At 45.0% G+C, this 64,442-nt stretch overlaps 2 protein-coding genes across 2 annotated transcripts; both read right to left on the minus strand.

Annotated features, from left to right (window-relative positions):
• Window positions 1-10,459: 10,459 nt before the first annotated feature.
• On the minus strand, window positions 10,460-39,989 carry TTLL4 (tubulin tyrosine ligase like 4). The gene is made up of 19 exons (XM_075829124.1): window positions 39,866-39,989; window positions 31,919-33,324; window positions 29,503-29,594; window positions 29,319-29,370; window positions 26,631-26,755; window positions 26,146-26,256; window positions 24,618-24,694; window positions 24,327-24,521; window positions 22,907-22,989; window positions 22,072-22,200; window positions 20,958-21,080; window positions 20,338-20,436; window positions 18,985-19,119; window positions 16,203-16,331; window positions 14,986-15,079; window positions 14,558-14,768; window positions 12,165-12,223; window positions 11,920-11,996; window positions 10,460-11,083 (listed from the first exon to the last, which is right to left on the minus strand). Exons 2-19 carry the CDS (start codon window positions 33,241-33,243, stop codon window positions 10,936-10,938), a joined length of 3,264 nt encoding a protein of 1,087 aa, XP_075685239.1. The 5' UTR covers window positions 33,244-33,324; window positions 39,866-39,989; the 3' UTR covers window positions 10,460-10,935.
• Window positions 39,990-54,188: 14,199 nt separating this feature from the next.
• CNPPD1 (cyclin Pas1/PHO80 domain containing 1) lies at window positions 54,189-62,115 on the minus strand. The gene is made up of 8 exons (XM_075829125.1): window positions 61,787-62,115; window positions 59,643-59,745; window positions 58,874-58,955; window positions 57,742-57,862; window positions 56,595-56,723; window positions 55,849-55,910; window positions 55,199-55,316; window positions 54,189-54,925 (listed from the first exon to the last, which is right to left on the minus strand). The coding sequence occupies exons 1-8, from the start codon at window positions 61,886-61,888 to the stop codon at window positions 54,296-54,298; spliced, it is 1,347 nt and encodes a 448-aa protein (XP_075685240.1). The 5' UTR covers window positions 61,889-62,115; the 3' UTR covers window positions 54,189-54,295.
• Between the last annotated feature and the right edge of the window lie 2,327 nt (window positions 62,116-64,442).

Here is a 64,442-nt window from a genome sequence, read left to right on the forward strand (position 1 = left end):
ATCGTTCGTAAAAAACGTTGCTAATGGGTAATTAATCGGCTACTTGAAGCTGATCACTATATTTGGTGTATGGCTAGCTTCAGGTTGAAGAGAATAGAAGATCTGTGATTTTCCATAAGCCCACGTTCAGACGTGGCATAATTTTTCCACTGCAAATGTTGGTGCAGATTTGGGGCAATTACGCAACAAATCTGCAGCAACATTTGTATATTTGACAGGTAATTCAGGCATTGCAGATATCACAGCGGACTTGTCACAGATTTCAGTTTTTGCATTGCAAAGGCTGAAATCCGCAGTGAAATTAAGCTTCTTCTCCGCAATATAATGAGCTGCTGCAGAGGGAAAAATCTGCACCGCAGCCTAATTTCCGCAGTTATTTTCCGCAACGTCTGAACTAAGTTTCCTAAAAATGTATAGAAACGAATGTAAAAAAACAGCTGCTGCAGAATTCCACTGCGGACTGTCCGCAGTGGAATTCAACAGCAATTCCGCCACGTCTGAATGTGGAGGAACCTTCTTACTTTAACCCCTTCCCGACATTTGACGTATGGGTACGTCATGGAAAGCATTGACTTCCCGTATTTTGACGTACCCATACGCCGAATGTTTGGCACCGGCTCAGAAGCTCAGCCGGTGCCATCATCGTCGGATCTCAGCTGTATCTTACAGCTGACATCCGACTAACGGCGGGGACCGAAATTAGCTTCGATCCCCGCCATTAACCCCTTAAGTGCAGCGCTCAAACGCAATCGCTGCACTTAAGGTGTTTGCAGCTCATCGGAGCCCCAGCAATGAAATTGCCGGGGTTCCGGTGGCTGCAATGGCAACCGGAGGCCTAATACTGGCCTCCCGGTCTGCCTAGCACCGAAGCCGGTCAAGATCCGCCCGGCGGCGGAGCCTGATCGGCTTCCGTAGCTGCCGGCAAGATGGCTCAGGAGCTGATCCGGCGTCATCAGCGGTGGAAGTCAGCTATATGTTACAGCTGACATCCACCTGTAACGGCAGGAACCCGAGCTAGCTCCGATCCCTGCCATTAACCCCGTCGATGCAGCAATCGAAAGCGATTGCTGCATCGTAGCGGTTACTAGCAGATCGCCAGCCCTGATAGGCAATCGAGACTGGCGACTGCTGCTATGGCAACAGGAGACACAATGGTCTCCTGCTCTGCCATTACGGAAGCCGATTAGGCTCCGCCGGGAGGCGAAGCCTAATCGGCTTGCTGTCAGTGAATGACTGACAGATCTAATACATTGCACTACATAGGTAGTGCAATGTATTAGAAAAAAATAAATCTGACAGTTGGACCTTCAAGTCCTCTAGTGGGACTTGAGAAAAAGTGTAAAAAAAAAAAAAAAAAGTATAAAAAAAGTGTAAAAAAAAAAAGTGAAAAAAATAAAAGTTTGAAAACAATAAACGTTTCAAGTAATAAAATAAAACACAATCCCCCTTTTATATTATCAAGTCCTTTATTAATGAAAAAAATAATAAACCATACGTATTTGGTATCGCCGCGACCGTAACAACCTGAGGTATCAAAATATTATATTATTTATTGCACGCGGTGAACAGCGTAAAAAAAAACGTAAAAAACTTTACCAGAGTTTCTGTTTTTTGGTCACTTTGCCCTATAAATATAAGAATAAAAAGTGATCAAAAAGTCGCACGTATTCCAAAAATGGTAGCTATAAAAACTATAGCTTGTCTCGCAAAAAACAAGCCCTCATACACCTCCGTCGACAAAAAAAAAAAAAAAAGTTATGGTTCTCACAACTTGGCGACAGAAAAAAATACATTATTTTTACAAAAGTAATTTTATTGTGCAAAAAGTTGTAAAACATAAAAAAGTCCTATAAATTAGGTATCGCCGGAATCGTACTGACCCGCAGAATAAAGTTAACATGTAATTTATAACGCATGGTGAACGCTGTATAAAAAAAACTAAATAAAAATATGCCAGAATTGCGGTTTTAATGTTTACCTGGCATCCCAAAAAATAGGATAAAAGGTGATCAAAAAGTCGCATGTACCCCAAAATGGTACCAATAATAACTACAGCTCGTCCCGCAACAAACCAGCCCTCATACCACTACGTCTATGAAAAATAAAATTAGTTATGGCTCCAATAAGTCAGGAAATAAAAAAATATGCAGTTCGGCCCGAGGGGAACATTTCTTCTGTTTGAAGAGGCGATTTATCAAGGACCTAAAATTAGGGAACCAGGAAGGGGAGGGCCCAAAACATATCCGCTGGAAGCGACGGTGCCCGTATTATACCAGGACAACACTTCCTAGCAAAATTCCCCAAACTGCAAAGGCGCGGAGTGTGGATCAAAAGGGGGATAATAAAGGATGCCATATATCAGCGCGACACCGGCCTGTGCAGAAAGGATTGTGTCACAGCGTAACACACATCTATGGATCATTTTATTGTTTTTTTTTACCCCATTATTATACCACCTGACTATGCCCCTTATATACTCCGCCCGGCTTACATGTACCCCCACATTATAAACGTTAACACCAGTAATACTCAAAACAAATCTACTACCAAGCAAAATCCACACTCCAAAAGCCAAATGGCGTTTCCTCCCATCTGAACCCTACAGCGTGCCCAAACAGCAGTTTCCTTCCACATATATGGCACCGTCATACCCGGGAGAACCCTTTTAGCAATTTTTGGGGTGTGTGTCTCCAGTGGCATAAGCTGGGCACGACATATTTTCCACTGAAATGGCATATCTAGGGAAAAATATACATTTTTAATTTGCACCGTCCGCAGCGCATTCATTTATGGAAAAGACCTGTGGGGTGAAACGCTCACTACACCCCTTAACAAATGCCTTGAGGGGTGCAGTTTCCAAATGGGGTCACTTCTCAGGGGTTTCTTTTTATTATTTCACTTCTGAGCCTCTGCAGTTGTGAACCAATACTTTGTAAATCGCCAAATTAGGCCTCAATTTGACATGGTACGCTTTCACTCCTGAGCCTGCAATTTTGCTCTAAATTTTGGTGCTTTTCACAATTAAATACTAAACATATCGAGCAAATTTTGGCAGTAACTTAAAGTCCAATGTGTCACGAGAAAACAGTCTCAGAATCGCTTGGATAGGTGAAAGCATTCCGGAGTTATTACCACATAAAGTGACACGTCAGATTTGAAAAATGAGGCTCGGTCAGGAAGGTCAAAAGTGGCTAAAGAGGGAAGGGGTTAATGACTATATAACGTTGTAAAGTTGTGGTTGAAATTGCCCTTTAATATAGAATCGGCGGAAATTGTTATCTAACAGATAAACAGCGGCTGTTGCTGTATATTAACTTCTGGGTTAAGGATATCAGGATACTGATGAAAACAAGACATCCATCCGTTAAGAGTCGAGCATGGCACGGTCCAGGGTTAGTAGGGCGTTTGGAGTGCTATCTTTAGCTGCCCAGCCACCCCACACACTGCTGAAATCCCCAAATCACTGCCCAAGAAAACAAGTTACTGTACATCCGAACAAGCAGAGGAGTGAAACCTTCTCTGACAAGTGATCCCCTTGATTGACTGATGCCATGAGGGGGGTGGAGGTGGGGGTTTGCTATTCTTAAAATATGGTTAGTAGGGTCAGAGATAAGTTTTTTTAAATACAGAGCTCCAAAAGCCCTGCATAGACATAGTCCAATTATAACATTCTGGTTGCCTGCAGCCACTAGAGGGAGCTCACTGCATTCAACTTGTACATTGAAGTCATATATAAAACCGTATGCTGTAAGCTCCCCCTAGTGGTGCCAGCCAGAATTTAATCATATATTAAGAAGTGAATAAGCACGGAATTTTGGACCTATAAATGACATGTTAAAAGGCGGATGTTCCCTCTAAGGGCATGACCAGACGTGGCAGAATTGCTCTGGAATTCCGCTGCGTACAGTCCGCAGCGGAAATCCGCAGCGTACGCGTTTCTCCATTGCCTTCCACAGCTTTTTAGTAGGGATCGTTTACACGTTGCGGACAATTCCGCTGCGGAGCATAGGCTGCGGAGCATAGGCTGCGGTGCGGAATTTGGTGTCCGCAGCATACAATGGATGTTGCGGACGTGTGGCGGACTGGTTGCGGACTCATTGCGGAATTTCTCCATTGATTTCAATGGAGATTCAAAATTCTGCAATGAAGTCCGCAGATGTCATGTACATGTTATGTGTGCTGCGGAGCGTATTGGTTTTACTAACATGACATTTCTTCATTCTGGCTGGACCTATATATTTCTAGGTCTACAGCCAGACTAAGGAAGTCAATGGGGCTCCCGTAATTACAGGTTACTATGTGTGTGCACCCATAATTACGGGAGCGTTGCTAGGCGACGTCTGTAAATAGTCACTGTCCAGGGTGCTGAAAGAGTTAAGCGATCGGCAGTAACTGTTTCTGCACCCTGGACAGTGACTACCGATCCCAATATACAGCAACCTGTAAAAAAAAAAATAGAAGTTCCTACTTACCGAGAACTCCCTGCTTCTGTCTCCAGTCCGGCCTCCCGGGATGACGTTTCAGTCCAAGTGACGGCTGCAGCCAATCACAGGCTGCAGCGGTCACATGGGCTGCCGCGTCATCCAGGGAGGTCGGGCTGGATGCCGAAAGAGGGACGCGTCACCAAGACAACGACCGGTAAGTATGAATTTCTGTTACTTTCACTAGGGAAAGTGCTGTCCCTTCTCTCTATCCTGCACTGATAGGGAGAAGGGAAGCACTTTTACCGCAGTCCGCAGCAGCTAGTCCGCATCAATGTACTGCACATTTTAGGCAAAGCTGCAACAGACTCTGCAACGCAGATTCTGTGCGGCATTGATGCGGACAGTGTATGCAGAACTCCGCCACGTCTGGGCATGCCCTAAGGGTTAGTGCCACTACATGAAAAGACAAAGAAACCTCACACGCGGCTTCTTGTACTGTATCTTTAACCTTATAGGTACGTAGGCCACATATAGTGCAATCAGATAAAATATGGTTACCGATAATAAAATATCCTGTCTTAAAAAAAAAAAAATTAGTAGACAATTTCTTGTATTCAGACGAACGTTGTATACGTCAGTGTGCTGTCCATTAAAGAAACGGACAGCACACTGACCTATACAATTCATTGGAACCCCTCAACGTAAAAGGTAACGGCTGATGTGAACAGGCCCTAAAGAAATACAGAAAAATAAATAAATAAAAAGTGCACCAACGCTGACACCACACGGATCAAACACGGACGGCACACGGGGCTGCAACGCAGGAAAAAGTGCGTTTTTTGTGAACACAAAACGGACGCATTCGTGTGAATCTAGCCTAAGTATAATCCCCCAATTCAATGCACAGCCGCACACCTCTATCTGGGGGCACCTATAGCTTGAATATTCTCATCTTCCTGGCTCATGAATAGAATGTCAACATTACAGTAAAGACTGACACACAGGCACAGCAGGGGATGTGTCGCCCGACATAACCATATGAAGTGATATGCCATTTAGGGTGTGTGGAAATTTGGAGGACAACTCCTATGGGCACTGTGGGATCTTTTATTACTCTAGTTGCTGCTTCAGTCCTTTTTTCTGCTGTAACCAGTGTCCTGTCACTGAATAGATTTCTATAAGGATCACTGCTGGCGGCGTGGAGGAATGTGCGGTGATTGACAGGTAGAACATTATGTGCCCACCCTAGCTGGATGCAGCTACTGATACCGCACTGATGAGCACCAGGGATGTCCTAGCATTACGGAGCCTTGGCACCAGGGATGTCAGGACATTCTAGAGAGGATTACATTGGCACGAGCACCCAATGCCCATCAGAAGTTTCTGATTTTCTGAGATCTCTGAAATAAAAAGGCGTCAAGTACTGAAGGAATATATTTTTGCCGGGGTTTTATGTAAATAAAGCTCAATCGTTGTACAATGAAAAGTGCTGCAACTTTTTAAATATATTTGGTGTTTCAATTACTCACCTTTTTTCAAAATCTCTGCTTGCTGTCAGTGGAAGGGAACAATCTCGTTTACATCCCACGCTGCAGAAATTTTCCATATATCTGAATGCAGCTTGCAAAAATCCATGCACCTGCTGCAGAAACAACCTCACTCACGTATACACGGTAGTCACAAACATTTCTGCAACAAATCTATTGCGCATGAATTAACCCTTAAAACGGCCTTTCACCTCTCCGGACACATCTAATGCAGTAAACACTGAAATGCCCCATAATATACAATTCTGGAGCATCTTATTTTAGAACTCGGCACGGTAACGCTCTCGCATTGGTAGATCATTAGATATACGAGTATTCACTAAGCCACATGCTGGCAGGTCTTCTTTAATAAAATTAAAACCATAAGAAGATCTGTCAACAGCAGACGGCCTGCTTGCTGATGGTTTCCAGGTGTTATTTTTATTTCTTTTTTTACAGTGAACGGTTTAAAAATTAACAGAAAAAAATAGGTGAAAAAAAGAACAAAGATACAGAAGATACATGGCAAATTACACTTCTTGTTAAGGGGGATATGTGGGGGGGGCGAAAAATATTACCAGTGTAATCACTGCAGTATGTGATAGACTCGCTAATATACAGTCCGGTCCCCCGTCAAAATGATTGAGATTTTAATAATTTTTTTTTTAGCGCTGGCGGGGGACCGGAAGTCTAGTTGCACCGGCTTTCTTAAAAGCTCCGGCCCCGCTGTACTCCTGCTACTCCTTGTCCATAGAGGATAGCCGGTCACATGATGAAGAGCCGTGTCCTCATCAAGGAAGACTGTGTAACTAGACTTCCGGTCCCCCGGCAGCGCTATAAAAATCTATTAAAGCCTCATAATCAGAGTGACAGGGGACTGGACCGTATATTAGCGAGCGCATCACATACTGCAGGGACTACACGGATAATACTTCTCAGTCCCCACGTCACCTGTAATGAAAGCCAACTTGTTTCTTGGCTGCATGTTTGAGAATACTCCGATGCATCTTATAGTGGCTGCTGGAGACAACGCCGTCCCCTCCGTGTGCAGGCAACCGATGTGGCTGTCGACAAGCACGTCATGGACACCAGATGGTCAGGACAGGCTGCTGACCGCGAGAGCACACCGTGAAATCCATCACATACTCAAATGGATGAGAAGAGATGTTCAAGGAGTTGTAAAAATGATGGGAGTTGTCATCACCTTTTCCTTCCAGATCCATCTTAAAGTGATACCCCACTTGGAGACGGTCATCCTCCTGAGTATTCGCCAAAAATTCCCAGTAGACAAGTCTCTGAGTCGTCCTTTTCTGGCAAAAATTCTATTCAGCTGTAGCCCGAACAGAGCCCCAATCCATAGTCATCCAGCTTTCCACAAACCCTGAATGGATATAAATCTGCAGAGTTGTAGATCATTGAGAACGCTACAGGCCTGGTCATGGCTGCCACTAGTGGTTTTCGTCCCTTATCGGTGATCCTTATAGATAAATCAGAAACGGCTGGGTAGATGTCACACGAGAGGACGATTTTTTTTTTAATTTGGGGGTCTCCTCTTCCGGTCATTGTGGGAGTCTCCATTTTGCAGTAATGTGCACTATTTAATGGCATATTTAGAACACCGCTTATCTCTGTGGTACAGGCCGGGATCCTCTGTTCTAGCTCCGGGACAGCTGCCGGATTCCAGAGCTTATCTTGCAGCTTTCACTAGGACTTTGTGTCCTAAGGACTCACTACAGGACACCCCAGCTGTGCCGGAGTGAGGGGGGGGGGGGATGGGGGTGTCACTGCTCCAGCTTATTTTGGTACTTGCTAAATACTGTCAGTTACAGACCTGTTACTTAACCCCATTCACTACCTCAAGAGCAGCGTTGAAACAGCCGCTTGCCGCTGAGCAGGGCCGTGGGTGTAATTCAGAGGCCGTGACCGGATAATTCAGTGTAATTACGTGTGAACACATTAGTTCTACGCCCAGTAAAATAAGAATTAATGGCCAGAGGATCAAAAGTACAACACGGAGTTAAAAATTTTTTAAAAAACAAAAACTTTATACTTGTTATTTTGTTTCTCTGGGGAGCCGAAATCTGATTGGCTGCCATAGGTAATACTTAGACTTTATTCTTAGTACAGTTGTTACGTATGGGCAGCACAGACTTCAGTCACAGCCAAGGATCTAGACACCGATCAGCCATAACATAAGACCACTGACGGGTGAGGGGAATAACATTAATGATCTGGTTACAATGGCGGCTGACCGGGGTGGTGTATTAGGCAGCAAGTGACCAGTCAGTGCTTGAAGTTGATGTTGTAAGCAGGAAAAAAAAAAATGGAGAAAAGTGTGAAGATCTGAGCGACTGTGACAAGTGCCAAGTTGTGATGTGTAGACAACCGGGTCAGATAAGCTCCAGACCAACCTGACTTGTGAGTTGTCCCTGGTAGACAGTGGTTAGTACCTACTAAAAGGTCCAAGGAAGGACAACCGATGATAGTGAGTGTGAGTTTTGGCGGCTAGTCCATCTGGCCTGATACCACAGGAGAGATACTGTACCACAATCGCTGAGAAAGTTACTGCTGCTATGATAGGGCTAAATAGCCAGACGGGTCAGAGCGCCCATGCTGAGCCTTGTCCACTGCCAAAAGCACCTACAATGTGTACGTGACTGTCAGAACTGGAGCATGAGGCAATGGAAGACACCTGGTCTGATGAATCACGTTCTCTTTTACATCATGTGGACGGCCGGGTGCATCGCTGACCTGGTTAAGAGAAGGCACCGAGATGCACCACGATCTGGGCAATGTGCTGCAGCAATTACTTGGGTCCTGGCATTCATGTGGACCACCGACCTAAACATTGTCCCTGTTATGGCAACGGTATTCCCTACTGGCAGTGCCCTCTCAGAAGGATAACGCCCCCCTGCCACGCCGCAGGTTGATAACGCCCCCCTGCCACGCCGCAGGTTGATAACGCCCCCCTGCCACGCCGCAGGTTGATAACGCCCCCCTGCCACGCCGCAGGTTGATAACGCCCCCCTGCCACGCCGCAGGTTGACGCCCCCCGCCGCAGGATAACGCCCCCCGCCGCAGGATAACGCCCCCCGCCGCAGGATAACGCCCCCCGCCGCAGGATAACGCCCCCCGCCGCAGGATAACGCCCCCCGCCGCAGGTTAACGCGCCACGCCGCAGGATAACGCGCCACGCCGCAGGATAACGCCCCCCTGCCACGCCGCAGGTTGATAACGCCCCCCTGCCACGCCGCAGGTTGATAACGCCCCCCTGCCACGCCGCAGGTTGATAACGCCCCCCTGCCACGCCGCAGGTTGATAACGCCCCCCTGCCACGCCGCAGGTTGATAACGCCCCCCTGCCACGCCGCAGGTTGACGCCCCCCGCCGCAGGATAACGCCCCCCGCCGCAGGATAACGCCCCCCGCCGCAGGATAACGCCCCCCGCCGCAGGATAACGCCCCCCGCCGCAGGATAACGCCCCCCGCCGCAGGTTAACGCGCCACGCCGCAGGATAACGCGCCACGCCGCAGGATAACGCGCCACGCCGCAGGATAACGCGCCACGCCGCAGGATAACGCGCCACGCCGCAGGATAACGCGCCACGCCGCAGGATAACGCGCCACGCCGCAGGATAACGCGCCACGCCGCAGGATAACGCGCCACGCCGCAGGATAACGCGCCACGCCGCAGGATAACGCGCCACGCCGCAGGATAACGCGCCACGCCGCAGGATAACGCGCCACGCCGCAGGATAACGCGCCACGCCGCAGGATAACGCGCCACGCCGCAGGATAACGCGCCACGCCGCAGGATAACGCGCCACGCCGCAGGATAACGCGCCACGCCGCAGGATAACGCGCCACGCCGCAGGATAACGCGCCACGCCGCAGGATAACGCGCCACGCCGCAGGATAACGCGCCACGCCGCAGGATAACGCGCCACGCCGCAGGATAACGCGCCACGCCGCAGGATAACGCCCCCCGCCGCAGGATAACGCCCCCCGCCGCAGGATAACGCCCCCCGCCACGCCGCAGGATAACGCCCCCCGCCACGCCGCAGGATAACGCCCCCCGCCACGCCGCAGGATAACGCCCCCCGCCACGCCGCAGGATAACGCCCCCCGCCACGCCGCAGGATAACGCCCCCCGCCACGCCGCAGGATAACGCCCCCCGCCACACTGCAGACATTGTTCAGGAATGATGAGGAACATGACAAAGACTTCAAGGTGATGTCTTGTCTCCAAATTCCCCAGATCTCCATCTGATCGATCATCTGTGGGATCTGCTGGAAAAAACAAGTCCGATCGCTGGAGGCCGCACCTCACACCTTACAGGATCCGCTACCAACGTCTTGTACCGGAGACCACAGGACCTTCAGAGATCAGCGGAGTCCAGGCCTCGACGGGTCAAATTACACGATGTTAGGCAGGTTCTGTTATTATGGCTGATCGTGTCGAGCTGAATTGTGGTAACATTGTGCATGTCCGTATAAGAAATGTCAGCTCATGCGTTTGTGCACTTTTTATTATTAATATATTATTTTGGCAAAAAAACAAAAACTCAAGCACAACAGTAAAACAGACACCCAACATCTTCCTGAAATACTCGCTACTCTAAGGCCCGGACCCGGCTGTGCACAGGACTGAGCTCCGCGATGAACACGGAAGACGACACATCGAAGACCTATAACCCGAAACATCGGGTAAGTCACTTACTGCCCAACATTACTAGGAGGCGGCACATTTCTCATCCCAGGCACTGGAGTCCTAACACTTTATAAAAATATTAATATATGAAAACCTGTCGTGATTGCTCCTTGCGGTATTGCATTTTCTTCCGGAAGCACGGCGATAAACCTGCGGGGTCTCCCTGCCTGCACCCTGGTCACAGATGTATTGGTCGGCGTCCACATGTAGAACTCATTATCCATTGAGGTAGGTTTTGACCAGCGCAGGAGGCGGAGCAGACGGCAGCGACGCTCATCACATGACCAAGGCAGATTCTGGCACGTTAGACAGAATATGAGATAGGAGGGGGCTGGTGATGAGGTCTTGCTGCTGACGGATCACAGGACTCTGATGGAGAGGGGAGGTCTTGAATTGTTTCAGTTGTTCCTCTGAAGGGGGCAATCTGTAAAATAACAGGAAATCGGTCTTAAAGGGACAGTAAACCTAATGTCAACAAAAGTGCAGCAGCATTAGAAGAGTGGCGGCTAATATCATCCTTCTGGTGGGTCTTAGAACGGAGACATGGGGCATAAAGTAGTGGTCATGGGGCAGAAATTTACCCAAATTAATTGCTACAAAAAAAAATACAGTAATAGATAAACATTGGCTTTAAATCCGGTCAAGCCTCCTTGTGGCTGAACTTTAATAGGAGCAGAGCTGCAGCACAGCCGCTATACTGTGACCAGAGCTTTTTGCTTCCAGCACCGACTACTACATAGCTTCTAGTGACTGGAGGCCGCCAGACCAGTGGATCGGTGCAGGGTCCGGGTATCCAACCCCCACTGATCGTATACAGATGACCGGTCCGGTCACGAACCTGGAAAACCCCTTTAACAGAAACACCCCCAACAGCTCAAGTAAACCTCTAGAATGCTCTGCTGGAATAAGGGTTTACATCAGAGACTGGTGTAGAAAAAGCTGCATGTAGTGAAAATTGCAATAGGCTCTGTACAGATACTAAACCAGCAGAGCAAAACAGGAGGTCTGGCAGCCCGGAGCCAACAAGTGACCAGAGAAATTTTGAAAGCTGCTCTGGATGTGACCAGAGTAGAACATATGGCCTCACTGAAAACCAGCGCAGGATAAGTATTTACAAAGCTACCATTACATGAAGATGTGACCTATACAATACTCAAAATGATATCTATTACTGTAAGATGCTGCACCCACCCCCGTGGTATATGTGAGTGCCATTGTTACAGCATTACTGGCTGTTTGGTGACTCCAGTAAACACTGACCTGGATATTGTAGTATCCGATTTGTTGCAGCCATTGAGACATGTCATACTCTGACCGGGAGATCTCTGCGGTGACCTCTGGAATATAACAAAATTATGATAATAGATTTATATCTAAACAAGAAAAATCCTCCATTACCAAATCCAAACCATGAAGAAGCTTCACATGATGCCGGACATTTTATGGTTAATAATCCACGGAGCGGATTCTCAGAAGGTAAAAACAATTGACAAGATGCAACTTACCAGCGGAGCGGAACCCGTGTGATCGCTCATCAAGCACAAGCTTCTCAGGAGTTCTTGCCCTATCAACAGATAAACCAGTCAAATACCGGATACAGGGCAGGGGAGGGGCAAAAGAATTTAAATGCCTCAATTTTTTTTTTATTTTTTTTTCCCATAGCTCTCCGAATACCTTAAATTATGCTTCCAATTTATGGTGCAAGTTGTAATGGCTATGGGGATATAGAATACACCTATATTAGTCTATGGGGCCATGCAGACAGTCTGATTTTTACTCAGCGTGAGTCCACTGCGAAAAAGTCACGACATGTCCGTTCTTTGAGCTTATTTCGCGCATCATACACCCATTGAAGTCAATGGGTGCGTGAAAATCACGGAAGCACTTCCGTGGGGCAAGCGTGATTCGCGCAACAGCTGTGAAAAGGATGAATGAAAACAGAAAAGCACCACGTGCTTTTCTGTTTACAAACATCCAAACGGAGTGTCATAAGGATGGCGGCTGCGCGACAATCACGCAGCCGCGCATCATACGGGGCTGACACACGGAGCGGTTAATTGCCTTTTGCGCACGCAAAACGCACACGCTCGTGTTAATCCGGCCTAAAACTGGTCGTATTTTTCGGACCGCAGCACGTCAATCCCTGCTGCGGAAAGTCGCCATAATAGCTGTGGTTATTTAGAGAAGAGGTCTCCATCTAACATTGTGAAAAATGCAGCAAAATACACACCGTTTTCTGCAGTAAAAGCCGCAGGAAATGGTGCGATTTTGCTGCAGTGGAATGTCTGCGCTTTTCAACAGAATTGCTGCAGAAATTTTCTGCAGCAATTCCAGTGTGTGTGCACAAGCCCTTAAATTGCATTTTTTTTTTTTATGGAATACCTAAGTATTGGAATGCATTGCTGACATGAGTCATGGCAGAATAGATCAGGACAGGTCTGGGGGTCTTTGTTAGACCCAGAGCTGTCCCTTCAGCCATGTTGATCTATCGTCAGGGTTTACGGTACAAGTAAGGAGACACCCCCCCCCCCCCCAACCCCCTTCCTTGTGATGATGCCATTGCTATTGATCACAGCATCACAAGTTAAACTCTTTATTCACTATAGACCGCCTTACATTATTGCCCTTCTTTATCAGACTACGAGTATTACAGTAAAGCGACTTGTACTATAGACAGCCTGTGACAGAATGTGCTGCTCTGTACAGATTGCTCAAGTTACTACTTAAAGGAACAGTGTCATCACAAATTATTTTTTTATATGTTAAAGAGGTTAGTGCTTTATTAAAAACGTTTATATTTATTTGTGTGTTTCTGTTTTACTTTCTTATTTTTACACTTTTTCTTTCCTATGGGGGCTGCCATTTTTTGTTCCATTTCTGTATGTGTCGATTAACGACACATACAGACATGGAATACGGCAGCCACAGTCCCATAGGGACTGCGAACGGGTCCCGTCCCATTCACTTCTGTGTACGGCGTCTGTGTGGGAACTGCGTATGCGCCGCTCCCACACAGTCCAATTTGAAATTGGCGCCGTCCGGCGCCATTTTCCTGTGGACCGGAAGTCGCGGCCGGACAGTAATATTACTACTTCCGGTCGCGGCTTCCGGACTTGTGCACTTGGACCAGCGGCAGCAGACGGAGCGGACGGGCCGGAGGGAGCCGCGGCGGCAGGAGCAGGTAAGAGATTTCCATGTATGTTCGCGTTTGTGTGTGTTTACTACTGTATGTAAACCTACTACACTGTGTGTTAGCTCAAAAAATGGCGACACACAGTGTAGGAGGTTACACCGTTCAAACCCCTCGTTTATCCCGGCACTAGCCAGGATAAAGGAGGGGGGGGGGGGGGATGCTGAGAGCTCACTAGAGCGAGGGATTTTTACCCAATTTTGCAATGCTGCAATTTTGGGAATAGCTCCATCTAGTGAACAGAAATGGGAAATATTCTAAATTAGAATTAATTTATAATATTTCCTGACTCGTGAAAAAAATTAAAAAAATGTGAACAATGTTTAATCACCCACACACTAAATGTTTAATTTAAAAAAAACAAAAAAAAAAAAAAATCATGTTTTTCTGGCAACACATTCCCTTTAAGGACCCTCTTCCATATTTACCGGGCGCAGCACCGTACACGTCTGATCCCATTCAAGTAAACAGAACGGTTATCCCAGGCGCAGCCGCTACGGAAGTGTATGGCGCGGTGCCTGTAAACTGAAGAGGCCGCGGCAATGATAAACTCGGCCCAATCAGCTGATTGGTGGGGGTTCCAGGAGTCGGACCACCATTGATCTTCTATATTTATGGCCTATTCTCAGGAAAGGTCAGTAATATAAGTAAAGGAGTACCCATTTATGCTTCACCCATAGAAGAGCTTCATGATGGCTGCCTACCTACCTTTCTCTTTGCAGGCATAGTATTTCTGCTCCCATTGGTTGGTGAGAATATTGAAGTAACGTTGCTGTTCGAAGAAGCGAAAATATCGCGAGGAGATGGGGGAAGGGAAGACACGTTCAAACTGTCCACAGCGCGAGAGTTCATCTTCAGTCTCCACTAGGACCCGGACGTCCTCTGGAGTGAGCTGCTCCAGTACTGTGGCATAGAGATCCTGCAAGACAAACCACCTGGAATTAAGGGTCACCAGCAATGACGATCTACCAAGTAGATATCCCATGTATACTATGACCGCACAAGTTCCCCCCACACTTGGAGAAGAGGTCTTCAGCCTAAAATTCTATAGGACTGTTGTGAAACAGGTTACAGGATCTACACAACCAGTCAGTGATGCCACCAAATAACACGCCTGCCCCAATAGCGAACCTTACCTTATCTGGCATCTTCTGGCTCAGGTAGTGTGCCCGCTTCATCTTTTCCTCATTCAGAATTTCTGCTGAACGACCATGATCCTTGCCCAACACACTTTAAAGAAATAACAATAACAAATATTATTCATTATATTTATTTCTTATTTAATATTTATTATTTATTTATTATTTCATATTTAATATATATATTCTGAATGACAAACAATTTTTCAATTTTTCTTCCACATGTACTGATCAAATGGCTATGCCTTTATTCCCCCCTTTAAATTATTTGGGTTATTAACCCCTTGGTGCTATGCGTTTAACCCCCAAAAAAGATCAGAAAAGACCCTGGAAGACTTGATTGTTACGTAGACATTTTTTTACGTTACTTTTTTCCCAATAACAGGATCTGCCACAGGGGAAATAGACCTATCAGGGCTGTGCTTAGCCGCGTTAGACACAGCAGCATGGTCATGTAACCAGTCGATCGGTGACCACCGGGAACAATGATCTGCAGCGCCATGGTTTACATTGCTTAAACAGCGCAACCACAACCCACACGCTCGAATGCAGCAGTTATTCTAGTGCCGTAAAAAAACAAAACAGTAGTGTTTGCAGCTCCTATGCAGACCTATGTGTCTCCATGGTTGCAGACTGCGAACAGACGATAGTCTGATCTTGTAGTCATATTCCCATCAATCTGTCCTTTAAGAAATTTAAGTTAGCAACAAGGGGACAGAAGAAAGAAATAAACTGCAGGATCAGACTACACAGGGTTTGTTTGTAGTTTGTAACCATGGAAACACATAGGTCTGCAAAGGAGCTGAAAACAAACCAGTGAGCTATTTTAAATTAAAACTATTTGCAAAGTTGATTCATTTTCTAATCTTAGATGGAGTAATTTAAAAAATATATAAAAATAAATAAATAAAAAAACAAAATAATGCGATTTATCGAAAATGTTGACAAACATTTAAACTTGTCAGAGTCCATGCCGACCTCCCGCTGCTTCTCGTTATGTGACGCCACATCTCAAAGCAAGAAGCAGCAGAATCCGGCTAAGAGCCGGGGTGAGCGAAACTAAGTGGAGGGTAAACGGGAGAGAAACTTTGTGGTTTGGTCACATGACCCTATTTCTACAAGTTGGATGGAACCCCTTCACGCCCACAAATATCTTTCAGGTTTGTACAATGTCTCTTATCTGTGCCATTCGTTGGTGTCCACCGTGCTCTCACCTGGAGCACAAATTCCCTTTGCTGGAGCTCGTGCCGTCTTTACTGGGTAGGAGGAAGCCAGCCAAATTCAGGAGGTCTCTGATCATCTGACCTTTGATCTTCACGTCCAGCGGAGAATTAGAATGCAGACTGTGGGAAAGACATAGAATAAACCACTCGATCACATCCGTGTGCTGGGAAAATTTCATATATATATATATATATATATATTTACAATCCTTGGATCAGGATTACCCACTTGCACCCATTTACATGGTAGATTTTGGATATGGAGTGCTGCTTATTTTCGTTTGTATATATGAGCAGCACTCCATATGCAATTCCAAAAATGGTAACAAGTGCAGGCAGGTAATCCGGAGCCAAGGATTGTAGATAAATGTAGAAGAAAATGGTTTATTCAGTCAACACAAGCTGCAACGCCTTCGTCCTGCTAGGCTTGAAAAAGGTCCCATAGCAGGACTGAAATGTTGCAGCTTGTGTTGACTGAATAAACCACTTTCTTTTCTACTTGGAGTGCTGTGGGATTTATATAATGTATATACACTCCTGAATCTTTTCTGTGAGATTTCCAGCGAGGCAAGCACAATCTAGCGAGATTACGATGTAAACGAGATTACGTTTGCCTTGCTGAAAATCTCACAGAAAAGATTCAGACTTGTCAGGATTCTGAATAGACATCCCGTCCTGGCTGGAGGTAATGTCTATTCATTGTCAGGACACTGCAGTAATGTTTGTGTATGTAGCTGCACATAATAATATAACTATATCGTTATGTGCAGTCACTTACACAAACACTAACATTACTGTAGTGTCCTGATAATGAATAGACATCACCTCCAGCCAGGACGTGATGTTTATTCAGAACCCTGACATGTCTGTAGCGTCTGTGAGATTTACAGCAAGGCAAGCGTAATCTCGCGAGATTACGATGTAATCTGTCATTTCAAACGAGATTATGCTTGCCTTGCTGGAATCTCACAGAAAAGATTCAGGCGTGTCAGGATTCTGAATAGACATCACGTCCTGGCTGGAGGTAATGTATATTCATTGTCAGGACACTGCAGTAATGTTATAGTGTGTGTGTGTGTGTGTGTGTGTGTGTGTGTGTGTGTGTGTGGTGTGTATGTGGCTGCACATCTAGCTATAATCGCTAGTGAAGTGTAAATGAATGGAGAGAAGTGCATGACGCCGATTGGTCAGCGTCATACACTCCCCTGTACAACGCCCACTTGGTCTAAAGTAAAAACACGCCCACTTGGGCATTAAGAAACTAATTAGCATAAAGCTAAAAATCGCTCATAAAGTGGTAAAAATAGATCGTTTTTCGAAATAAAAAGCATCAGTCACCTACATTATAGCGCCGATCTCCTTATGTAGGAGACAGGGCACTTATGTGGTAACAGCCTCTTTAAGGCTACAATCACACGAGCGCGTCTGGTTCGCGTGCATGAAAAACACGTGATTCTGATCCTAGTGTGTGGCGTTATTTACACTCGCAAAGCACTTTTTTCTATTATTTTCAATTGAATGGATGCGCAAATCACGCACAGATGTGCGTCCGTGTGCGATGCGTGGTTTTCACACACCCATTGACTTCAATGATCGCGTAGGTGCGTGATAACGCACCAATCTAGGACATGCAGCGAGTTTTACGCAACGGACTCTCGCTGCGTGAAAACTCCTGCATGTGTGAACGGCCCCGTTGAAATCAATGGGTCCGGGTGCTGCACGTGATTTCCACGTGCGGCACGCGGACGTTATACCCGTTCGTCCGAATGAGCCCTTACATCAATACCGCACAACGTACGTGTCAGGTGGCTTTTAACCAGTTCAGGACCAGACACCATTTAGCACACGTTAAACAGCTAGAACTTATTTATTGGTTGGGCTAGCGAAATGGTTTTTGCAATGTTTCTTTTCGTAGACCATGCAGGTTTTTTTGTTTTTTTTTTATTATTCTAAGCTTATAGTTTGAAAATCGTAAAACATTTCATATTTGTGATCGTCATGGTCTACCGTAAATTGATATATTACAAGCTTATTTTTAGGGTAAATGGGTCATGAATTGCATTATGACAATGATTGGTCCCACCCGACGACATTTTTTGGAAGGGTATTTTGTGTATTAAATTATTTTATTTTTATTTTCTTATTATTATGGCATGTCCCTGAAAAAATAAATAAATAAATCAGAAAGGACGATTTTTTTTATTTTACACCTTATTTTTCCACTGTAACCGGGACTGCACAGCAGCCCGTTACAGGGGAAATCAGCTTTTTTATAGTGACTATTGTCACTAAATCGGGCTGTGCTTAGTTAGACCCAGCAGCAACTTGCCACTAATTGCATCCCGATGATCATGTGACCAGTCACATGATCACCAGCACTGTGTAAAAGCGATCAGAGAAGACAGAAGCAGTGATCGCTGCTCCCATCTTCTCTTCAGGGTCCCCAGCAGTTACTCACTACTGGGCACCAGACATTCAGCCGCCAAATCGCTCGGGCAGTCGGCTAAAATCTGCATCGTATATCTGCTATGGCGCGTTTTAAGGACCTCGACCGTTTATATACAGCCAGCGGTCAGGAACCAGTTCAACAGGTTTCAAATTAACATTTAAAATAGTCTATTTTTTGCGATGCAGCTTCCATGTCTGCACTATAAATAGAAGTTGCATAGCGCCGCTGTAAGCCGAATCAGTCAGCTGGAGCGCCGGCTCGGCTGACAGCGGCTCCTGTATGCCCCTCGCACCCACCGATCACATCTAAGGTGATGAATGTTACCTGGGAGAGATGTTTACTTCTAGAACCCACGGCTTCAGGTTCTCGTCCAACATGATATCGAAACCAAACAACTCATGGCAACTGTAGGGGTTCTGGACGTACATCTTCATTAGGCTGTTCACATAAGGCTCAGAACTTTTAAAAAAAATAAAAACAAACATACAACCATAAAGAAAAATAAAAAAAGAAGAGCTTAAAGAGGCTCTGTCACCAGATTTTGCAACCACTATCTGCTATTGCAGCAGATCGGCGCTGCAATGTAGATTACAGTAACGTTTTTATTTTTAAAAAACGAGCATTTTTGGCCAAGTTATGACCATTTTCGTATTTATGCAAATGAGGCTTGCAAAAGTACAACTGGGCGTGTTGAAAAGTAAAAGTACAACTGGGCGTGTATTATGTGCGTACATCGGGGCGTGTTTACTACTTTTACTAGCTGGGCGTTGTGTATAGAAGTGTCATCCACTTCTCTTCAGAACGCCCAGCTTCTGGCAGTGCAGCACTGTGACGTCACTCACAGGTCCTGCATCGTGTCGGCACCAGAGGCTACAGTTGATTCTGCAGCAGCATCAGCATTTGCAGGTAAGTAGCTACATCGACTTACCTGCAAACGCCGATGCTGCTGCAGAATCATCTGTAGCCTCTGGTGTCGACACGATGCAGGACCTGTGAGTGACGTCACAGATCTGCACTGCCAGAAGCTGGGCGTTCTGAAGAGAAGTGGATGACACTTCTATACACAACGCCCAGCTAGTAATAGTAGTAAACACGCCCCGATGTACGCACATGATACACGCCCAGTTGTACTTTTACTTTTCAACACGCCCAGTTGTACTTTTGCAAGCCTCATTTGCATAAATACGAAAATGGTCATAACTTGGCCAAAAATGCTCGTTTTTTAAAAATAAATCCGTTACTGTAATCTACATTGCAGCGCCTATCTGCTGCAATAGCAGATAGGGGTTGCAAAATCTGGTGACAGAGCCTCTTTAATCATTTCTATCGGCTTGTGGTCAAAGAATAGAATTTACCATTTACATACAAAGGCAAAAAACCTGTCCTGATAATGTGCTGCTCACAGCGATAAAACCAACCAGTTACAGCAACCTCACACACTGTAATGAGACGCGCATCCGCGTGAGCAGTAGGACTAAATAAAAGGTGTTCACATGCGGCAGATTTGTTGCCATGTTTTTGTTTTTTTTTATAAATGTCTGACATACATGTGAATGGAACGGAACAGATTTTCAGTCCATATGTGAACATACCCTTAGGCTGGGTTCACAACATAGCAAATTTGTTGCAGAATCCATGGGCCGAGCACCAGAGGAGTTTCTATTTACTAGGACTTACGCAATAACCGTCTTGATCACCATCTCTTTGATCTTCTCCCAGATCTGGTCACTGCTGAAACCTTTCTGGTTGAGGTAGCTCCACAACGCCTTAAGTGCCCTGCAGGGAGAGTTCAGTTAGTATCTCAAATCACACTTGCCCGACATGTCCCTATAGATTGGATAGAATATCACTGATCTGTCAAGTCAAGAAAAGGAGTAAAAAACGAAAGGAGCTTCAGCCTCACACAATATTACATGTCTGTACTAGATTAATATATGGAAAGCCCGAAATATGGACCCAATGTTAGTCAAGGAGTCATATCTTGAGGGGGAGATTTATCATAACTAAAGAAAAAGTTAATACAATTGTTGTTACCGATTGTAACCAGATTGTTTGCCACGGTCATCCTCTCCTTTACTTTGCACTCGTTTTGATAAATCTCCCATTATCTCAGCATATTAGGAGTATATATTACAGTACATTTCTACACTTTGTATAGGACTTTCTGAAACTGCTGTTTTGTACAGTCGCATCAATGAGAACGGCTCCAGGGACATGTTCGGTGCTCCCGTCCCACCGCCCGCTTCTATATCTCCACATAGTGTCATGACTTGCTCCATCATACGGTCATCATGTACCATTTATGGCCCTGGCAGGCAGACTCATCCGCGTTCGGCTTGTAATCCACATTCTTTTTATTCACAGAGTAGTTTGTCAAGTGCATGAATTTGTTGCTGAGGCTTTTCATGGACGACGAATACCTGGAAAACAGAAAAATTCCATCAGCTTACGGAACTCACAAGGAAGTTACCGCTGAACAACCCATAAAAACATGGAGGAGCGCTAGATCTCCCCTGGGCAGCGCTCTAGTCCCCCATTCAATGCCAGGAAGATAAAATGTAAGTGAGGGATCAGCTTGGCTTAGGATTCAGGAAGAAAATATAGGAAACAATAGCAAGACCCTGATTCTTAACCGCCCATGCTGGAAGTAGTTACATATTTTGACCAGTAGGGGTCTGCGTATTAAAAAAAAAATAAAAAAAAAAATCCTAGCAAATAATGTTAAAGGGTAACTAAGTGTTCAAACTTCTGACATATCTCAGTGACACGCCAGAAGCTTTGATCGGTGGGGGTCCGAGCACTGAGATCCCCACTAATCGCTAAAATGAACCAGCAGAAGCGTTCGTGTGCGTGCTCAGTCGCTACGTTTCTGTTCGGCTTTTTCCGGAAAACCGATGTACGGGCTCATAGACTTTCTATTGAGTCCAGACACGCTACATTGATTTCCGGAAAAAGCTGAACACACGAGCGCTTCTACTGCTTCGCTTTAATGATTGGTGGGGGTCCAAGCACGGATACCCCCACCAATCAAAATTCGACCCGTCAGGAGTTAGTTGGACATTTAGTTACCCTTTAAAGTAGATCTATCATTTGGAGCTACTTTATACAGCATATTAAAATCCTGCTTGCATAACCAGTCCCAAATATTTTCTATTCTAGTCATTGCCGACGTTCACTACAGGAGAGATCTAAAAATACTGCAAGGGTTGTCCGAAAAAAAAAAAAAAAATCCATAAGCAGACTGCAATAAATTTCAATATGTTACCGGAAACCCTGACTCACAAATCTATGGAATAGTTATTTAAGCAGTTGTCTAATATATTAGGCGCTTTTTTTTTCTTCACATCAGAACTACTCTTGGGTTTTAAGAAATAATTGCGGTAAATAAAAACCTAACAATGAGGGACCTACTTGCAGCTGGCGAATCGCACCAGACCGTCGGTAAACAAATACACTCGGAGGGGGTCATACGAAGTGACGTAAACATAGATCCGCAAGTCAAACTTGCTGCCACTGATGAGGTAGGGTTTGTGCAGGTACCTGATGGAAGACACAAACAAGTACGATCAGGCTAAACAGTAAAGGCGAGTCCTATTCAGCTGTATCTGGGGAAGCGGTATGGCAAAACAATGTGGCCGCCATTACAAAGATCACATATTGCTTTTGTGGAATAGAAAAGAAAAACGGATGTAAATAGCAATTTAATCATAGAAGATCAGAACCATTGAGCAACGTGAACTGTAGGAACAATTCCAGACGCATGCAGGGTACGGAGAGGAGATGGATCAGCCTATCACAGCCATTGGGGGCAATTTATTAAGACTGGTGGGCCGGAAAGGAGAAGAGAAGTGGGGAGGTGAACAGAATTATTTTTATTTTAACTGTCCAATCAGGGGGCGCAGGGGTAGTCAGATCGGGACGGCAAAGTAGGGGCCCAGCACAGGAATCTAGTTCGCTTTTCCCCATCGAGTGAAATCTACGCAACTTATGAGCTGGCGTAGATTTCCACTATGAAATGTCACCAGTTTTCTAGCGTAAATTATAATAAATTCAACGAGCCTCGATGGCCATGCCCCTTTTCACCAAAGGAACACCCAGTTCCAAAAGTCTCAATTTGCACTGCAACTTTTGGGCACTTTTGCAGCTTTTCTACGCCAGAACAGAAAACGGTCGTAAAAATGGTTGCTGAATTACCCCCATTGTTTGATTGTGGCCCCTGACAACGAGGATCAGACATGACTACTACCTCTGTACCAGTAGCGGTCTCCTCTTCGGAAGCTGGCTCCATTTATGTATAACCTGGATCCCCATGCCTCTGGCTGACGCAGGCTAAAAGACATAAAACAAGTTCATTGAGACTAATACACTATCAATTAGGACTCATTCATCAGCACTAACAGGTTTCAGGGTACAGACACAGGTAGGGACCGTGTCCGGCTGAGAAGTGGACTGAAAACTGCAGACGTGGCTTAACCAGCAGTGGTTGCCCTTTTTCAAAATGTTTTACTATGTGCGGTTTTTGCAGGTGAACATAAAACTTTCATCTCATCCACACCTCGGTCGCTCAGGAGCAGCTACCTGGATTGGAACCCTTGGTTCTCAAGAATTATTGAAGTTTTTGTCTTAAAAGGCATTAAAGCGGATCTGTCACCAGTTTGTCAATTCCCTATCTCCTAACTAATCTAATAGGCACCAAGATACTGAGAGCTACAGTGTAATTTGTTTTAAAAAACAAACCATTTGCAAAGTTATGTGCATTTTTCAAAAAATATGCTAATTTGGCTATACTTGCCACATGGGAGGGGACTCTTCAGTCTGGGCGGTGTAAGGTTTTCTGTAGCATGCTGTTCAATCAGCATACAGCTTCTCCCACTTCCAACAACACAGGAATGGAAGCTGTATACTATATGATCACACTGTGTATTCAACTGGTGAAACCTCCTGTTTAGAACTGCGATCCTAGTGGCATATGGAAGATTAGAATCTCCTCTTTCATATGCCACCAGAACCGCTGTCCTAGGTGGTCCACAGCCAGATATATGGCTATTTGAAGTGATCCCCCCCCCCCCTCCAGCCTCAGAGTCTCACACTGTGTGAAGCCGCTTCATGCGGATAGGACAGCGTCAAGGGCTGTGAGGAGGCTCCGCCTCTGGAGAATCGCTGCGGTTACCTCCCACTTATCTAGTTAGGCTCATTTGCATATATAGAAAAAAGCTCATAACTTCTAAAATAAACTTTTTGGGACACAATTTTCGCTAGTATTATCAGTGTGACAGCGCCTATTAGATTAGCTGGGAGATTAGTTTAGTAATGCCCAGTGACAGATCCTCTTTAAAATACTACTAGTCAATTGCTTAGGTTATCAAATGAGGATGGTCAACAAACTCGGAACAATAACTCTGGTCATGGCCAGAAGCGGGAGGTAGGAACAAACTCATTCTATTAGACCATATTAAGTAACAAACCCAGATATTAACAAAAGATTCTCAGTATGAAATCTGAGGCATACATCGGTATAGTAGGGCACCATAGAAGGCTATGGGTGCCTCATTATGGCTTTGTTAAAATGCGGAGGTTGTACGCAGCCATGTGCCTGCAGATTTAGACAAAGGATCCGGTCAGTGGCAGAAGTGCAGTTGTTACCATGGATTACATTTATCCCATACCGGCTTCACGATCCATTTCTGACGCGTTCCGCCCTGCTCCCAGGCTTTTCTCAGGAGTTTAATGTCTTGAGGAAGTACAAAGGACTGGGGGAAGAAGTTGAATTCTTTCCTTCCAAAGCGAGCCTGCATCTTGGACAGGTTTCTCCACAGACGGTCTTTCCTTCCAATCTGAAAAGATCCTGGGAAATGGTTCAGCTGACCAGACAGAAGAGAACAAGGTCACAAAACGGCAAAAAAAAAACATAAAAAAAAAATCTGATTTTTTTTTTTTTTAAATTTGGGGAAATGTACCTTTTGGTAGTCTCGGATAACTTTGAAGCCTGTGGACTTCATGTGATGACCCCAGCAACCCAACCAATCGTGATTCTCTGGAAAGAGGTATAGGTTATTTGTACAGTGACAACAGAATTAACTTCCCTAGGGGCTTATTGTCGGATTTCACCCTCAGACACCTACATGCTAAGGGTTAATTTCATAGCAACTTACATGGGTTGTCCAGAAGTTTAACAAACAAGAAAAAAATAAAAATAAAGACCTTTTAAAAGGAATTTTCTGGATTTCTTTTTCCAAATACAGGTTTTGTTCTCCAATAAGATTACGCCACCCCTACAGCACCAACTGACCTCAGCACTGCTACATGTATGCATTGCACAGAGTGCGTATCCCCATAGCGGCCGTGTAACAAACTGCAAGTAGAGCAGGACAGCCAATAGCGCTCAGATGCAGTAAAGAGTGCGAGCATTTTTTTTTTTTTTACACATATGATATTGGAAAGAACTGTATTCCACGCGTTTCACACGCCAAAAACGCATTGTATTGTAGTGCATATGAAGATTTAAAAATGCGTTGCATAAAATTAAAAGAGAGTCAGGCCAATTCTTGGAAACACGCCTAGTTCCCAGTCAATAGGAGTCCTAATTACGTGCCCAAAAAAAAAAAAAAAAAAAAAAAGCCTGTATTTTGAAAAGCGCTTTACAAGAACGTTAGCGTTTGACACGTTCACACGCCGGGTTTTTGAGCGACGTGTGAAGGCCTTATTCTTTATGAATCCATAGCGGTCGGCATTGCAAAACATCTCAGCAGACAAATCGATGTGTCCTGCTCCAATGGCCATGGACATCTACAAGATTTGACAGAGAAATAAAAAACTGTTACATTTCATAAGGCTACAGGCCAACGTAAAGAGGGCGTCTGGTATAAAAAGCCCATTTTCAAATAACCTATTGAAATCGGAGTCAGCAGAGAGACTTCACCCATTAAGGACCTTGATCAGTCAGTAATGAGATCGTTAATATTTGTGGCCAATCTGGAGGACCTGGCATGACTGCATAACAGTTTCAATGAGAATTGTGTAATGCTTAATTTCTCCTGTGGTGGCACTGCAGAGAAACTGAACACTTCCTGTTGTGTTCACTTAGATTAGTGTCGATCACTGGGGGGTCCCATCAGGTGAACACTTTGTGATTGGCTTACATGCAAAGGACCTTTCTAACAAATAGGGATTATCCAAAGTGGAGACCCCTTTAAAGTAGCACTAGGATAAAAGTTTGCAGTGAATGTTGGAAATAAATCACAAATCATTCTTGCCATGGGGAATAACAGATTCTGAGAATTGTGAAAAAAAAAAAAAAAAAGTACGACCCCCCCCCCCCCCCCAGTAATAACGTCGCTACATGTCCATGGGCTGCAATACCACACACAGCCCAGGAACAAGGGAGGCGCTGCTTCAGTAAAAAAAATAAAATAAAAAAATCTTAATATTTCTTCTTCGGGAAAACAGAAGATTTAATGATTACTACACCTCAGACAGGTTACTCACTTTTGGTGATTCGGAAGTGGGACCTTGCGATAGTCTGCTTAACTATATTGGGAGTCACGGTGCTCATTTTCCATTTCATCAGCTTTCTTTGTGCCCAAGGTAACAGTTCCACTAGAAAACACCCAGAAAACATACTGAAGATACATAAACCTGAAACAAAATAATTCTCAGGAATATCTGTCATTTCTCGAATTAATACACATAGTATGTAGTCTGTAACCATGGACACACATAGGTCTGCACAGGAGCCTAATACACAAAATAGATGTTTAAACCAAGACACCAATAAAAAAAAGTTACTCCAAATTGGTAGCAAAAGAATACATAGGGGCAGAGGCTAAAACAAGTGATAAGTGCACTCCGCTGGTTGTTTTTTTTTTTCATGCGTATGGATATCCCAAGGGTTCGTCAGACTCTATAGCGTTTAAAACCTACTTCTCTACCAGGACAGATTATTTTACAGGCCACAGTACACGGCATCTTACCCTTTTCATTCTGAGTGGCAAAGTAAATGGTTGCAGGGGTGTTGGGAAACAGACTCTGGGTGAAGGCAGGTTTCACAATTAAATCCACATCTGAAGGCACAGGGTCCATATTGGGAGCACATTGCCTAGAAATGAACATTAATTGTTAGACATGGTTTCCCAGCCTAGAGATACTAGAGTACAGTAAAAGTACAAACATTTATTCGCTCACCCCTCACCTCCTGAAATACGTTTAATACATGTATGGGCACGAATACAAACTACAAGGCAAAAATGTTATAGAGGAGCTGTCCGCCCTCCTGCGCGGGGCAGTATAGAGGAGCCGTCAGCTCTCCTGCGCGGGGCAGTATAGAGGAGCCGTCAGCTCTCCTGCGCGGGGCAGTATAGAGGAGCCGTCAGCTCTCCTGCGCGGGGCAGTATAGAGGAGCCGTCAGCTCTCCTGCGCGGGGTAGTATAGAGGAGCCGTCAGCTCTCCTGCGCGGGGTAGTATAGAGGAGCCGTCAGCTCTCCTGCGCGGGGTAGTATAGAGGAGCCGTCAGCTCTCCTGCGCGGGGTAGTATAGAGGAGCCGTCAGCTCTCCTGCGCGGGGTAGTATAGAGGAGCCGTCAGCTCTCCTGCGCGGGGTAGTATAGAGGAGCCGTCAGCTCTCCTGCGCGGGGTAGTATAGAGGAGCCGTCAGCTCTCCTGCGCGGGGTAGTATAGAGGAGCCGTCAGCTCTCCTGCGCGGGGTAGTATAGAGGAGCCGTCAGCTCTCCTGCGCGGGGTAGTATAGAGGAGCCGTCAGCTCTCCTGCGCGGGGTAGTATAGAGGAGCCGTCAGCTCTCCTGCGCGGGGTAGTATAGAGGAGCCGTCAGCTCTCCTGCGCGGGGTAGTATAGAGGAGCCGTCAGCTCTCCTGCGCGGGGTAGTATAGAGGAGCCGTCAGCTCTCCTGCGCGGGGTAGTATAGAGGAGCCGTCAGCTCTCCTGCGCGGGGTAGTATAGAGGAGCCGTCAGCTCTCCTGCGCGGGGTAGTATAGAGGAGCCGTCAGCTCTCCTGCGCGGGGTAGTATAGAGGAGCCGTCAGCTCTCCTGCGCGGGGTAGTATAGAGGAGCCGTCAGCTCTCCTGCGCGGGGTAGTATAGAGGAGCCGTCAGCTCTCCTGCGCGGGGTAGTATAGAGGAGCCGTCAGCTCTCCTGCGCGGGGTAGTATAGAGGAGCCGTCAGCTCTCCTGCGTGGGGTAGTATAGAGGAGCCGTCAGCTCTCCTGCGTGGGGTAGTATAGAGGAGCCGTCAGCTCTCCTGCGTGGGGTAGTATAGAGGAGCCGTCAGCTCTCCTGCGTGGGGTAGTATAGAGGAGCCGTCAGCTCTCCTGCGTGGGGTAGTATAGAGGAGCCGTCAGCTCTCCTGCGTGGTGTAGTAGAGAGTTGTCCCCTCTCCTGTGTGGTGTAGTATAGAGGAGCCGTCAGCTCTCCTGCGTGGTGTAGTAGAGAGTTGTCCCCTCTCCTGTGTGGTGTAGTATAGAGGAGCTGTCAGTTCTCCTGTGTGGTGTAGTATAGAGGATCTGTCAGTTCTCCTGTGTGGTGTAGTATAGAGGATCTGTCAGTTCTCCTGTGTGGTGTAGTATAGAGGATCTGTCAGCTCTCCTGTGTGGTGTAGTATAGAGGATCTGTCAGCTCTCCTGTGTGGTGTAGTATAGAGGAGCTGTCAGTTCTCCTGTGTGGTGTAGTATAGAGGAGCTGTCCGCTCTCCTGTGCGGTGTAGTATAGAGGAGCTGTCAGCTCTCCTGTGCGGTGTAGTATAGAGGAGCTGTCAGCTCTCCTGTGCGGTGTAGTATAGAGGATCTGTCAGTTCTCCTGTGTGGTGTAGTATAGAGGAGCTGTCCGCTCTCCTCTGTGGTGTAGTATAGAGTTGTCCCCTCTCCTGTGTGGGGTAGTATAGAGGATCTGTCAGTTCTCCTGTGTGGTGTAGTATAGAGGAGCTGTCCGCTCTCCTCTGTGGTGTAGTATAGAGTTGTCCCCTCTCCTGTGTGGTGTAGTATAGAGGAGCTGTCCCCTTTCCTGACAGGTCTGTGATTGGTAAATACTTTAATTTTGCATTAAATAATTCTGTAAACATTTTCTTGACTGCCTTTTTAAATCAGCATAAAAAGTGGAGTTACGTGGAGAACTTGTCAGGCTTTGTGAAAAGATTCACATTTATTTTTTTTTAGTTTACGACAGTGATGTGCAACAAATGTGTGATTTTTTGTTGCTCTTTAGGCTGGGTTCTCTCAGTGCAGATTTTGCAAGCAAAAACCAGAAATGGATCCAGGAGAGCACACCTATAATGCCTTTCTTTATATAGGTCTTTTGTTTAGGTTTCATTCTTGGTTTTGGCTAAAACCTGCAGCAAATGTGCACTGTGGGAAACCAGCTTCAAATTTGTATTGGTACATAGATGCCTGCTATGACTGGCCAAATTGATTACACAAACTACCTTCCTTACCGAGTCTGGCCTAAGATATGCCAGTCTTCGTAAGTGTGGGCCAATATTCTGATAATGCACATCTGTTTTACAGGCATAAATTGGCTAAATATGAAACCGGCGATGGCTTGTGATTTCATTGGCAGGTGCGTTTCTTCCTTTACTAACATATTGACGTTGCTCTGGTTTTCAATGAATCTATGCTGGTCCTGTGTGGAGTCAGAGGTCACAACCAAAATACATACCAGGATATTTCTGTAAATGACGTAGTGGAAGATGCTTGGACAATGGCAGGATCTGTATCAGAAAACAGTAAATATATCATTAAGAATTTGCATTATCCAGGTCTGACAAACATTCACATCGTACCAGGAGCATTGGCAACGAATGTTATAGGACTGAAAGAGTAAGGTATCGGCAAATACCAACCTTCCTCCTCCTCCTCCTCCTCTTCGCTGTCATCCAAGCCTTCAGGAAGCTCCTCCTCAGCACAGTCCACTTCACAGTTTGGCACAGTAATACTAAGTTGGGTAAAAAAGTGATAAAAAATAAAAGCATCAAATTCAAGGGCCGTAGCCTTCAAAAATAGACGTTATTACAATGAGCAGTTCCGTGTATGGCCCCTGCAATAAACAAATATCGATATATTAACCAATGAAAAATGTAAAGATACATTAAACGTAATGTCTATCACATCTCCACTTGGCGCAGTATAGAAAGAGATCAAACAAAAATACTAATAAAGACCTATTAAGACCCAAACAGAAGACCGGACAGTCTGGAGAAACTATTCATATGGCCGCCAGGGTAGCGGACAAACCAGGGCTCTGCTGCCTCGGTATTTGTTGCCTCTAGCAATTATTATAGGAATATATTCCTACCCGCCGCCGGCTGGGGCCATTTTTCGAATTGGGGACTGGTACCTTAGAGGGCCCAATAGCCCCATCTGCCTCATAAGACACCAGTTTTATAAATGGCAGATAGTAGGTGACGGCCGTTAAGAGATTTTGCATTGGGCTCAGGCGCTTTAACCCGTTAGTGACCGGCCCATAGTCTTTTTACGTCGGTCACTAACGGGCCTTATTCCGATGCCATAGACTTTTTACGTCGCGGCATCGGAATAAGTAAACAGAGCAGGGAGCGTCAAATCTCCCTGCTCTCAGCTGCTAGAGGTAGCTGAGGGCTGGGGGCGTCCCTGCTCTGCCGGGTGAGATCGATATTAGTATCGATCTCACCCGTTTAACCCCTCAGATGCGGTGCTCAATAGCGAGCACCGCATCTGAGTGGTTTTGGAGAGAGGGAGGGAGCTCCCTCTCTCTCCCACCGACACCCGGCGATAAGATCGCCGAGTGTCTGTGTCTTCTATGGCAGCCGGGGGCCTAATAAAGGCCCCCAGGTCTGCCTGTAATGAATGCCTGCTAGATCATGCCGCAGGCATGACCTAGCAGATGCCTGTCCGTTTTAAACGGACAGGCATAATACACTGCAATACAGAAGTATTGCAGTGTATTATAATAGCGATCGCAGAATCGCATATTAACGTCCCCTAATGGGACTAGTAAAAAAGTGAAAAAAAAAGTTTAAATGAAGTTAATAAAAAATAAATAAAAAAAAAGTGAAAAAAAAATGAAAAACCCAGCTTTTCCCCTTACAAAATGCTTTAGTATTCAAAAACCAAAATAAAGTAAAAAAGTTACACATATTTGGTATCGCCGCGTCCGTAACGACCCCGCCTATAAATCTATTACATTACTTAACCCGCACGGTGAACGCTGTAAAAAAAATGTAAAAAAAAGATGGAAAAATTGCTGTTTTCTGTGAATCCTGACTTTAAAAAAAATTGATTAAAAAGTGATCAAAAAGTCGCATCTACTCCAAAATGGTACCAATAAAAACGACAAGTCTTCCCGCAAAAAAAAAGCCCTCATACAACCGCATCGGCGAAAAAATAAAAACGTTACGGCTCTTCAAATATGGAGACACAAAAACAAATCATTTTGAAAAAAAGCGTTTACTGTGTAAAAGTAGTAAAACATACAAAAACTGTACAAATTTGGTATCGTTGCAATCGTAACAACCCGCTGAATAAAGATATTGTGTTATTTATAGCACACGGTAAGCGGCGTAGATTTAGGACGCAAAAAAAGTGGCGAAATTTCTGATTTTTTTCTATTCCCCCCAAAAAAAAAGTTAATCAATAAATAATATGTACCTCAAAATGGTGCTATTAAAAAATACAACTTGTCCCGCAAAAAACAAGGCCTTATACAGCTATGTCGACGCAAAAATAAAAACGTTATACCTCTTGGAATGCGACGATGGAAAAACTTAAGATTGCTTGGTCATTAAGGTCTAAAATAGGCTGGTCATTAAGGGGTTAAAGGGGGTTTTCCAAATTTTTCAAATGAGCGGTCAAGGAAGAAGGGATGCAATCATTGGCCTCAGCGGTCCGGTGACCTATACCCACTGAGACCAGTGATTGGCTGCAGCAACTATGCGGGTATACGGGCACGTCATTGCTGCAGCCATGTCAATAAACAGAGACTGGGAGGAACAAAATAGTGGCGCTGGTAAACCAGGGGATCTATGAGGTGAGCAGCGCTTTTTTAAATCCTTTCTTCCATGGCCACTTTTTTTTTTATTAGGACGGAAAACCCTTTCAAGTCAATACTTCGACCGCCAAGAATTGAGACCACCTTGATGTAACTTAAGAATTCTACAATTATCTGGCATCATTGCACAGATGGATAGGAGACTCCTGGCAGCATGAATAGAATTCCAGATTCTGGCGGGTCATGTCAGGCAGCCTTTTAAATCTTTAACTTTTTGTAGGAACACGACTTACTCTAGATTATTTGCTGCAGCTTCACAAGTTTTATTAAGGTGTATCGTCGAGATCTGAGACGCCATCACCGTTATATTCCCTCGATGCGTCGTCGTCTCGCCAGTCACTGGGATTAAGGGTTCACTTTTCAAGGCTGGAAGATGAGGAGATGTATCAAGGAGGTACGAGTCACCTCCCATGGCAATGATGCCGGCACTGGTTTGCTGGGTGGAGAGGTTGGCATGGTTAGTGCTGGAAACACTGATGTCCCCATTAAGGCATGGACCCTCTAATGCCAGGCTACTAGGTACAAGGTCTTTTTGGTGCCCTGGATGGGAGGAGGATTTCGCCGTTTCACCGCTGGCCCAATTTCCACCGTTTTGGCAAACAGCTGCATTAGAAATTTCAAGTTGTGCTTCACAGCCGGTGGGCAAATGACTTCCAGTCAAGCGCCTCACAGCCTCTGTTAGTTGGACTCCTCTACGGGGCGAACTGGCAACTTTATTATTTTCAAGTATAGGCCATGTAGTTTCCTCGGCTTTGGCCAATCCCTCCGCGATGTTGGATGAAGAAGCAGCTTTGTAGGACGCAGTCCCTGTGCGAATACCATTGTGATAAAGTAAAGGCACCACCCCATTAGATTGGCCGAAGCCTCCTTTCTCACCGGAAGGCCATGAAGCAGACTTTGCTCCAATCTGAGGGGGGCTTGGTGTCTTCTTCTTGTCCTCATGTGGATGTAAAGGCACTTTAGCACTGCTTGGTCGTAGGAAAGAGTTGGTTATTAAGGCTGGCCGGGAAGGATCGGAGCTCAGCTTGGCTGCAACACTGGAAGGTCTTCTCATGCCAACGTCGGGGAGCTCGCCGGCTGCGCTCGGCAGGTGGAACTGATCCATCAATGAATACGTCATGGCACTTTCAGCTTTGGCAGATTTAAGGAAAGGTCTGATTGGTGGATACCTGTAGCGGATGGACGGATTCCTCTGACTTTCTGTCCTTGACCCTACGGAAGGAGTTGTTTTTTTGGAAGCTCTATGGAAAACCAATGTTCCCTCAAAGGTGACATGAGGCAACCGTTGTCCAGCCAATGGAGGAGAAGGCGTTAAAGGTATTGTCGTCTTGCTGGGCTCGGAGAACAAACAGTAAGGATGAGGGAACATGTAATGAGCAGATCGGGGATCATGAGCCAAATGGGCATGTTCCCTCTGCAGCTTACAGATGGGGGAGATCTTTGGGGTAGGGCCGTTACTTTTGGGTTCCTTAGATCTGTACTGATGAGGAGTCGTCGACTTCTGATGACCTTCACCCCTAACCTCAGCAATATACACCTGCGTCTCTACCGATGCCATGAGCGGCCATCTCCCGGATATTATTCCAGCGTGACAAACACCATCCTCAGTGCTTCATTGTTCTGTGGTGGAGCCTTTCATCTGAAATGGTCAAGAGGAGAAGTTATTAAAAGCTACAACAATGTTTTCTTATCACTGAAATTTCTATGGCTAAAAGCAAAGACCTGGACAACTCAAGACAGAGAAGCCAACACATCGAGTTGTTTGCCGCAGACGCCCAGCATTTTGGGTTGTTTTCTATGAAATCTTTTATTATCCGGTTACTACAAAAATCCAACAGGCTTCCAAAATCTAAAGTAACTTATCTACCCCCGTCTCAGTAACATCATTCAGGATTTAGTACAGTTCAGTTACACTTTTTATATCTCGGGTGACGAGAGGGGGTGAGATTTTGGGAAATCAGCAGACTACGTTACAGTTCTTTCCTAGCAGGGTTAGGCTGTAATGGCACACGGGGGTAAACCGCTGGGGCTATAGATGCCCTTGTGAACGGTATGGTGCGATTTTCAGAACACACTGCAGTTGTGTTAACCGCAGCATAACCTACTGGTTGAGATTTCCCCCTCAATTCGTTTACTCAGGAAGATATTTCCCGTCAGCCACGTTTTTTTCATCTTATAGAGCCCTTTAACTTTTGCGCACCACGACTTACTATTGGGCCGTGGTGTGTGTGTGTGTGTGTGGGGGGGGGGGGGTGATGTTTAGAGTGGGCTCACCCGCTGAGCCTGCTCTGTACGCAGCAGGTGTCAGCGGTGTCTCACAGCTGGCACCCGGGACTAACGGCCAGGAACATCACCGCTAATGATTGCCTAGGTGGTCACAAAAATCCAAACTTTCTGAATTTTGGGTCACAAGTCGTACTTTTGGGTCATACTTTCTATAGACAATGTAAATTGCATGCGATGGCCACAGGTCTTTTATAAGGTCATGTGAAAAAAAAATAAAAAATGTTGTGAGAGTCTCATACGACTCACACCCAAATCATATACTTATTTTGTTGCTGGACTCATGCGTCACATGTAACTCCGGCCGTAGAGACCTCATATGGCTTTATAGAACATTTAAAGACTTCACACAAGAGAACGACTCGGGATTACAGTAGATTACATTACATGTCCAATAGAGGACGGACGTTTTCTACATTCACAAGCCGCGCAGTGTAACATGAGGCGCGGTCATTACTCTACATCTGATCGGTTATACGGTCGCACAGAACGGTAAACATGGAAACCGGAGCGGAGGACAATTAGCGCAGCAATAGACGAGACTTCCACAAAGCAGAGCTCAACATCCCAGTAATTCATTCCTTCCTCTTCTCCTGACTTATTTATGAGGGTGGATTTCTAGAAGGAGAATTAAATGTCTGACAGACAAAAGGGCCTCATGCACGTGCTCGTAATCATGGTCCGCGATTACGGGCATGGCCGCGGACAGCCACCCGCATTTTTGGCCCCTGCTCCCATACAAAGTATGTCCTATCTTTTGCGGAGGCTTTCTACGGCCCGGACACCGTCCGACAAATATAAGGGAAGGGTCCGTGGTCAATAGAATGAATTGGTCCGTAATTGGGGACCGTAATTATGGTCCGCAATTACGGACAAATTCTACGGTCGTGTGCAACCCAGGGATCCAACGCTGCACTTCCCACCATCACAGGATTGGCTCTGCTGTGAAAATAGTTGAAGGTAATAAAAGACCTTACATTATAGTGTGGCAAAAATACAGTGCAAAGTGTGTCAAAAAGGAGGTCCTGGTCCCTTTCTGCTGCTCATTACACGGTACGAGAGCCCCCCACACTGACAGCACCACATCTGTCCACAGGTGGTGTCTGGTATTGCAACTCAGATCCATTGCAGTGAATAGGGCTGAGCTGCAATACCACACACAACCTATGGACAGGTGCGGCGCTGTTTTTGGAAGTAAGCAGCCAAGCTTTACTAATCCTGAACAAGCCCTTTAAGTGGTCCTCTCCAAGTTTTTAAGAACTAGTGGAAATCTGGGTGACAACTGATCTGGCTGTCATTACATCTCCAGTCTGTATACACAGCGGCCATCGATCATTGCTGGTGGGGGGGGGGGGGGGGTCGCTGGTCTCATAGCAAACACGGGACCGCTGTCTTTCGCTCTTCTCGGCTACAATGCAAACAGCACAATGGGGCAGAGTTACTAATTCTGTATAAGACTTAGACAGCATTAACTTAAACAGTAACGAAACTTCTGACATGTGATAGTGGGTCTGTCGGAAGTTTTGATTTGTGGGGGTCCAAGCACTCAGACCCCACCAATCGCTAAAATGAAGCGACTGAAGTGCTAGTGTGAGTGCTGTGTCACTTAGTTTCCATTTGGCTTTTTCCGGAAAGCTGATGTATCGGAGTAGGGCTCATAGACTTTCTATTAACTCCGCTGCATTGATTTCCGGAAAAAGCCAAACAAAAATGAAGCGGCTGAGCGCTCACACCAGCACATCTGCCGCTTCTTTTAACGATTGGTGGGGGTCTCAGCGCTCGGACCGCCACCGATCAAAACTTCTGACAGGTCACTATGACATCAGAAGTTTGTTGAACTTTTAGTTACCTTTTAAACCAGGCAGTCCAAAGTTGCGCCATTTTTGTCACAGTGGCGCGCAGTATAATAAATTTGGCGCATCCCTCTACACACTTTTCTCTTCCTTATACCAACTCTTCAGATATGAAATAGAAAACACAGCGCCACATAGTGTAGATTACCCGGGCAATAGAGGTACAATATCCAAAAATCCAAATAGGTGCTCACCTAGGATAAGAGGACAGCGGACAGTTGAGAGAATAGTTGCTGCTGCTGCCAGGACTCCGTGCCGGTGTTCCAAAGAAAACCGCAGAAGATATGCTGATGTACAGAAAAAACAGAGTCTCCAAGGGCGCTGCTGCACAATTAAAAATTGCTCAATGTCAGTTCCCACCCTGCGTTTGTGAGAAGCTGAGACTTTAATGAGATTCCAACATTTCCCCTGGAAAATCTCCTTCCGCCCCAGAAGTTGTCACAGTACTATCGATACCAAGGCTCCCTCACAACTCCTGACTGTTCAGAGGCCGTGATTTGGACAGTGTTTGAGCATCCAGTTTCCATTAGTCGAACTCAGTGCAGCAGCGCCCTTGGAGACTCTGTTTTTCCTGTACATCAGCTTATACCAACTCTTGGCAGGCATGGTTCACGTTTGGCGCATTTTAGCTCATTATAAGCCACACCCCCTTTTCAAGGCTCTTTTGAAGTGTCTAGTGAGATGCAATTATCTGTTCCTAATTTAGTCTAAAACGAAACGCGCCACATTCTAGACGCAGACACGGTAGTGAACCTGCCGCAATATGTAATTTTTTGTTCCGTTGTACAATAGCTCAGCTCTACTTTTTTTTTCTCTGGGGAAATTTTCAGATACATTGACTGCGAATTTCAGTGCGGCATCCATGACAAATCTGACAGGTGTGAACAGGGCATTAACGTTAGGGGAAATTCTTTGTATTCATAAAAATGAAGAGGTGCTAGTGTAAAGTTAAATTAAAAAAAAAAAAAAAACTACAATGAGAAATCAGCAGATGCGGCACTAAATTCTGCTTGTACTCTGACTCAGCGCATTACATTCAGGCCTCTGACCGACTCCGAACCAGCTGTGACTGGCGTTATTCTCATAACGTGACCTCATTGGGATTCCGGCAGCTTCTTCCTACAACCGCCAGTGAGCACGGTCTTATAAGTGAAGAGGCAAAACCAGATTCTTGTTGGATTAAAGCCTTTAAAAACAGCTTACGCTTCGCGGCTGAACTCTTGTCAATGTTATAATGGGAGCCCTCCCTGCCCCCGCACACGAGCGGCTGAGATACGTATGCAGGAATCTGATGTGACGAGGAGGAAGGAAAACGGAAACGTGAATGGGAAGAGCAGAGATTCATTTTACCAAATGTGATGATGAAATTATAGTACAGCATTTTTAAAGGGACAGTACCTAGAAAACAACAGATTTTCTTTAGCCATTTGGCTCCAGTGACACAAGGTAATAAGCTGGGAGAGGGGCTGGCTATGGAGCAGGGGTGAGGAAATCCCATGTGGCGGTATAACAGCCTAAAAACTTCTAGGGTTGTTTCTATTAATACGCTTTCTCTGCCTCCCACTCATGTCAATGGGAGGTCAGAGGCGTAAACGCCCGAAGATAGGGCATGTCGCTTTTTCCCGCGAGGCGATCTTACCGCTCGCGGGAAAAAAAAAAAAAAGATGCATCCCATTGAAATCAATGGGAGACATTTTAGGGCCGTTTTTGACAAGTTTTGCGGTGCGGTTCTCCGCGTCAAAAAAACTGTGTGAACATAGCCTAATAGTAAAGACGCCGTGGTGACTGTATATAGTCCACATCATCCAGCACGGACGTCACCATGCGGCTGTTACTTCCGCTCCGCGGTCTCCAGGCAATCCTTCACACTCTTGTGGATTTAAGGCCGTGTCCAGGAATAGCCAGCTCTTGTGTTCTTGACAACGGGCTGATAACGGGCTCGGTTTCTGTATTTGCACTGGGTATCAGGTGGGCAGAACATGCACAGACATGCGCCACCGTATAACACCAGCCAAACCCAGCAGAGACCAACAAAGGTCTATTCACAGGGTCTCCAGATACCACCCTAAAAGCTACAACCCGCCCACTACTCACAGCTGCCCCGGAGGGAACACCTGACACCGCTAGAAACAAGGGAACAGAAGCTCAGCTGCGTATAGAGAACAGGACCGCACTATGTATGGGGAAACTTTGTGCTAAAAATACTTATGTACTACCCAGGATCCGACGATGGGCGGCTGAGAACGACATCAGGCTCTGTTCAGACTGTGTTGCATGTACACGCCAAGAAATGAGCCCTATGTATAGACTGGATGTCTAGCCAAGATGTGTGCCGTACAGTTGCATAAGTCGCTCGTTGACTTGCATGTAAAAAAACAATACAAAATGTATACAAAGCGGGACGCTCAATAAAGTAAAAAAAAATAAATAAATAAATGAACACGAAAAAATAAAATTAACTTATGCCGACCACCAGAACTTTATTAGCATATGTCGGAGCAATTATAGGCTATGGCGGTGATATACTGAGGACGGTTACCATTAGGATACGGTCACACGGCCTATTTTCAGACTTTTTCAAGCCGTAAACTCCACGAAAAAACGCCAAAAATACGTGGGCTGAACGCCTCCAAACATCTACCCATTGACTTCAATGGGAAAACCGGCATTGCCGTTCCCACAGGATGTTTTTTTACGCAGCAGTTTTAAAAACGACCGCGTAAAAAGACACCACGTAAAAGAAGAAGTAGTGCAGGTCACTTCAGCAGTTTTTGGAGCCGTTTTTGATTGGGTCAATAGAAAAACAGCTCCAAAACCAGACGCAAAAAAAACGGCATCAAAAAAACGTCTGAAAATCAGAGGCCGTTTCCCCTTGAAAAGCTCCGTATTTTACAGCAGTTTTTTGTTAAGCGTGTGAACAGTCTGTGCGGTGAGAACATGGCCATACTGATGGTTTCCCACAATATCCATGTAAACCTCGGAATGGTCTTCGGAAACTCGGACGACGATGGATCTGGCTGCCATTACGGGATCCACCCAGCTTTCCAAGAGCCCTGAATACAATTCTGCCCAGTGATGCTCTTATACAAAGCAGCAAGTAAAATAAAAGCAGCCGCCAGCGCAGTGATCGGAAACTCAGTATCACAAAGTACGGGACACAAGATCTAAAAAAGAACCAATAACCTGATCATTCATCTAAGAGAAGGAGCACAGGTGAAGAGCAGGATATCCCAACCTACGGCTATTGCAAAACTACAACTCCCAGCACGCAACAAGGCACGCTGGGAGTTGTAGTTTTGCAACAGCTGGACTTGGAGAACTTTAAAAGGATTGTCCAGAACTCTTGTCCAGCGGCGACTAGAACTTCAGCAGTTAGCGCCAAGGAAGGGGCCGAACAGGTGACCCCTCTCTCTATCACCCCCATATTCGCTTGAGGGCGCGTGACGGCGTTGTCTAGAACCTGGAAGAAAATTACTGCAGATTTTTTGGCGCAATAAGAACAGCAAACGTTACGGGGAGAGCGGCAACAACAACTAAGGTGAGAGTTCCCCCTAATAGCGCGGCCACATCTGTTATAATAATCCCAGCTCTGTACTCACCCGGGGACTAAACATGGACTGCAGCAGTTTTATTTGACAACATGCTGGGAGTAGTAGTTCCCAGATCACGTGTTGTAGGTTACTTTTACAGATCCCATCATCATTCCTATACCAAAAAAACTCCCTCACCACAAGTACTACAACCCCCAGCATTTAAAAACTGTATAAAACAATAGACAAAATTATCCCCCTTGACAAAAGATCATCAATAAAACACAACACTGGCAGTAGAACTACAAGTCCCAGCAGCATTCCTGGCAGACATGGTGAAGGGATCACAACAGCTTTCTACAGTAACGGGGGGCAGCCCGGACTACATGAGGAGGCGGAGGAGGAGGACCACCGCTGTCCACCATTACTAACCAGCGACCCCGCGCCAAAACAAAATACAAAAACAACAAAATAGCCGCTCTCTCTTTCGTGTCACCTCTCTTCGATCACTCACCCACTTCACAGGACAGGGGTCTCCGCGCCGTCCAGACTCGCATACAATGTCCGCGCCACCCGCCGCTCCCGGGCTTGGCGGCCTCGCCTCTCCTAGCAACCACGCAATTTAGGAAAAAAGCGCGCTGCGTCACTTCCGGCTCCAGCCGCACAGTAACCAATCGAACAACAATGAGGTCATGTGATAGGGGCGGGATCCATTACACAGTGCTGGCTGGCGACCATCTTAGTACACTCAGCAGCAGGAGGCGTTTCCTGAGACAAAGGACGCGGCTCTAGTGGGTTGGCGGCCATGTTGGTACTCCCCGTTAATACCGTGTTTATAAGGGATGAAGTCGGCGGAAGCAGTAGGCTACAGACCCTGCCACATGGAAATCACGGCCGGCCTGCGTGTGATGTGCGTGCTCAGTCATCAGTACACAATATCAGCCATTACCAGACATTCCCCCCCGCCCCGTCTATACTTACCATTTATAAAAGTGGAAAGTGAAATCATAAAGACGTTTTACCACAAAATATATATATAACAATAATAAAAGTAACACAGGAACAAAATAAATCATTATATCTGGCTATACAGCTAAAGATGCCGCTGATCAGACAAGCGTTAAAATATATATTTTTCAATTTGAACTCGTCAGAAAAAATAAATAAAAAATGTACCGCAATATATATATATATAGTCATACAGCAAATATCATGCGGGAGCAGTATAAGGGTAATTCAGGAGGATAGAGCCGCCCAGCAGCGCAACATTAGTTATTTCACAGTTGGGTCCGTGAGGCACCGCACCTGCAGATTTCACAGACCCCACGACATAAGGCCTCATGCACACGGCCATGCCCGTAATCACGGGTAATTCCGGGCACGGCCGGCCGCCGACACCCGCTGGCTGCCGGATGCAAAGTATGGGAGCACGGCCCGCGAAATCCGAAAAGTAGGACATGCTCTACATTTCCCGGCACGGTTCTACGGCACGGACACCCTTCCGTAGCGATACAGAAAGGGGTCCGCGGATGATAGAACCGGGCGGGTCCGTAGTTGCGGAGGTGTTTTTTTAAGGCCATGTGCATGGGGTCGAAATAGAGAAGGCTCCGCTGAGCCAATGAGCAGCCACTGGACCTGGTATACAGCCGCCCCTCAGCCGCGCTGCTCTCTCTGTTCACACGTTCGTTGCGTAAATACTGCGTTTTTTCAGACACTGAACTCGTTGCGGAAAATCCACAGCAAATACAGTAGCAGCAAAGGGGATGAGATAAGTGGATTTACACTCTGTGTAAATACCGAGCGGAAAAAACGCTCAGAAATTTACCTGCGGTGCAGAATTGTATTCCGCAGCAGGTCAATTGCATTTGCGTAAACGCTGCTTATTTGTTGCGGGTTTTTCCCATTGAATTCAACAAATAGCAGCTGTTGCATTTATTTTTTTTGCGGCGGGTTAGCAGCGGTTTCGCAGCAAAAACGCAACTCAGAAAAAATCTCATACTTTTACCCAGGAGTCTGTATTCCCCCATCTAGCGCTGCCTCCTACGGTCATACGGTCGGTGCAGGAACACTAAAAAACGGAATTCTAAAGGTACAGAGCGACTTAGAAGATAATTATAGGTTACATGATAATGATTTTTCACCCACTACCACCAGGTATTGCACGTTTAATGGGTTCCATTTAAGTTGTGTTCTCATCAGCGATGGAGCCGCTGTCGCAGGTTCCATCAATGTCGGATGACGGACAATACACCCCTACCCGCTGAAACCCATTGTAGGTCTATGTTCCAGGTTTGAGTGGCGCGTGTGCAGCTTGTGTTCTAGGTGTGAGTGACACAAGTGCGGTATGTCTCCCAGGTGTTTTCCATGAAAACTCGCACTTATATTTATCAAATGAGTTGCAAAATGACTAGAAAATATAGACAAGACATTGACAAGGTTAGAAATAATGATTTTCTCCTTCAGACTTTGCTTTGGTCTTGGAATGCTCCATTTGCAGCAATTCCAGTATTGCAGACCTTTGGCATTCTAGCTGTTAGGGCAGATTCACACGAGCGTTGTGTTTTTGCGCGCGCAAACAACGCAGCGTTTTGCACGCGCAAAAACCATTTGACAGCTGCGTGTGTCATCCGTGTATGATGCGCGTCTGCGTGATTTTCGCGCAGCCGCCATCATAGAGATGAGGCTAGTCGACGCCCGTCACTGTCCAAGGTGCTGAAAGAGCTAACTGATCGGCAGTAACTCTTTCAGCACCCTCGACAGTGAATGCCGAACACAATATCGCAAAACCTGTAGAAAAAAAAGAAAAAGTTCCTACTTACCGAGAACTTCCCGGCCGTTGCTTTGGTGACGCGTCCTTGGTGACGCGCCTCTCTTGACATCGGGCCCCACCTCCCTGGATGACGCGCCAGTCCATGTGACCGCTGCAGCCTGTGCTTGGCCTGTGATTGGCTGGAGCTGTCACTTGGACTTAATTGTCATCCCGGGAGGTCAGACTGGAGGAAGAAGCCGGGAGTTAGCGGTAAGTCAGAACTTCGTTTTTTTTTCTACAGGTTCATGTATATTGGGATCGGAAGTCACGGTCCATGGTGCTGAAACAGTTTAACTCTTTCAGCACCATGGACAGTGACTATCTCCTGATGTCGCGTACCGATAATTTTTTTGCCGGGTTCGGCCAAAACGAGTTTGGCCGAACCCGGTGAAGTTCGGTACGCTTGTCCGGCTTCGCTCATTGCAAAGACACTCCGTTTGGATGTTCGGAAACAGAAAAGCACGTGGTGCTTTTCTGTTTTCATTCATCCTTTTCACTGCTGTTGCGCGAATCACGCTCGTCCCACGGAAGTGCTTCCGTGTGGTGCGCGTGATTTTCACGCACCCATTGACTTCAATGGGTGCGTGATGCGTGAAATACGCAGAGTTATTGATACTGTCGCGCTTTTTGCGCAGCAGACAAACGCTGCGCAAAAAGCACGGACTGTCTGTACTGCCCCATAGACTTGTATTGGTCCATGCGTGCCGCGTGAAAACCACGCGGCCCGCACGGACCGAATACACGCTCGTGTGAATCCCCCCTTAATTTGCTGAGGTAATCGGGAGAAATTTCCCCCCATGCTTCCAGAAGCCCCTCCCACAAGTTGGATTGGCTTGATGGGCACTTCTTGCGTACCATACGGTCAAGCTGCTCCCACAACAGCTCTATGGGGTTGAGATCTGGTGACTGCGCTGGCCACTCCATTACACATAGAATACCAGCTGCCGGCTTCTTCCCTAAATAGTTCTTGCATCATTTGGAGGTGTGCTTTGGGTCATTGTCCTGTTGTAGGATGAAATTGGCTCCAATCAAGCGCTGTCCACAGGGTATGGCATGGCGTTGCAAAATGGAGTGATAGCCTTCCTTATTCAAAATCCCTTTTACCTTGTACAAATCTCCCACTTTACCAGCACCAAAGCAACCCCAGACCATCACATGACCTCCACCATGCTTGACAGATGGCGTCAGGCACTCTTCCAGCATCTTTTCAGTTGTTCTGCGTCTCACAAATGTTCTTCTGTGTGATCCAAACACCTCAAACTTCCATTCGTCTGTCCATAACACTTTTTTCCAATCTTCCTCTGTCCAATGTCTGAGCTTTTGCGCATATTAATCTTTTCCTTTTATTAGCCAGTCTCAGATATGGCTTTTTCTTTGCCACTCTGCCCTGAAGGCCAGCATCCCGGAGTCGCCTCTTCACTGTAGACGTTGACACTGGAGTTTTGCGGGTACTATTTAATGAAGCTGCCAGTTGAGGACCTGTGAGGCGCCTATTTCTCAAACTAGAGACTCTAATGTACTTGTCTTGTTGCTCAGTTGTGCAGCGAGGCCTCCCACTTCTCTTTCTACTCTGGTTAGAGCCTGTTTGTGCTGTCCTCTGAAGGGAGTAGTACACACCGTTGTAGGAAATCTTCAGTTTCTTGGCAATTTCTCGCATGGAATAGCCTTAATTTCTAAGAACAAGAATAGACTGTCGAGTTTCAAATGAAAGCTCTCTTTTTATAGCCATTGTGAGAGTTTAATCGAACCCACAAATGTAATGCTCCAGATTCTCAATTAGCTCAAAGGAAGGTCAGTTTTATAGCTCCTCTAAACAGCAAAACTGTTTACAGCGGTGCTAACATAATTGCACAAGGGTTTTCAAGTGTTTTCTAATCATCCATTAGCCTTCTATCACAGTTAGGGTATGTTCACACGGCCTATTTACGGACGTAAATCGGGCGTTTTTGCCCCGAATTACGCCCGAAAATAGCGCCTCAATAGCGCTGACAAACATCTGCCCATTGAAAGCAATGGGCAGACGTTTGTCTGTTCACACGAGGCGTATATTTACGCGCCGCTGTCAAATGACGGCGCGTAAATAGACGCCCGCGTAGAAGAAGTGACCTGTCACTTCTTTGGCCGTAATTGGAGCCGCTATTCATTGACTCCAATGAATAGCAGCGCTAATTACGGCCGTAATTGACGCGGCGTTCAAGCGCCTGCACATGCCGTTACGGCTGAAATTACGGGGATGTTTTCAGGCTGAAACATCCCCGTAATTTCAGCCGTTACGGACCCCCGCCGTGTGAACATACCCTTAGCAAACACAATGTACCATTAGAACACTGGAGTGATGGCTGCTGGAAATGGGCCTCTATACACCTATGTAGATATTGCATTAAAAACCAGACGTTTGCAGCTAGAATAGTCATTTACCACATTAACAATGTATAGAGTGTATTTCTGATTAATTTAATGTTATCTTCATTGAAAAAAACTGTGCTTTTCTTTAAAAAATAAGGACGTTTCTAAGTGACCCTATGTATGTGTGTGTAAATATATATATATATATATATATATATATATATATATATATAGTGTCATTATTCACGTGGACTGTATATCAATGGGAGGCGTAAAAAAACAACCTTGTGAACTGTGCCTAATGCATCTTTTTTCCTTTGCCCACTCGTTTGAAAAAAAAACAAAAAAAAGGGGGCAGTATTATAGTAGTTATATTCTTGTATATAGGGAGCAGTATTATAGTAGTTATATTCTTGTATATAGGGGACAGTATTATAGTAGTTATATTCTTGTATATAGGAGCAGTATTATAGTAGTTATATTCTTGTATATAGGGGGCAGTATTATAGTAGTTATATGCTTGTATATAGGGAGCAGTATTATAGTAGTTATATTCTTGTATATAGGGGACAGTATTATAGTAGTTATATTCTTGTATATAGGGGGCAGTATTATAGTAGTTATATTCTTGTATATAGGGGACAGTATTATAGTAGTTATATTCTTGTATATAGGGGGCAGTATTATAGTAGTTATATTCTTGTATATAGGGGACAGTATTATAGTAGTTATATTCTTGTATATAGGGGGCAGTATTATAGTAGTTATATTCTTGTATATAGGGGACAGTATTATAGTAGTTATATTCTTATACATAGGGGCAGTATTATAGTAGTTATAGTCTTGTATATAGGGGCAGTATTATAGGAGTTATAGTCTTGTATATAGGGGGCAGTATTATAGGAGTTATATTCTTGTGTATAGGAGGCAGTATTATAGTAGTTATATTCTTATATATAGGGAGCAGTATTATAGTAGTCATATTCTTGTATATAGGGGGCAGTATTATAGTGTTATATTCTTGTATATAGGGGCAGTATTATAGTAGTCATATTCTTGTGTATAGGGGGCAGTATTATAGTAGTTATATTCTTGTATATAGGGGCAGTATTATAATAGTTATATTCTTGTATATAGAGCAGTATTATAGTAGTTATATTCTTATATATAGGGAGCAGTATTATAGTAGTTATATTCTTGTATATAGGGGCAGTATTATAGTAGTTATATTCTTGTATATAGGGGGAGTATTATAGTAGTTATATTCTTGTACATACGGGGCAGTATTATAGTAGTTATATTCTTGTATATAGGGGCAGTATTATAGTAGTTATATTCTTGTACATACGGGGCAGTATTATAGTAGTTATATTCTTGTATATAGGGGGCAGTATTATAGTAGTTATATTCTTGTATATAGGAGCAGTATTATAGTAGTTATATTCTTGTATATAGGGGGCAGTATTATAGTAGTTATATTCTTGTATATAGGGGGCAGTATTATAGTAGTTATATTCTTGTACATAGGGGCAGTATTATAGTAGTTATATTCTTGTATATAGGGGCTGTATTATAGTAGTTATATTCTTGTACATACGGGGCAGTATTATAGTAGTTATATTCTTGTATATAGGGGCAGTATTATAGTAGTTATATTCTTGTACATACGGGGCAGTATTATAGTAGTTATATTCTTGTATATAGGGGGCAGTATTATAGTAGTTATATTCTTGTATATAGAGCAGTATTATAGTAGTTATATTCTTATACATAGGGGCAGTATTATAGTAGTTATATTCTTGTATATAGGAGCAGTATTATAGTAGTTATATTCTTGTATATAGGGGACAGTATTATAGTAGTTATATTCTTATACATAGGGGCAGTATTATAGTAGTTATAGTCTTGTATATAGGGGCAGTATTATAGTAGTTATATTCTTGTATATAGGGGGCAGTATTATAGTAGTTATATTCTTGTATATAGAAGCAGTATTATAGTAGTTATATTCTTGTATATAGGGGGCAGTATTATAGTAGTTATATTCTTGTATATAGGGGGCAGTAGTATAGTAGTTATATTCTTGTATATAGGGGCAGTATTATAGTAGTTATATTCTTGTATATAGGAGGCAGTATTATAGTAGTTATATTCTTGTATATAGGGGGCAGTATTATAGTAGTTATATTCTTGTATATAGGTGGCAGTATTATAGTAGTTATATTCTTGTATATAGGGCAGTAGTATAGTAATTATATTCTTGTATATAGGGGGCAGTATTATAGTAGTTATATTCTTGTATATAGGGGGCAGTATTATAGTAGTTATATTCTTGTATATAGGGGGCAGTATTATAGTAGTTATATTCTTGTATATAGGGGCAGTATTATAGTAGTTATATTCTTGTATATAGGGGCAGTATTATAGTAGTTATATGCTTGTATATAGGGGCAGTATTATAGTAGTTATATGCTTGTATATAGGGGCAGTATTATAGTAGTTATATTCTTGTATATAGGGGCAGTATTATAGTAGTTATATGCTTGTATATAGGGGCAGTATTATAGTAGTTATATTCTTGTATATAGGGGACAGTATTATAGTAGTTATATTCTTGTATATAGGAGCAGTATTATAGTAGTTATAGTCTTGTATATAGGGGGCAGTATTATAGTAGTTATATTCTTGTATATAGGGGGCAGTATTATAGTAGTTATATTGTATATAGGGGGCAGTATTATAATAGTTATATTCTTGTATATAAGGGCAGTATTATAATAGTTATATTCTTGTATATAGGGGGCAGTATTATAGTAGTTATATTCTTGTATATAGGCGCAGTATTATAGTAGTTATATTCTTGTATATAGGAGGCAGTATTATAGTAGTTATATTCTTGTATATAGGGGCAGTATTATAGTAGTTATATTCTTGTATATAGGGGACAGTATTATAGTAGTTATATTCTTGTATATAGGGACAGTATTATAGTAGTTATATTCTTGTATATAGGGGGCAGTATTATAGTAGTTATATTCTTGTATAGAGGAGCAGTATTATAGTAGTTATATTCTTGTATATAGGGGGCGGTATTATAGTAGTTATATTCTTGTATATAGGGGGCAGTATTATAGTAGTTATATTCTTGTATATAGGGGGCAGTATTATAGTAGTTATATTCTTGTACATACGGGGCAGTATTACAGTATTTTTGTCCTTCGGGGGAAGTATTACAAAATTCTTGTCCCTTTCCATTGTTACTCACGGTCTCAGCTAGAATACATTTTCAGTGAAATAATACACAAGAACCAGGGCGCTTCTATGAGAACAATTTCTACATTTATTGTGTCACATGGAAGCAAAGATTTTGTAAAAAACAAAAAATGTGAAAAAGCTTTTATTGTTACCCAGAAACCACATCCATCCTGGTGGTCAATACGTGAATGTCTAATGTCAGCTCATCTCATGCAAACAACGTATGAAAATTAGTAAATTAACAGATTAAAGTGCAAAATTAGAAGTGATCAGTGCAGCATATAACCAGGGATATCCGGTAACCAGAGCCACCGATTTAGGTTAATAAGGATCCGTCTCCAGGGTGAACGTCTTTTAATTAGGACATCAATAGCCGCCACCGAACAACCATCCAAAGTCCCAATGGGTAGCTGAAAAGAGGTATGAGTTATATGTAACACGGCCGACTGACCGAGAATGATCATCTGACAGGCGCCATGATTGACAAGAAAGGCGTTGTAGTGTCTGCCAGGTGACCCGCTCAGGCAGGTGAGCGATTTTGCATACACATCCTTTCCAGTCCTGCCCGTTGGGGATTCAGTGGCCCTTATGTTGAAGCTATTGCAACCAGGTTAGCCCGAATTCAGACAAGCGTGTATCTCGCCAGTGTGACGGCCGTTAAAAGAACGTCCGCAACACGGACGCATGTAATTTAATGGGGCCGTTCATACGACCGTTGTTCTAATGGACGATGTGAAGGGCCCGTGGAAGAATAGAACATGTCCTATTTCCAACCCTTCTCACGGATCCCTCAATAGACTCAAGTCTATGAGGGGTCCATGAAAACGGGTCCCACACGGGTGCAACTCAGACGTGAAAAATGGACGTTTTTTGCAGCAGAGTTTGCATTAGTTTGTGTGAATCTGGCCTTGGTGTTAGGGAACTGATTTTTAGTTGTAGAAATTTCTGTAACAAAATGTACCACATGTGAATCCACCAAATTAAAACATCTCCTTAAAATTTCCCCTGGTTTTTGAGCTGGTGGGTTAAATAAGAGTTACAAGGCAAAGAGCACAGGACGAACTTTTATTAGTGATCACTAATACAATGTACCGGCCGGTTTAGTATTAGGATACAGTCACACGTGGTGTATCTGCGTTGTATTTCCAATGTAAACCTATAGTAAAATGTTCCGAAACGCAAGATTTTTTTATTTTTATAAATCGGTTGCAGAATATTGTTTCCATTGGACAGTGTACAGATTTATGCTGCGTATTTTTACGTCGCGAAAATAGCAAGGCATATATGCCACATGTGATTTCGCCCTTTGGCTGGGTTCACACGAGCACATGAACGTCCGTAATGGACGGACATATTTCAGCCAGAAGTCCCGGACCGAACACAGTGCAGGGAGCCGGGCTCCTAGCATCATAGTTATGTACGACACTAGGAGTCCCTGCCTCTCCGCGGAACTACTGTCCTGTACTGAAAACATGATTACAGTACGGGACAGTTGTCCTGCAGAGAGGCAGGGACTCCTAGCATCGTACATAACTATGATGCTAGGAGCCCGGCTCCCTGCACTGAGTTCGGTCCGGGACTTCCGGCTGAAATATGTCCGTCCATTACGGACGTTCACGTGCTCGTGTGAACCCAGCCTCTAGGTCCGTGGTTCCAAATCAAATTTTTTTCTCAAGTGTAACTGCCACTGTGTACATACATTATATTACTTATCCTGCACTGATCCTGAGTTACATCCTGTATTATACTCCAGAGCTGCACTCACTATTCTGCTGGTGGAGTCACTGTGTACATACATTATATTACTTATCCTGCACTGATCCTGAGTTACATCCTGTATTATACTCCAGAGCTGCACTCACTATTTTGCTGGTGGAGTCACTGTGTACATACATTACATTACTTATCCTGTACTGATCCTGAGTTCTATCCTGTATTATACTACAGAGCTGCACTCACTATTCTGCTGGTGGAGTCACTGTGTACATACATTACATTACTTATCCTGTACTGATCCTGAGTTACAGCCTGTATTATACTCCAGAGCTGCACTCACTATTCTGCTGGTGGAGTCACTGTGTACATACATTACATTACTTATCCTGTACTGATCCTGAGTTACATCCTGTATTATACTCCAGAGCTGCACTCACTATTCTGCTGGCGGAGTCACTGTGTACATACATTACATTACTTATCCTGCACTGATCCTGAGTTCTATCCTGTATTATACTCCAGAGCTGCACTCACTATTCTGCTGGTGGAGTCACTGTGTACATACATTACTTATCCTGTACTGATCCTGAGTTCTATCCTGTATTATACTCCAGAGCTGCACTCACTATTCTGCTGGTGGAGTCACTGTGTACATACATTACTTATCCTGTGTTACATCCTGTATTATACTCCAGAGCTGCACTCACTATTCTGCTGGTGGAGTCACTGTGTACATACATTACTTATCCTATACTGATCCTGAGTTACATCATGTATTATACTCCAGAGCTGCACTCACTATTAAGCTGGTGGAGTCAGTGTACATACATTACTTATCCTGTATTATACTCCAGAGCTGCACTCACTATTCTACTGATGGAGTCACTGTGTAAATACATTACTTATCTTGTACTGATCCTGAGTTGCATACTGTATTATACTCCAGAGCTGCACTCACTATTCTGCTGGTGGAGTCACTGTGTACATACATTACATTACTTATCCTGTACTGATCCGGAATTACATCCTGTATTATACTCCAGAGCAGTACTCCGAGTTTAAATCTCCCAGAATTTTCTGATTGTTCAGTGTCTGCACAAAGTTTGTTCTAGGAATTAGCCTTTTGGGAAGTGCCATCTTTACACCAGATATTGTACAGTCATCTGTAGGAACTTATAGCAGCTCAGCTAAGGGGTGTGTGAAAAAAAGATTAGATCCGCAGAATAGTGAGTACAGCTCTGGAGTATAATATAGAATGTAACTCAGGATCAGTACAGGATAAGTAATGTAATGTATGTACACAGTGACTCCTCCAGCAGAATAGTGAGTGCAGCTCTGGAGTATAATACAGGATGTAACTCAGGATCAGTACAGGATAAGTAATGTAATGTATGTACACAGTGACTCCACCAGCAGAATAGTGAGTACAGCTCTGGAGTATAATACAGAATGTAACTCAGGATCAGTACAGGATAATTAATATGTGTAATGTAGGTACACCTATACCCACTAAGCTGGAAAATACCTCCCCATAACCCCTAAGAAGTACACTGCTGGAAACCAAATGCTCACTTTTTTTCTGCTCCTTCCAATTGGCACATCGAGGGGCAATGACTCAATTCTATTCAGCCACTTTATCTGTAAGACGCCCTTAGATAAAATACGGTTGAATATATATAAATCACGGTGCAATTTCACCTTCTCATTACAGATAACCCCTCTGCAGCCTTCACGTGCTTTGACAATACATTAATCCGTGGACTTTACTGCTGCTTTCTTGATACTGACCTCACGCCTGTACCATTACTGAACTGCTGCTACAGAGTGGCTGTCAAGCGCCTTTTTCCTTGGCGCCGGTTTCCTCATTGCCTCCTGTATTTTATCATACACCACAGTATTATTCAGGCTGAATTTGTAACGAACATCCAGGGCCCATAATCTAGACAGGAACCTACGACGTGTAACATCTGAAGTCGCTCAACAGACAGACCAGAACGCAGCGAGCCTCGTAACTTAGTTAGAACGTATTGGAAGTTGGGTGTAGTGATGGGCGCACTATAATAGAGGTGAAGGGCGACCTCTCAAGACTAGACATTCACTCCTATTTTAAGGAAAGTCAAGGGGCCACAGTCCTAGTATATGATGTGGGGTACACAGGGGCCCGTAGCACACGGCTGAGGTCGTCTCATAGGCTGAATAAGCTTCAGAGTTTTAAATAGATTTTTTAGTTTTAGGTAGAATAAAAAGTTTTTCTACTTTATAATTTATAGATCTCTGCTTGCTGTCAGTAGATGGGACCATTCCTGTTTACATCCAGAGGCTGAAAGCCTGTTCAGAGCGAATACTTCAGACAGCGGAAGGATGTGCTACAATTATATCCAATCCTCTATGAACTATACACATGAACGATATCAGTCTAGATAAAATGTATCAGTTTTCAGACTATTTGTCTGGATAAAATCGTAGCAAACTACTTAGCAGTTTTATGCCCGTATAGGTTTTTCAGTCCCTGGAGGTAAACAAGAATATTCCCATGCACTGAAAGCAAGCAGAGATCTTGTTAAACTGTGAATTAAAAGACAAAGTATATTCAAAGTTGAAAAACGTCATTACATATGGGTTAAACGGCATAAAACAAGCGCGTGGTGAATTCTAGAAGAGACAGATCCTTCCCATGTGTCCTATTAGGGCGTACGGATAAAGGGGTCCACGATTTGGGAGCCGCCTCTATCATCCTGAGAATCACTAGTGTCTTGATGGTCTTTAATATGGATGGGGTGCAGCGTCACAGCAAGAAAATGGGAATTTATACAGTGGAGGAGGAGGGGGGGGGGGATCAACAGCGCCCCTCCCCCTTACGATCACCTATTTTATGGGGTACCACCTCGAACGTGTCAGTCTTGTGCACGGTTTACATCAGTAAAATACAGAGTTTGGAGTAAAAATTCTCTAAAAAGACTAGATGTGCTCTGAGAAGTCTTCAGCAATAATCAGGGACCCTCAAATAATAAAAAAAGGGGTTGTGCATACTGGACAGAAGATATAATGGGACCAAACTTACCTATAGGAGAAGAGGAACTACCTCTGGGAGTTATAGAAACTGTAATCATGGAAAAAGCTCTAGAAATGAAGTGGATATTGAGGAGAAGCTGGAGCCTAATAAATGTCCCCCCAATGTTTCGAGGGTCCCCAGTAAGGGACGCTGTGCAATATTTCGTTAGCGGACGCGACCTTGTGTGAAAAATAAAACAAAAGACATCATTCTAAGATTACAGCTCCGAACAGACCTCGCTCCTGAGTCATGTGACCATGCAATTCTGCCACAAAAAAAAAACTAAAGTTGCATGTACGTGGGGTGCGCGAGACTGGAGTGCGTGCGTGCGTAGCTACAGCCTGGAAGGGGTTTTCCAGTTTTAGGTCAATGAAGCTTAAATCGCTGTTTAATGAGATGTTTGGCAAATTTCTAATAGACTGCGTTTCACTTTCTCATCATTTTCAAGATTTCAGATTGCTGTCAGTGAATGGAAACATTTCTGAAAACCCGTACACAGCTAATACATCTCACAGCTGGGTGTTTGTTACAATTGTATCCAGTCTTGACAATCCCCTGTGAGCTAAACACATAAGCAGCACAATTCTCTCTTCATGTTCACACCCTCAGGATTTGATGAGGATTTAGGCGCGTACTCCACACCTAAATCCTCTTGTAATCCGCTAACATTTTGCATCCAATGCAAATGAAAAAGTTATTTTTTATCCAATTCACATGCTGCGGAAAAAAATCTGATCAGTTGTCAGCGGAAAATAAATCTGTGAGAAAAACGAACATGTTCATTATTCCCGCGGAATCCACACAAAGACCACGGAATGACGGAGAGGCTAATCCTTCCGCAGATCCGCAGCAGAAAGCGTCAATCTAGGATTTCTACAGCAAATTTGTAAAAAAATGTAAATCTTCCATTGGCAAATCCTAAACACAGCCTAATAGTTGCTGCAATGTATCAGTGTAGGCAATAGATCAGTCTGAACTCCAGACTGATACATTGTGCTAACACCGATACACTGCAGCAACTATCAGAACAGGAGACAGATTTGTATTAAGGCAGGCAGCTCATATGACTGTGCAGACTGGATACAATTGTAACAAACCTTCAGCTGTGAAAAGTATTAGGAGAGGTTTTCAGACTCTGGATGTAAACAAGAATGTTCCAATTTGCAGACAGCAAGCCGAGATCTTGAAAATTGTGAGAAATTTAAACAGAGTGTATTAGAAAATTTGAAGAACTTGTTATAGGACGACTGTGTACAGGTGCCGATTAAAAGGATTCTCAAAGATTTAGGAAAAAATAAAAATGGCGGCTTTATTCCAAAAAGAGCACCGCACCGGTCCATGGGTTATGTCTGGTATTGCAGTTCAGCTACATTTAACTGAATGGGACTGAGCTGCAATACCAGACACAACCTGAGGAGAGGGGTGGCGCTGTTTTTGAATGAAAGCCACCATGTTTTTTGTAATCCTGTACAATCCCTTTAAGTGAACAATCAGGTCTCGTCCATTACCTGCATAGAGGACAGGTCGGAGATACAAGGTATCGCATGGAGACCGGATTGAACCTCTTTTTCTGTTATTTTTGCCAAAGTTACGAAGCTAGAACTTGTGGCTCGCAGAAAGCTCCTAGTGGGATGAACACAGATATCAGCGACATTGTAGTAAAGTAAAAGCCATGGCAATTTGTATATAGTAGAATAAATTTTCAAAGGAAGTCCTAAAAACAGAGCACAGGCGTGACTAGTGGGAGGGAGCCCGTTGCATATTGGCTAACCTGGAACGATGAAGGTTTTTAACCGGTCAACGCTGCTGCCGCCACAGAAATAGGTCTTTAGCTCCAAATTTCTGGACAAGTCCGTGTTTGCGGGGCCGTCAGGCGAAAGGACGCAGGAGTTGGGGCAGTTGGAGCGAAGAAGTGGGTCATGGAAGCCATAGTGATAGAGTCCAGAAAAGGCAAGACCGTCTGGCTGGTTGTCGGCGCACCGGGTGGCGTTCTTCTGACGGCAGGTCTTGGGCCAGGAGGACAATTTTGGTTTAGCGCAATAGGGACAATATTGGTCAGGAGGTGGCGGTTCCTCGCCTGCAGCGCCCCCTGGATCGCTGTAAGTAAGTGCAGTCAGTACCGAGCCCCATAGATACAACGCTGTCGCCGTGACGCTTGACCGCCTCTCCACAGACTCATCTTCCAGGGAGCATGGAGGAACGGTCGGACCGGCGCCGGAGATCTCCTCTGGTGGAACCGGAACCAAGAGAGGCACGGAGACGACGGAAGACTTCTCTGTACCGGAGGGGAGAAGCGCTGTGCCGTTCATCTCGCCCGTAGCCTTGTGTAATACAGCGACGGAGGCAAAGAAGGTCGCAACGCCCGTCAGGTACACCAGACCGAGGAGACAGGCCAGCTGCGGAGGAGAAGCAAACGGGGTCAGCACAGAAAGGGACGGATCTCACAACACAACTAGGGCTGCGCTCTGCTCACATCATGTTTGGGCCACACAGCTGAAATTTAAAAAAAAACTGCACCAAAACTGCGCTGTGTGAACAAAGCCTTGTGCTTTTTTGCAGGGATTGTAATAAGAGGCAAATGTTTTTCTATTAAAGAACTGAAACCTCATTCTGCACAGATACAATATCAGAGCACCCCCACTTATATTGGGTTGAGTCTCTTTCCTTACCTTGGTTACTTGCTGGCAGAAGTCACTGAAGGTTTTCTGCCACAGCTCCTGCTCCAGCAGCACGGTGAGGTCTGTGTAGGTGAACCAGCCGCGCTTCATACCCTGCTGCTCCGCCACTCTGGATGAAGAAGAAGACAATTCATTTTTTTTTAACCCAAAGTTAGAAAATCAGTATGAATTTTTTCCTATTAACCCCTTTACAACATCCACCGTATATATACAGCGAATGTCGCAGGGGGTGTATGGAGTGGACTCTGGAGGTAAGCACGATCCATTCGCAGCGTGTGTCACCTTCATATTAAATCGCTGACACTCTGCTCTAATGCTCGAGATCACAGCGGATTCTGGCCTATTAACCTCTTAGATGCTGCTGTCAAAAGTACAAAATAAAATGTAACAATTTATTTAAAAAAAATAAAAAAAAGTATTCAAATTTCAAACCCTCCATTTTTTCCATGACATAAAAAATAGAAATAAAAAACATAAAAAAACAACTATATGTTTATAGTAAAAGCCGTTGACACTCAACACTAGAGGGCGCCACAGACCGCCGCTCCATAAAGCAAACATCAGAAAATCCAAAACATTTTGCAAAAACGATTAACGGATGGTCGATCCGATCATAGTACACGGATATTGTCATGACTCACCGGCCCTCCAACCACTGCAGAACCTCAAAGAATTCCCTCGGATCGGTGTACAAGCTCCAGTCCTGTATGAAAAGCAAAAACCAGGGAGAAGCTGTAGGAGCGTATAACAGCGGTGAAAATAAAAACTGAATTTTTTTTGCTGCAAAATAAAACTCAATTTCAAAATCTGCTGCCGACTGGAGAAAAATTCCACTGACCCAATGAGAACGCGGGCCAAAGAGAGGAGACCGGACGGTCACATGACATTAGATAAACGTATGCAGCAAAGCGCCAGGATAGTCATTGATCACTTATATAACATCTGATTGGTTGAAATCAGAAAATCATAATCTACAGATTATCACCGGCTACTGATTAAAAAAAATCCATAAGGGCAGATCAGGTCCGCAGTCTGTTTGTTGGGCAGAATAACATAACCAAGTAACGACAGATCGTAAGGAAAAGGTCGCAATTGTACATTCCGTCAGTTCTCAGGTCGATTACTCCGTGCTCAGTAACCTCAGACAGTCTTTGTAGAGGTCGGAGATCAGTTTTTGGAATGCACTCAGCCATTGTTAAATGTGAATATTCTAGCTCCCTGGAGTCACCACTAGGGGGAGCTCAATAAAGGATTTATTATGGAGTCCAATAGAAGCTCTGCCTAGTAGTGGCTGCAGGAGGCATTGGATGAGGCCCGTTATAAGGCTGGTGCTGGACTTTCTCCTAACACTTCAAAAGCAAATTTAAAAAAAAAAACATGTACTTACGATCGCTCGGAGGAATTTCATCTCCAAGTTATTCACCGTCTGGACATCCAGTCTCCCGGCTGCTCCCCACTCGTCATTGAACACCTCTTCCTCCTCACCTTCGTCGTACAGATACTTACTGGCGACCATCTAGGACAGAAAATAACAAAAACTAGAACAACTTTTGACATAAACTTTCTATACAACATCTGATGAGGAATCACTTGGGTCTTCAGGTTGTTCACATTGCTACATTTCCCACAGTGTAAATCCAGATACACCGGCAGCTGCCACTGGCAAAAACAGAGGACCAATCAGCCCCTCTAACCCTCCTACTGCTCCTCCTGGGAAATGCTTGGGCAGGTGGTAGAGTACAATACAGTTCTGCCCGAGCTCCGCAGGGCGAGTACAGGGAGAGACACTCGTAATCAGCAGCAGCTCGTCGCACAGGAAAGTTTCGTTTTTATTTTTGGCAATATAACAAGTTTTTAAATATTTTGCGGCCATCAAAAAAAATAATAATAAATTGCGGCAAATGTAACAATGTGTAAAAAAAAGTACAACTAAAAAAAAATAACGTATATAGGGAGGGTGGGTTCGGACATATTTGCGTTGTTTCTATTGATATTTGCAATAACAAAATATTGTATTGGCATATTCAAAACCCGCTAAATAAAAAATATGACTGGTTTAAAAAAAACAGCGCCACACCTATCCACAGGTTGTGGGTGGTATTACAATTCAGCCTCATTCACTTTAATCAAGCTTAGCTGCAATACTAGACTCAACCTGTGGAAAGGTGTGGCGCTGTTTTTTCTATTCTTGTTTGAAGGCCAAAATCAGCGCCATAATTAAGGGGGTTAACAGCACTTAAGAACCGGAATAACGCGCTATATACACTATATTTAAACCATATGTCTGCAATTTTAAAAAAGGGTCTGTTACGGGGTTAATACAGTTTACAAAGGAATATTAATCAATCACGGGAAGTATTTTCCAGCCTGTAGAGGAGTCTCGTCGTTGTGTCACACGTCAGGTCACATGTACGAACCACCTGCCCCCGGGAGCGCAGATCAGCGGACCGGTAGAGCAGGTATTGCAGCTGGCGGCCCTGAACCCGGAGAATAACTGCGAGATCATGTGATCGCTGAACCTCCCGCCCACTCACCATGGATATGAGAAAGAGATCGGATGAGGAGATTTGCTGCAGGTATTCGGGGTTCCGGTGTCGCAGTCTCTCTATGTAAACCAGGGCCAACATCATGGAGCAGGGAGAGATGCAGGCCTCCCTAATAACAAAGACACGCACCCGTCAGCGAGGCAGCTGATACCAGAGAGCACTAGACACATCTCTACAATCACTGACATGTAACACATGAATCACCGGACTAAACAGAAACGATATCACGTTATGTAAGAGTCAGTGACATCTTCAAGATCATGGGGGGTCCGGGAGGCTGCCAATAACAAATGGGCTGCTGGATAAAGGGGGCTTCTGCTAATAGACTTTAGACATACCCTAAGAGTGTGATCAGTGGGGGCCACCGTAGATCCTGGATATAAGGGGCCCCTGAGGTAGAAGCGAAGACACGGTTATTTTCTCCCACAAATCTCAATGGAGATGATCTGTGGGGGTCCCATCGCTCGTACCCCCAATTATCACACGATTTATTGGGATTTGGGAACATTACCCAGCACAGCGGCTCCTTTGCTCTATGGACTGATGGGGGGGCCCAGCTCCTGTGGGGTCATTGAGACATGAGAGTGGGAACGTCCGGTTTTCCCACTGAAGAGGATGCTGCACTTGTGCGCCGTTCTCTCCGTTGACATCTATGGGGATTGTGGAGAGAGTCGGGCGAGCGTAGACGCCGCTCCATTGATTACAATGGGAAAAGTAGTCGCTGGCGGCCATGATAGGCGAGGGTCCCAGGGGTGACCTTCAGGCATTTAGCTCATAAGTGAACCCACACGTCCCCCAATTATACTCGCTCCCGCTATACATGCACCACAACAGAACTGTCACTCATCAGTGGTCGGTGGTTACGTCCTGCCCTCCTGCGACATAACATACAGTCTACTCCACCTGCGCTCACGTGACATTCTCATCAAGCTTACATGTACTCCACGGGGCACATTTATCAGGAGTTAGAACGACAAGTCACAAATAAGGCCTGCTGGGAGTTGTAGTTTTACAACAGCAGGACACGGATTGCGGAGCTCTGCTTTAGATTGTAAGCTCTGGTGAGCCGCCTCCCCTCTCCTGCTCTGTAACGCAGGGTATACGCAGACGCCGCACTCACCTGGACACGTGAGACGCATATTTTTTCTGCAGGCGACGGATGGGGCTGGGCGCAGTTTTCTGCAGCAGTTCCACGGCGATGTCTGTAAGAGAAGACGCACAGATGAGATGCGGCTGAGACCCCCGGAGTGGGACGGCAGAACACACGAGGATACAGACGTAATGGCACGTGAACGTGGCGAGGGAAGGGGGGCATCAGGACGACCGCCCCTCTGCGCTCCCTAAACAATCTGCAAATAGTCCTTACTTTACAGTTTTGTGTATGCAGCTCCTAAGCAGCTCTATGAGTCTCCATGGTTACAGACTACAAAACAAACCCTGTGTAGTCTAATCCTGCAGTAACTTGCCCCCCCCCCTCTTTTTGATAACTTACAGACATTACACTTAGTTAAAATGCTCCTTCCATTAGGTGTATACAGCTCCTATACAGATGTGTCTCCATGGTAACAGACTACTAATAAACCTGGTGTAGACTGATCCTGCAGCCGTGTGTTATTCCCTTCCATCTTCAAATCTCTGTAGGTTATCAACAAGACGAGGGCACATTATTGCAGGATTATACTACACAGGGCTTGTTTGTGGTTTGTAACCATGGAGACACACAGGTCTGCATAGGAGCTGTCTACACAAAACCGTAAAGCGAGAACAATCTGCAGCTCGCTTCTTTATTTTAGAGGCAATGCAGCAATAAAAAAAATAAATTTAAATGTCAATTGCAAAATTGTACAGACCCTTTAAATTTTCAGTACGATCAGACAAGACGCACTCACCGGCCACGGGACTGGACAAGTTCTCCATGGGGCAGTCCGCGTCCCATCCGTAATACAGACGCTTCCGGACCCTCTCGCTCAACTGGGGGTGGCCGGGCAGAAACTGTAGAAGAACAGAACGATTCGTATTGTGTTAGCCAAATCCAGGGGTGACTGCAAAGAACCCCAATATCTCGCCCTCGATCTCCCGCTCTGAAGCTGAGATATGGGGAGCTGTATGGCGGCTCCTCACATTGTTCAGCTGCTTCAGTCGTCCCTTTCATACCGGTGACATGGAGGGGACACTGGTGAGAGCAGAAATTTAGGAAAGCAAAAGAAAAGTTGGAGTTTCCTGTAACAACCAATCAGGTCGCAGTTTTGCTTTTCCAAAAAGCATTTGAAAAAAGCGCTGGAATCTGATTGGCGGCTACGGACAACTGCTCCATTTTTCCTTTGCGCCAATTTGAAGGAATCTCAACCAATATGTTGTTGGGAACGGTCGTTCCACAGGAGTTAATATGGGACACGGTGCTGGGTATCTACGCCTCGAAAAGCTGGGTGAAAACTATGGCCGCCAAAGCAGCTCTACTAGGGTTGTCATCCAGTTTTCCCAGAACCCTGAATGGTAAACCTGCCTACGTACGCAGCTTAATGGAAGCAGAGATGCAGCAGTGTGGAACTGTGCAGACGTCTGGGAAAGTTGGGTGACAAACCCCTATGGGAGCTGTAACAATCCTACATTGTCCACGTCCTCCTGTCATGTCACCCAGCTTTCCCGAGTCTTTAGGAGACAACCTAAGATTGTTTGTTACATCTCCCACGGCGGTGATCACCCAGCTTTCCCAGAAACCTGCCCAGATCCACCGTTCCCTTCTTCAGCACTAGTAGCCGGTTTACTGCTCAGGGGAGTAGGAAAGTTGAGAGCGGTCTATAGATTGTCACCAAGCTTTCCCAGTTTTTAACAAGACATTGCCATAATTACAGCACCAGGGTCTTCACCCAGCTTTCCCACAACCCTGATAGGCAGAACAGCTCAGTAATGCATTCCTCTAGCTCCGAAGAACTGCGCAGATTTGAGAATCTGTGATCGAGAAAGGACGATGACGCCGAAGGAGCGGCCATATTGGTTGTCACCCAGCTTTACCACGACCCTGTAAGGCTGAACAGTTAGGCCTAGCTCCCACCATTTTTGTCCCCCTCCGCCTGAGGTATACCTTAGGAGGAGTCCTGATGTATACCTCCAACAGAAGGTAGTGACATATCCCAATGTATAGGCATACAGCGTGAAACGTTGCCCCAATTACAGCGCTACTTGAAACGCGGTGCCCGGGGAAGCCCTTGACGTCACTTATATGATGTTGAGGGGCTTCAAACTAGGAAGTCCCCAGGAAAAGCTCTGAGCCACTGACCATATATGGACAGTGACATCACGGGCTTCCACAAAGCCGGAATCCCCCGGGTCGAACGCTACCTGATGCTCTGCCCAGACCCTGGAGAAGCTTCCGCGACATATACGATCAACGTATACCTGTAATGGATGCTGCCATCATCACACATAGACCGCCATGTTAAAAAAAAGTAGACCGTGCAAAACATCTTTTGTGGGATCCCTCAGGATGGAATAGCGCAGCCTACTACATTACTCCATTCTCCAAAAAAAAACGTATAACGACATATACCAGCCCGACAGAGACAAAAAGGACACGCTTTCGGCCTACGCCGGGCTAATGGAGCTCTATGGACACGTTTAGCGTGCATGGCGGAAGCTTTGCTGATGTACACGACAAACGTAATGTGAACCAGGCCTTAGTTATGAAGCAATACATCCCTCCGGCTCCGCAGAACAGGATAGATTTGCCCATAAGTGATCGAGAAAGCATGGCGACAATTGCGAAGCGGCCATAATGGTTGTCACCCAGCTTTCCTACAGCCCAGAAAGGCAGATCTGCTTAATTATAATTATAACAGACATTGATCAGTACAGAACTGGGTAGACTGGCCGCGCTTAGGGCTCCAGGAAACGTGACGCCCCCAGGGGAGCTGCCATATTATTGGTTGTCATCCAGCTTTCCCAGAATCAAACAAAAAAAACTTTATTTTTATTGTTGACAGAAGACAATTACATTTATACTGATAATGACACAGACCGAGGGCTCCGCACTCACCGGGAACTCCATGAAGTCCTGCGAGGGCAGCTGGAAGCTGTTGCGGCCGCTCTCCTCCCGGGGGTGATGACCACACATGCGGCCGGACATTCTTCGCTCCATGGCGGCTACCAGGTAACGGCGAGGCCGGGGCTGACACCGCTGCACAGGCCTCGGCGCCGCTGATGCTTCTAGTCAGTGATACGACCCGTCTCCGCTGTAGGCCGCTCCTGCTGCCGCGCTTCCGGGACCAGACGAAGGGGAGAGGACGGGGCGGGGCCCGAAGACATGACGTCACGTGTTTACAGGGAGGACCGGAGAAACCCCGCCTTTAAACGTCATTACTCCAGGGAAACAGGGCGGAGCCTGTGCTACAGATACAGGAGGGTGATGAGAAGCAGGATTCCTATCCGTGCCTGGAAAAGCTGGGTCATAAGTAATATTTGCCTCCAGCTTGGCACCCAGCTTTCCTAGACCCCTGATCGGTAAACCTGCCTGGAATTAGGCAGAATTAAAAAAAAAAAAAAGTAAACTAGTATTCTTTAGTATAAATCATTTTCTCTGCACAGAGTTTGTGTAATTTGTGGTAAACCTGCATGGCGGCGCGGTATTCATCAAGATCGCGGCTGCACTTTGACCGCACAGTCGCCGGTACACGTGGCCTCAGCCTAAGGGCTTATTCAGATGATTTTCACGCGCGTCGCACGGACCTATATTAGTCTATGGGGCCGTGCGGACATGTGCATGATTTTTACGCAGCGTTGGTCCGCTGTGTAAGAGTATGTTCACACGTACACGTCCCATATGGCTGAAATTACGGAGCTGTTGTCAGGAGAAAACAGCTCCTGAATTTCAGCCGTGATGACATGTGCAGGCGTTTTTCGCTGCGTCCATTACGGACGTAATTGGAGCTGTTTTTCTATGGAGTCCATGGAAAACGGCTCCAATTACATCTCAAGAAGTGACAGGCACTTCTTTGACGCGGGCGTCTTTTTTAAAAAAAATGACCGTCGGCACAGAACATCGTAAAGCCCATTCAAATGAATGGGCAGATGTTTGCCGACGCTTTGGAGCCGCATTTTCGGACGCAATTCGAAGCTAAAACGCCCGAATTACGTCCGTAAATGGGGTGTGTGAACCCAGCCTAAACGCCTAAGAGTTTTTCAGGCTTTTTTTTTTTTTTTTTTTAACGGCGTTCACGATTCGAGATACAAAACATTTTATTTTTCTAGTTGAGGTCATTATAGAAACGTCGATACCAATCATGTAGGTTTGTGTTTGTTTGTTTTTTAATTTTTCCTATGTTTTTTGTTTTTTTAAGTTTCTATAAACCTTATTGATTTTTTTTCCCCCCTTTCTATTAGGCCGGAGTCACATGAAAGTCTCTGTTTTGCGTCCACAAAACACACCGTTTTTCCTGCGTTGCAGTTCCGCGCGGCATCAGTTTTTGATGTCGGTGCCCATTTCTTTATTTATTTTTTTTCTCTGCATTTCTTTAGCAACTGTTGCGTGAATCACGGACAGCACAGGGATGGCGTCCGCGTGCTGTCCGTGATTTTCACGCTCCCATAGCCTTCAATGGGCGCATGGTCCTCAAAAACGGACCAGAATAGGACATGCAGTGAGTTTCATGCAGCGGAAACACGTTGCGTGAAAAATCGTGGACGTCTGAATAGCCCCATTGAATTACATAGGTCCGTGTGCTGTCCATTGTTTTAACAGACCGCACGCTGACGTATACAACGTTCATGTGAATAAGCCCCTAGTGCCACTATGAGGGTATGTTCACACGCTTAACCAAAAACGTCCGGAAATACGGAGGTTATCAAGGGAAAACAGATCCTGATTTTCAATTTTTTTTTTTAGCAACTCGCGTTTTTCTACGGCTATTTTTTAAGCTGTTTTTTCTATAGCGTCTATGAAAAACAGCAGAAAATAAGCCGTGTGAACATACCCTAACAATGTCTGCGAGCCTGTTTGACAGGGCGTATGGCGGGTGTTCGGATATGTGCACAAACATCTAACCATTGAATGGGAAAAACGGCGCTCTGTTCAGACGGGCCATTTTTTTACATCAGCCGTTTTGAAAAACGGCCGCGTAAGAAAACGCCAGCGAAAAAGAAGTGCATGTCACTTCTTGAGCCGTTTTTCATAGACTCTATAGAAAAACAGCCGTAAAAATCAGCTGTTTTCCCTTGAAAACAGCTCCGTATTTTCAGACGTTTTTTGCTAAGCGCGTGAACATACCCTTAGGCCTCCAGCTGCCATGACGCCTCAGCATTACGGGGAGGCTCAGGATGAACAATTCCAACAATCCAGTGCGGTTTGGCGAGAGACGTAGACAATGGAATTATGGGAGAATATAAAAAAAGATCAGGCCGACGATACACAGTATTTTTCCAATTTTTATTCTCCTAATACCTTGACGCGTTGCTTTCAGCATAATCATACAAATCGATCATTCTGCCCATTGTTGATGCTGGCGAATAAATATGTACCCCTCCCCCTACTGCGTAATCAAAAAAAACCTGTGTAATTATACAAAACATGAATTAAAAAGCGGAGGAGGGGCTATAATGAGTTCTAACCCTGAGGTCACAGTGGAGTTTTCCGGCTATACACCTGTCACAGGTGCGCCCGAGGTATCAGATGTGGGAGCTCCTTCACATTGGCTGCA

This window comes from Rhinoderma darwinii, chromosome 6, assembly GCF_050947455.1.
Source record: "Rhinoderma darwinii isolate aRhiDar2 chromosome 6, aRhiDar2.hap1, whole genome shotgun sequence".
NCBI classification, from domain to species: Eukaryota; Metazoa; Chordata; class Amphibia; order Anura; family Rhinodermatidae; genus Rhinoderma; species Rhinoderma darwinii.

Bases quoted from the DNA above. Each gene is read 5' to 3' on its own strand.
- TTLL4 (XM_075829124.1), bottom strand. From the start codon at position 33,243: ATGGCATCGGTAGAGACGCAGGTGTATATTGCTGAGGTTAGGGGTGAA. The intron at 29,371-29,502 runs GTTGGTATTTGC...TTTCTGATACAG, and splicing joins GGAGGAGGAGGAGGAGGAAG to ATCCTGCCATTGTCCAAGCA. The intron at 11,084-11,919 runs GTCAGTGTTTAC...GTTATTTTACAG, and splicing joins TCGGATACTACAATATCCAG to ATTGCCCCCTTCAGAGGAAC.
- CNPPD1 (XM_075829125.1), bottom strand. From the start codon at position 61,888: ATGGAGCGAAGAATGTCCGGCCGCATGTGTGGTCATCACCCCCGGGAG. The intron at 59,746-61,786 runs GTGAGTGCGGAG...GTTCTTCTACAG, and splicing joins AGGACTTCATGGAGTTCCCG to TTTCTGCCCGGCCACCCCCA. The intron at 57,863-58,873 runs GTGAGTGCGGCG...CTTTGTTATTAG, and splicing joins TATGCGTCTCACGTGTCCAG to GGAGGCCTGCATCTCTCCCT.